Source organism: Gasterosteus aculeatus, chromosome 3, assembly GCF_964276395.1.
Source record: "Gasterosteus aculeatus chromosome 3, fGasAcu3.hap1.1, whole genome shotgun sequence".
Lineage (NCBI taxonomy): Eukaryota > Metazoa > Chordata > Actinopteri > Perciformes > Gasterosteidae > Gasterosteus > Gasterosteus aculeatus.
Genome location: NC_135690.1, coordinates 15,658,852 through 15,727,911, shown reverse-complemented (window position 1 = coordinate 15,727,911; position 69,060 = coordinate 15,658,852). Strand labels below are relative to the sequence as shown.

General features: G+C 48.6%; 4 protein-coding genes across 8 annotated transcripts; 1 reads left to right on the top strand and 3 right to left on the bottom strand.

Annotated features, from left to right (window-relative positions):
- The first annotated feature begins 8,768 nt into the window (after positions 1–8,768).
- On the top strand, positions 8,769–17,362 carry pitrm1 (pitrilysin metallopeptidase 1). Its single transcript, XM_040170326.2, has 27 exons — positions 8,769–9,089; positions 9,610–9,715; positions 9,809–9,915; positions 10,027–10,178; positions 10,355–10,469; positions 10,667–10,763; positions 11,525–11,685; positions 11,825–11,951; positions 12,091–12,179; positions 12,312–12,440; positions 12,783–12,896; positions 13,333–13,429; positions 13,554–13,688; positions 13,887–14,025; positions 14,228–14,344; positions 14,429–14,558; positions 14,763–14,883; positions 14,987–15,063; positions 15,144–15,309; positions 15,489–15,589; positions 15,740–15,860; positions 15,937–15,984; positions 16,073–16,185; positions 16,273–16,395; positions 16,482–16,627; positions 16,846–16,948; positions 17,031–17,362. The coding sequence occupies exons 1-27, from the start codon at positions 9,043–9,045 to the stop codon at positions 17,122–17,124; spliced, it is 3,075 nt and encodes a 1,024-aa protein (XP_040026260.1). The 5' UTR covers positions 8,769–9,042; the 3' UTR covers positions 17,125–17,362.
- Positions 17,363–17,666: 304 nt separating this feature from the next.
- On the bottom strand, positions 17,667–32,935 carry LOC120815560 (ATP-dependent 6-phosphofructokinase, platelet type). Of its 2 annotated transcripts, none has more exons than XM_078099684.1 (22): positions 32,636–32,935; positions 28,651–28,724; positions 28,011–28,088; positions 27,678–27,867; positions 27,389–27,554; positions 27,243–27,287; positions 26,890–26,998; positions 26,483–26,578; positions 26,273–26,365; positions 26,037–26,162; positions 25,876–25,940; positions 25,613–25,682; positions 23,881–24,027; positions 23,578–23,648; positions 23,298–23,385; positions 22,312–22,464; positions 20,265–20,429; positions 19,863–19,924; positions 19,095–19,206; positions 18,912–19,011; positions 18,718–18,823; positions 17,667–18,628 (listed from the first exon to the last, which is right to left on the bottom strand). In XM_078099684.1, the coding sequence occupies exons 1-22, from the start codon at positions 32,736–32,738 to the stop codon at positions 18,481–18,483; spliced, it is 2,367 nt and encodes a 788-aa protein (XP_077955810.1). In that variant the 5' UTR covers positions 32,739–32,935; the 3' UTR covers positions 17,667–18,480. The 2 variants fall into 2 exon arrangements, with proteins under 2 accessions (XP_077955810.1, XP_077955811.1); XM_078099685.1 differs by lacking the exon at positions 22,312–22,464 and adding an exon at positions 20,774–20,926 and having other exon boundaries at positions 32,636–32,933.
- Positions 32,936–35,005: 2,070 nt separating this feature from the next.
- LOC120816345 (nuclear receptor coactivator 2-like) lies at positions 35,006–63,124 on the bottom strand. Of its 3 annotated transcripts, none has more exons than XM_078099681.1 (22): positions 62,964–63,124; positions 49,451–49,564; positions 49,159–49,331; positions 47,437–47,540; positions 46,417–46,594; positions 46,095–46,262; positions 45,012–45,113; positions 44,760–44,900; positions 44,399–44,546; positions 42,561–43,632; positions 41,503–41,716; positions 41,178–41,375; positions 40,835–41,011; positions 40,645–40,759; positions 40,403–40,571; positions 39,911–40,231; positions 39,270–39,347; positions 38,772–39,183; positions 38,294–38,513; positions 38,061–38,211; positions 37,404–37,478; positions 35,006–37,242 (listed from the first exon to the last, which is right to left on the bottom strand). In XM_078099681.1, exons 2-22 carry the CDS (start codon positions 49,543–49,545, stop codon positions 37,231–37,233), a joined length of 4,323 nt encoding a protein of 1,440 aa, XP_077955807.1. In that variant the 5' UTR covers positions 49,546–49,564; positions 62,964–63,124; the 3' UTR covers positions 35,006–37,230. The 3 variants fall into 3 exon arrangements, with proteins under 3 accessions (XP_077955807.1, XP_077955809.1, XP_077955808.1); XM_078099683.1 differs by having other exon boundaries at positions 38,934–39,183; XM_078099682.1 differs by lacking the exon at positions 62,964–63,124 and adding an exon at positions 54,380–54,665.
- A 681-nt stretch (positions 63,125–63,805) lies between these two features.
- lactb2 (lactamase, beta 2) lies at positions 63,806–66,923 on the bottom strand. Of its 2 annotated transcripts, XM_040172188.2 has the most exons (8): positions 66,677–66,915; positions 65,940–66,100; positions 65,611–65,731; positions 65,352–65,530; positions 64,767–64,915; positions 64,441–64,528; positions 64,119–64,191; positions 63,806–64,013 (listed from the first exon to the last, which is right to left on the bottom strand). In XM_040172188.2, exons 1-7 carry the CDS (start codon positions 66,796–66,798, stop codon positions 64,148–64,150), a joined length of 864 nt encoding a protein of 287 aa, XP_040028122.1. In that variant the 5' UTR covers positions 66,799–66,915; the 3' UTR covers positions 63,806–64,013; positions 64,119–64,147. The 2 variants fall into 2 exon arrangements, with proteins under 2 accessions (XP_040028122.1, XP_040028121.1); XM_040172187.2 differs by having other exon boundaries at positions 63,806–64,191; positions 66,677–66,923.
- Positions 66,924–69,060: the final 2,137 nt, after the last annotated feature.

Below are 69,060 nucleotides of genomic sequence, written 5' to 3'. Positions count from 1 at the left end.
CCTGCCGGGACAAACGTGACATAAAGATGAAGTCGTCCAGACGTGTCCTCCCTGTCTGAGGGTGTTCTCGCCTAACAATAACCTCCACGCCGTACACACAGGAGTGTGTCCTCACTTTTGCTTCACAAAATTGTCCTAATTTTCCTAAAATGTCGCCACTTCATTGAAAAAACGTCCTTCACTTTCCAGCTGAAACCGCGCCACACTAAAGAGGCACCGCACGGTCACGCATGTCCCTTACTTTCAGTTTACTCTCAAACACAAGTGCACACTTCCAACGCACGCACACACAACGCTCACAGTGCTAATAAAGGTTCTCCAGGGTAATTGTACCTGATGCCCATTAGGTGGTCGTCCAGACCCTGGAGGCTCATAGGAAGCAGGTGGCTGCTGGACGCCGCCCCCCCAAACAGGCAACGGGGGGCTCGTTCAGACTTTGCAGTATTTTTGTTTAGATACGAGCGGGATTTTCCAGATGGAACACCTCCGGGAGCGGGAGAGGGGGACTTCCTCTCGCGTGAGGGCAAAAAGTCAACGTTGAATTCCATCAGAGCTTTAAAACATTGTTTTTTTGTGACGAATTCGCAGCTTTCTCAAATTACAACCACAGCTGGTTCTGTCTTTTCTTTGAGTCAACCACTTTGGCTGGTAACCACTTGTCATTTCACCATTACCTTGTTCAGTAGAGTGCGACAAGGGTGATTTTCTGTCTTGTTATTTAAAAAGTGGGTAATCTGCTCCTAGCGTTTAGACCCAAAGAGCTACATTTCAGGTGGGGACCCAAAACGGAGCAAAAAGGATGAACATCTTTCAGTTTCAAATTCACCTTTTGGCCATAAACACAACTCTAAGCGAGTGCTAATGTCCGTCTGCTGTATTTGTGAAACGTTTTCTCACACAGCTACAGAACCTAAAGGTACGTCAATGTACCTTTAGGTGCTGTAGAGGTGCAACAATGTTACTGCTTGATGTAAAGGTACAACAATGTTGCCTGCAACTGCAGATTTGAATAGTTTTATGAGCTATAACCCATATCAGAGGCTTTTTCCAAGTATAGAAAATGGGGTAAATCAACCAACAGACCTTTTGTTGTGCTGTTCTGATTGGCTCCTGGTCTCACTGCTTGCTTTGTTTCCGGGGGGCGTGGCCACTTGGAGGGCGTGGCCGCTCGGAGGGCGTGGCCGTCTGCAATGGGTCACAGGCTTTGGCCCGAGGAATTTATTAAAGAAGGAAGGGTCATCACGCCGCAGTGACAGCGTTCTAATCTTGAGAGCGCTGCTACGAAACGGCCATATTCATAGAGGCAGATACATGTAGGCGATTAGCGCCACCTCCTGGCAACAATAGGAAGCATTACACACAAAGACAGAGATTCCTTCTTTTACAGTTAGATTTATGCAGACGGGATCTCTGAACACATGGTCCTCTGCACACTCGGACTTGCTAACCTGTGTGCTAACTGTTGACCGAGTACCGCGCCGCACATGACCTCCCCACACACACACACGCACACACAGCCACGCACGCCTGCACACACACACGCACGCACACACACACACACTTTCTTCTTAAAAAGGAGCTTTTTACGGAGAGAGTGTGTGCAAATGAATTGCAAATGAAGCCTCTGTGTATTTTGGCTCTTTAACCTCTCACCACTTTTCTTCATTGCCCTCTCCTGCCCCCCCGCTCTATCTTCATGTGTGTGTACTTTAACAGCTCTCCCGGCGCTACTTCATTATTCAATGCTGTCTCTGGCATGTTTTCTGATCACTTCTTCTACAATCTGAGAGAGCCGGCAATTAAAACGTTTCCACTGGGGAGAACCCAGAGAAAACCGAGATGGAGGAAGTCCCTCTGCGCTTATTGCTGTGCTATTAGATAATTACTCCTTTTGAAAAGAGCAGGGTGAAAGTGGTGGACCTCCCTTTGTCCCCTCTCCCTCCACAGGGCCAGACCTGTTGAGAGGTTTGGTCCATGGGAGCAGTAGAAAAAGTCACCCATCGCCCAGTTACACCCATCGGAAAGGTACCGTGGAGTACAAAGGGAAGCGATGGAGGAATTTGGGAGGTGTGTGTGTGTGTGTGTGGTTGAGAAAAACTGTGGGTTTTGACTTTGGAAGCCGTTTTTTGGGGGTTGTTGAGCACCAGCACCAGACTGTTTGGTCTTCCAAAGAGTTGCACAGAGGCAGAATTATTGCGTATTGCCTATGACAGCGATAACGACGCGCCGCATATTGGGATTATACTACCGTGTGAAGTCTTGGCACCCAGCCTATTAAATATGCATGAATGTTTGAAATGAATTTTGGAGGATTTTTTCCCCCCTCTTCATTGTCAAACTATATAATAATATTCCTGTCTATTAAAATTTGGATGAATAATTTAAATGTGTGACAGCAGCCGGGCTCTGAAAGAGAAGGTTTCTGTTCAGCAGCTGGCAGACAAGGTTGCTTTTGATGAGCGACGGCTGCTAAATTGACATTGTTGTGGTGGGGAGAAAAAAACAACACACAGAAAAAAAACACAGGCGACGCAAAAAACAATAAAAGGAAAAACAATCTGCCGAAAATTTCCCCCCTGTGAAATTTGACGCCGCGACTTCAAAAGTGTGACACGGAAACACAGATATGAAATATTCAGCAAGGTTACGCCGGGTCTGTAGCAGGTGGAAGCGTTCCGGCAAACAGCTCGTTTCACGCGCTTTAATTCCACTCCACGACTTTATCAGTTGTTCAAAATGTCGGCCTCATTCCAGCAAACGGAGAAGCAATCTTCGGGTTGAGAGCTCAAACGATGACACGCGGCGGCCTACGTGTCCCGTCGGAAAAAACACCACAACAGGACAAATAAAAAGGGGTAAAAAAAGAAAGTGTGTATCTAAAGCAGATAAAGAATATAACATACGTGTCGAGATGCAACATAAAAGGAGAAAAACAGAAATGTCAAATTATTACAGATGAGTCCCGAGGGCTGTCTGTTCATTTAGTTTAATACAGGAAGCATAATGTTGCAGATGCACTCCAGAGATCAGCAGGGGGAAACCAAATGATGGACTTTAAAGGGACAGTTCACCCCAACAATGTGTGTGTCTTCTCTCTGCGATCGAATGGGACAAAAAATAAGCCTGACAACTAAAATGTTGATCATGCTTTTTGGGAAAGGACGCAGATAAAGTTGTAAATGAACATTTAGTTCAAAACAGCTGCGTAATTGGATGTTTATTCTGTGATTCTTTGGACTATAAACTTATTTGCCATCAAAACAGTATGTATCTAATGCCCGGTTACAATGAAAAGCGCGAATCAGCATGTGTTTGAAATAGTAACAAAATGTGGACGGCGTTGTTTAAGGAATTATTTTTAAGAAAAAAAAACCCTCATTATTACACAGACATAACTTCATTGACATTTTGTTGAACTAGCAAGATAAAATAAAGGTGAAACGCATTTGATAAATGGCTCTCCAGACTTTTCCTTGCTCTGAGAGCAGATGGGGAAGATGTGCCAACGGCTTGTGTAGGAACAGACTCAATCTTATATACACAGATACGGGGAATGAGACGGACTGGATGCGCACACACAAAGATGCAGCGATAGAAACGCCTGTGTGTGAAACTGAGAGTCTGAGGCAGAGTGCAAGCTTGAAAGCAAATGCTGAAATTGTAGATGTAGCTGTGGGTGGAGGGCAAACCAACTTTGAACATTCATTGCAGTGAAGTTATTATCCGTCCTCTCTGGAGGTCACAGTCGAGGCTGCTGGGAAGCTTCTCTAACAGAGGAAAAAAAAACTCCCACATATTGAACCTGATGAGCCTTCACTTATTCCCCAGACTTCAGAGAAAATGTCCTTTATACCCTTTTCCGCCAGAAGTTGCGTGCATTAAGCAGGTTTTTTTAAACACGGGAAAAGCGGCTAAACAATAGACAATAGGCTCATTTTTCTGCAGATCGACTGACAATGGAAAAAAAACTCTTCTGGTTGTACAGAGGTCTGTGAAATGCGGCTTCCTACATACATTTTAAGTCAATTCAATCTCCCAAAACAACAAATTGATATTAGTACTTTATGATGGTATTGATTGAAATCGTTTTTACGCCTTTTACAGGAAGATTTGATGATTGTATTTTGATGTGAAAGTATAACAAAAGTTTCCTTTGCTTCTATTATTTAAAACTTCAGCCCGTAATAATAATTCTTTGATATCGTACACATTCTTTTTAAACGTTACAAACATAATCATGAACGAGGACATCTTATGCCACGGCACAGGCATGTTGTTGATGTTTTTTAGCTGCAGGTGAAGAAACTATACACTAAGTGTGTGTGCAACATACTGTGAAAAATAATTAAACAGATATAAAAAACTCAAGTTTCCTTTATGTTTTTTGTTCATTGGAATACGTTGTATTTGTTGTGAATAGAAGAAGATAAGATAGACAGATTCATAAGATAGAATAAGATCGTTTTCCACAATCCAAACTTTGTATAACATTGTGGATAAATGCTTCTGGAGAGAAGCTTTGAGTCGTTCTTTGAGTGCTGGATCTGGATCTCTGTCTTTTTGGCCACATGCTGTAGGTTTGCGTATCCGTGTCTTGAAGTATGTGAGGGGAGAAGCCTGCATTTCATGTGTCAGACCGTCTGCACTGTGCACGCAACGCATTTGGCACCGACTGTTCCTCTGGAGTCTCCCCTCAATAAGTTGGCAACAAATGCAAAAACCTGCGAGATCAAAGAGAATATCAGCCGGCTAATTCCACCTCAGATCAGAGAGAGATCTTCAAATTAAGTGCACGATTTTGAAGTAAACGCTGTTTTGCCACCGAGTTTAATTTTTTTCAGCTCCAGCGCCCTAATTGGCCCCAGAGGTGAGCAGGAGGGTGGATGGGAGGGGGAGAGGGGTGAGCGGGGGGGTGGGGGCAGACCCAGGGCCAGCTATCCATCCATTGCCATTTCGGTGCAAAGAGAGCGAAGACGTGTCAGATCTGCAAGTGGCCGAGCAAAGGGCCCTGTGGGACACTCGATACTTCACATGGTATCAATTAGAAACTCTGCATGAGTCCGTTTGTGTTGCATCCCGTTCAAGCGCCCGCATGAGCGGCTGTAGTGAGTCGCTGTTCCAATGGCTTTTAATGTGGTTGGGTTTTATCTTTATTTTTGGATCGCTGTTCACCAAACAGATTTATACTTTAAACCATGTTTTTTCCAAATTTCCCAAAGCAGTCCCATTTCAGGGACACAAAAATATTGTTTAACATCTCAGAATTACAGCAAATTTCCTGGACGGAAACCCAAGAATTCCCATGACCACCCCCTCCTCCCCGCTTTCCCCCCGCTCACCTTTATCTGGCTGTCTTGAGGGAGGATGCACGGCTCTGCCTTCCCGGGGATGGACCGTGCTTAAAGTAAACAACCCGTGATAATTTATTTTATCAAATAGCCAACCTTTATTTGCCCTTTGCGAGGGGAGTGATAAAGGCGTGGAGGATGGAGGGGCGGGGGGGGGGGGGGTGGCACCGATATCGCTGACCGGCGCAAACCCAAAGGCCACCGCGCACCGCGTCACGTGCATCCAATGCGTTTATCGCAGAACTCACGATGTCAAACAAAGATAGAAGTGTCTGTTGAATTATCGCAATAATAGAGCACTGAGATTTATATCAGCGTGCTGTTATTGGTACGTTCACCTTCTTGAAGAGTTTACTGCGTTTCTAAAGACGTGTTTATCGGCTGGTCATATTTGTCCAACACCTTTTGTTTATGACCAAATATCTGCAGCAGTAATGAAATTCCTTTAAGTGCGACCTGGTAGACGTTAGCATGCTGACACGGAGAACATGCTGCACGTTACACCTGCTCAGCATGAGCACGTTAGCGTGTTAAAGCATTGCTTGTACACACAAAGCTGCTCATGGGGCTGCTCATTTTTATTTAGATTAATTTGCACGCCAATGCATTTTGTCAAATTCTTCACAGAACGCTGATTTATGCGATAAAACCGCAGTGAAATCTTTTGGATTGATTTAAGGGGATCCAACCTCACACCCGGGGCTGAATGGCAATGGTGGGGGTCCGTTCTCTGACCCTTTCAAGTGCAGTATTTTCATGGAATCCTGTGGATTGCTTTGAGGAGAAAGTCCCTCACTTCCCTGCCAACACATGCGTGGAGAGTAGCAGCCGCACGCGGCGGACATCACATTTGCATTGGAGGATTTGTTATTTTGCGCGCCATGTAACACAGGCCTTGTTCTTAGCTTAACCACCATGTGTTTATTACTTTATTCAAAGTGGGGCTTTAGGAGCAGGAGGGCGTAGCGTTGGTTCAACCTTATTGAGGCATGTGTAATCCTTCAGTTCACCTTAAAGTCACCATGACAGGAGGAATAACTTTTTCAAAGTTGTCAGCTAATTTGTTCACACAACACTAAACAACAAGTGGTGGAGTATTTTAACGTTTTTAGAACCAAAAAAGCATGAGAAATGTTTTCTTCCTCCTGGGAAGGAGGTGTGGGGGGTTAATCCAGGGATGTCAAACATACGACCCACGGGCCGAATCCTGCCCGCCGGGGGGGTTAACCACGTTAAACTACATGTGGTTCCACCTGAAAATGGCTCTACGTACAATTACGACTGATAAAAGAAGAAGAGCGACTGTTTACGAGCCGCAACGTTAGGAAACCACCGAGAGCGGTTCGGTCTCGATTTGAGTCCTCAGGAACCAGCTAAATTCCACTGATGTCACATTTGCTTTAACTTTCCACGCGACCAGGTGTTAGAGATGAACATTTCCGCGGCGTCTCTGTCTCATCCACGCTTTGTGTGATCAAGGTCTTCCCTTATAAAGAAGTGGAGCCGGCTTCCATGTTGGAGGACGCTGCTGCTCTGTGAGAAGCCCTTAATGCCTCCTCACCAAGCCTTTCTATTCATGCGGCTGCAAAACACCCCACGTGCTGTGGCTGGAAACACAAGGGACGGCCGTGGTGTTTTCCAAAAGATATTCCATTTGAAAAAGCAGTATTGCTGCTGTAGATACAAGCAGGGAGACGTTTGCGGTGTGAGGACACGTTGCTCGGGGGTCTCTGTGAGGGGCAGTTCTCCACTGGGTGTTTCTGGTGACCGTCTCTTGCTGTTGTAACCTTTCTGTGGTATAGTTTTTGGCGGCGCACTTAAACAGCCTACCAGCGGAAGGCCTTAAATCGCTTGAAATTCACACTGTAAATCATATAATTATTACTCATCATGCAGCTGAGCTTTGCTCAAACATTGCAAATTATTTTTAAAATCCTTGTTGAAACCCGAAGGTTTCCAGCAACAACCAAACGGCAGTCTGACATGTGAGGCAACAAGAGTGAAATGATGCAAGGGACCTCTAACATGATCCATTTCATCTGTCAGTGCAGCCACACAATAATAGGGTCTTGGGTTTGAATACACCGTGCATGAGGCTGAATTACAAACTGGGATGAGTCGGCCCCCAGGTCCCCCAGAAAACATACGTTTGCTGCATAGCAATTGGTTCGTGGGACTTTGATTACTTGTAACAGAGAAAGCGTGACAAACGAAGGCCTAAAGGTGGGAGCTGCTTTACCGTGTAATCCAAAGAGTCTGTTTCGAAGGGCGTCCCCGTGCCGAGATCCAGCTACAAGACCAAGATTACTTCACAGGGCTTTACTTACAAGTTGCATATTCCGAAGTTGATTTGGATTTAATCCCTTCAGCGCAAAGTAACCCTGGAGCACAGGTAGTATTCTATCACCTGGAATGAAGGACGTGATGACGGGCCAGACGTTTATTTTTGTCCACTTGACCTTCTAAGATTAATACAGACATGATTAAGGTCTATGTGCTAAATAGGAAAATACGAAATTGTGAAATTGTCATGCATGTGTTTTGTAGCATTGAAACTACTCAGATAAATGAATAATCTTCATGTATGTAGAGGAAATGACAATAAAGTAACAGACAACAGGACAGGATGAAAAAAGTCTTAAGCACACACTTGGATTTAAAACTCGCCACATGTCGGTGATGGAAAGGAATTTGTACCCACCAGTGAGTCATTTGCAGGTTATGAATTCATTTTGAAATTGAAACATAATGTTGAAACTAGCAATGACCAATCATGAGTATAAAATGTACTAACCACCGTCAGCTGTAGAAATCTCTCAGTAGAACAAAGACACAGAAACACCTTTGAAAGTGAGATTCTTTTCACTCTCTATCGCACAGTAAAAGCAATTTGCAATGTCACAGCAATTATAAAAGTTGCTTAGCAACACTGAAGCAGGCAGTATTAATGCGTGTAAATATGATTGCATGCAAACTGAAGTACATGTGAGGGACAGTTTTCTCAATCAAGGTTGTCCAGTGGCACTTTCATAATACCCCCCTCCCCCACTTTTTGGGACCCTTGAACATTTTGAAAGAAAAACTATTGAATATTTTGTGAAACGCTTGGCTTAACACGATCTAACAGAGACATCTGCTGGAAAGCAGACTGAGTTACACCTCTATAGAAAAAAAAAGTGACGATTAAATATTGTGATGAATGAACTAACGTGACACTGTAAATTCAAAAGAAAGTGTGATATAGACCCGTGTTAGATATGTGTTATACATGGGTTTTAATATTGTTTGCCCTTCAAACGCGCCCCGTGGTTTAATAATATTTGTGATGTTACGTAGGACCAATCATATCTGCTCTTCATTCCCCCTCGACCAATCAAAAACAGGCTTGTTTGTGGGGGGGAGTTCCGTCCGTCGAAAGCTGCCTCAGCGAATATTTCTAGAGCTCCAATGCGAACGGATAGGTCTAAGTAGAGGCGGAAATGTTTGGCAGATCTGTGATCTGCGCAGGCGCGGCGGCCATTTTTTTTAATGCGTGCAGCCGAATGTGTCAAACTGTCCCACACACGGCACGAGAGGACACCGGCCCGGGATGCACAACCAGAATGAGGTGGAATTATTAACACCATTTGTTTAAAACCGGGTAGCCCCTCTAGCCTGTGAGTACAAATACCAAAAAAACATCAGTTGCGAAGCCATGTTTCGACAAACGAAGGTGGTGCTCCAGAAGCTTCTGCGTCTACGGTGAGTTAACGTTAGCGAACGAGTTGCCAGTCAATGAAATACAACTTTTTTCACAAAGTGTCTTTGCCGGTGTGACTGAATTCATAACGAAACTTTGACCATTGTGGAAATGTGACGTTGGGTTTTTGACTGATGCAACATTACCGTTACGTTAACCTTCACGTTAACTAACGTTAGTTTGCTGACGTCACTTGGTGGTTAACGGGTTGTTTACGGTAAACCAACCTCAGGTTAACGGTTAGCTTAACTGCACTCAACCGGTGGGGAAGTATGAGTTACTGTTAAGTTAGCTAGCTTGAGTTAGTTAACGTTAACTAACCGGCATGTTAAGTCATTTTCTGAATTGAAGGATGAAAAACCAGCCAATGGTTTTAATTTCAGTCACTACTTTTCACCTTTTTTTGATCAGTCGTGGCTGCATTTGCGTTTTGAACAGATATATTTGTATAACAGAGGGAACCTCTGATTAAACTGCATCACCTTGAACAATATTAAGCATTTGTCTGTTTTCTTCTTCCAGCTTCAATAGACCGCAGCAAGCCTGGAGGCTGCAGAGCTCTTTAGTAAACGAGAAGGCTTGTCAGTACCAACCGGGGCAGAACATCCACGGCTTTACTGTCAAAGAGGTAAAGAAACGTCATTCAAGCCTCCATAAATCATTTTTTTGAGGGTCAAGATGTCATTGTTTCGAGGTTTGATTCGGTGTCTGTTCCTCTAAGGTTGTCGGGGTCCCTGACCTGTTCATCACAGCAGTGAAGCTGACCCACGATCAAACCGGAGCTCAGTACCTCCACGCAGCCAGAGACGACTCCAACAACCTCTTCAGGTCGCCTCGTGTTCTCTGTGCAGTCGCGCTGAAACGGCAGCGTCTCTTTTTCTCTCCAGCTTAGTGAATTGGACCAAAAAAAACAACCAATGCCTCTCTTTTGTGTTTCAGTGTCCAGTTCAGAACGACCCCCCTGGACAACACGGGCGTCCCGCACATCCTGGAGCACACGGTGCTTTGTGGATCCAAGAGGTACCCCTGCAGGGACCCTTTCTTCAAGATGCTGGACAGGTCGCTGTCCACCTTCATGAATGCTTTCACAGGTATACATCAATGGGACCCTAAATGAGGGGGGGTGTGCTTGCACCCACAGGAATGTTGTGAATTTAAAATCAATCAGGGAGTCTTGGGGGGGTCAATGTCCCTTCATCCTCAAGGGGGGCCCTGACAGGAAGAGGTTTGGTAACTGGTTGTTTTTTGTTTGTTTGCTGGTGAACAGCCAATGACTACACCATGTATCCGTTCTCAACGCAAAATGGGAAGGACTTCCAGAATCTTCTGTCGGTCTACCTGGACGCAGTTTTCTTCCCTATTTTACGAGAGCAGGACTTCTGGTGAGTTATTACATGTTACGATGCTTAAACGGCTCATTTATATCTTCGTAAAACACGTAGCCAAAGTAGAATGTTGTGGTTTCTTATCTTGACCGTCAGTTTGTCACCGTGTTTCCTCCGAGTACGCTGAAGCAGACGAGCAATGAGCTCTGCTCACTCAGCAGGTCTGAAACCAACTGAATGTCTTGATTCCTCAGTCAAGAGGGCTGGAGGCTGGAGCACGAAGACCCGACAGATCTCAACTCCCCTCTGATGTTTAAAGGAGTGGTGTTCAACGAAATGAAGGGAGCTTTTGTAAGGCATTCTTTTCTGGTCACATGAATAATAATTCTCTGTTCTGTGCAGGTTATTTTATTTAATTTATTCATGCAGGCAGTTTAGGTGCTTTCACTTTGTAAAATCCCTAATATTTTAAAGCCTTTAATTCACAAATATGTTGGTAATTCTTATTATACCAATTTATTGCTGTAAAATTAAAACTATTTCTCAAAATATTCTGTTATTTAAAAAAATAAAAAGGAAAACAAGGATTCAGGATAGATTAAGACGTGGGCCACTCGACTCATCTGGTCAGACCTCCAGACCGGACAACCGAGGGAAAAATCTATTCATAAAATGTCATTATTCAACCATGCTTTACGCAAAATAACTTCAGCTTAAGGCCACAGTCTCAAAATCAAGGAATACTGGTATTAATCACAGCGCTTTACAACGTAGCTTCAACTGAATTTTTTAATTTCTGAAAGCTCCGTTTCAGGACTCTGGACAGCGGCACACAGCACTCTGAGGTTTATGAACCATGACGCTGACCCAGTGTATTTACGCAGTTTGGCTCAGTTTCAAGTATGCGCTTTGAAAAAGAAACCCGGACACGGAAAAGTCTGGCCCCCTCAGCTTAAGGTTTTGTGCAACTTTGCAAGAAGTTTGTTTCACCCCAAAAAAATCAGAATAATCCAAAGGTGTTTCCATTATTAGTTGTTGACTTGGTCATGCTTTTGCCAACAATGCTTTGTGAGGGTCTTGTGTGTTTATGATCGTCTTGTGTGTTCTTGCAGTCAGACAACGAGCGTGTGTACGCACAGCACCTCCAGAATAAGCTGTATCCGGAACACACCTACTCCGTGGTGGCGGGGGGGGAGCCTCTAGCCATCCCCGACCTCACCTGGGAGCAGCTGAAGGAGTTCCACGCCACGCATTACCACCCCAGCAACGCAAGGTAGAGCGACGCACACTCACACGGCCTCAGGCCGAACACTACACACAGCAGGACGTCGGGTGAAACAAGAAGGGTTCTTTAAAAGAACTTTCCCTAAAAAGAATTGAGCTCAGTGCTAAGACCTCCATGCGTTCCTCAGGTTCTTCACCTACGGAGATTTGCCGTTGGAGCAGCACCTGGAGCAGATCCAAGAGGAAGCTCTGTCCAAGTTTGATCGCGTCACCGCAAACACCGAAGTCCCGCCTCAGTCTCTTTGGAGCAGCCCTGTAAGTTCAGCCCTACGAAGCTACTTCAGACCATCGTGTATTCAATCATCCCGTGCAAGATTTCCATTGTTATATTCTTAGAAACAGGGATCGCTTTGACTAGTCGGTGTGATCTCACTAAGTCTCATTGGCTTTCCAGAGAGAAGCCCATGTGACATGCAGCCCTGATGCTTTGGCTCCAGATCCGGCCCGGCAACACAGACTGTGTGTGAGCTACCTGCTGGGAGAGTAAGGTCACCTCATTGGTCGCTCTGTATGAGATCCTGAAGACACATAAGATGCTGCGTCCTGACAGATTTTCTTTATGGTTCTTTATAAAAAGTGTAACATCTTATTTCTTCTTCTGGTTTCTTTCTGCAGCATCACTGACACGTTTGAAGGATTCACTCTCAACTTGCTGTCCTCTCTGATGATCTCTGGACCAAACTCTCCCTTCTACAAGGCGCTCATTGAACCCGAGATAGGAAGCGACTATTCTTCTGTCGTAGGGTGTGTACGCATGGGCAAGGCGTTAAAACCTGCTAAGTTATTTTGTGGGATTAAAACAATCCCCTCAAAGGGAACCATTTTCCTTTTTAGTGTAGCTGTCCAATCAGTGTTATTGGTAAATGCACTCGTTTGAAGCCATTCGTTCTTCAGTGCGTGTCATCATGCTCGCAGAGCCTACATGGACCAGCATGCATTGCAAGTGAGCTTCTGAGGGCTAGGGGCTTCAGTCGACAACATTGGTTTTCTGCACCAATTTGGACATTCTGCCTATAAGTGTTTGACTTTAGGTCTTAAGCGCCCCTCACATTCATGCGCAGCGTGTTGAAATGAAACCTGGTGCAGGTACGACGGCAGCACCAGAGAGGCGTCGTTCCGGGTCGGCCTGCAGGGGATGGCTGAGGAGGACGCGGAGAAGGTGAAACAAATCATCAGCCAAACCATCGACGACATCGTCGAGTAAGTACCACGAGCACGTTTTTCTACTGGGGGGTTTTATTCAATATGCAGCAGTATCTCAAAGTTGATCATTTGTTTGACTAATCTAACGTGGTTTTATTCAACATAAAACATTTCTCTCAGATGTTGACGCTTGTTCAAGTAGAAAAGGGTCAGCGTCTGTCCTGAAATGTGCCAGTTAGACGACGAATGATTACTACTTTTACACTTTATATCTTTACTCTTGCATTTCATCTTGATCGCTTTTTCTATTTTAGTGAAACCTTTTACCTGTTGTTCTATTTTACTTTTCACTCTCACAGCCCTCCATAATGTAACAACACATTGTTTATGTTTGTTTTCTATTGTTTTTTTCTTCTGTTGTAATCTTTGATCAAACTCTTGCACAATCATTTCCATCCAGATGTTTTTAACTGTTTCTGCATCTCGCTCACAGAACCGGCTTTCCGGAGGAAAGAATCGACGCGCTGCTTCATGAGATCGAGATCGGGTTGAAACACCAGTCTGCGAACTTCGGCCTGTCTCTGGCCTCGGTGGGTCCGCTGCTGCTTACGTGGGGCCTTCGCTCCCTTTGTGTGTTCATACCCCCACACCTCCCAATTAAGTAAAAAAAATGACGCAATTAAGCAGCTGTTTCTTTATTCATTGTTCTTTTAGTTCATTGCGTCATCATGGAACCACGGCGGCGACCCGGTGGAGCTGCTGCAGATCAATGACAGCGTGGACAAGTTCAGAGAAGCCCTGAAGGAAAACCCTCGCTTCCTGCAGGACAAAGTGAAGCACTACTTCAAGGTGAGTGAGTCTGGAAAGATTTACATTTATTACTGAAGAACAATTGATAATCTGATTAATGTAAAGGAGAACTATATCCTCCTTTCTATAATGAACATGTACCGACTGTAAATGTTGTGTGATGTAGCTCAGAACCTCTAGTTTAATGTTAGCATTTAATGCTAATCGATGCTCATCGCCGCCTCCCCCTCCCTGCAGGAGAACCCGCACAGACTGACCCTGTCGATGAGCCCAGACGAGGCCTACTTGGAGAAGCAGGCCAAGGCCGAGGAGGAGAAGCTCCAGAAGAAGATCAACGCTCTGTCTGAAGGTGACAGAAAGGAGATCTATGAGAAAGGTACCAATAATAATAATAATATTAATACTTGATGTTGAAAAAGTAAAAGAATAACTATGAAAAGAGCGCATGTGAACCCACACATGGAGTGTCAGTAGCTTCAGTCCACTAAATAAGAGTTGAGTTGTTCTCATTTGTCCTTGTAGATGTATCCTGCTACATGTTTGGTAACCTGTGACTCTGATGCTTTTCTTGCTGGAAGGTCTGCAGCTGCTGGCTGCTCAGAGTTGCCCCCCCGATGCCTCCTCGCTGCCTTCCCTCAAAGTGTCCGACATCGCGCCCACCGTACCCGTCACGCCGGTTCAGATCGGCACCGCAGGTCCCCCGCGCGGCGTCCACCGCCTCACCGTCCACGTCTCCTCTGCACAGTGTCTGTAGCGCGGTGTTTTTGTCGTCCTCACAGGGGGGGTCCCGGTTCAGTACTGTGAGCAGCCGACCAACGGCTTGGTTTACTTCAGAGCTTTCTGCAGCCTCAACACGCTGCCGGAGGACGTCAAGCTTCATGTCCCGCTCTTCTGCAACGTCATCACCAAGTGAGTCCATTGTGCAGGAACGGACGTGATCAACCAGATAATAATTAACCGAGGGATCGTATATTAGTTCACAATTAAATCACATCCCATAATACTACCAGTTGCTATTCAATATTTGGATCCACAGTGTGTATTTCTGTTGTAAGCGCTTCCCAGCATGAAAAGCACCTTTTACAGATATGTGTGTGTGTGTGTGTGTGTCAGGATGGGCAGTGCCACGCAGGACTACAAGCAACAGGCCCAGCAGATGGAGCGGAGGACAGGGGGCATGTCCGTCTCCACCCGGGTCATCACCGACTCCACCCACCTGGACATGTACGAGCAGGTCGGTCCTTCGTTAGCTGATTTGGGCCTAGTGCACGCTGGGAAATGCCCTTTGCCTCTTAGAAAATGCAGGAAGTGAGTTTTGTGTGACGCCTGTCCCTCAGGGTGTCCTCCTGTCCTCCTCCTGCCTGGAGAGGAACCTCCCTCACATGTTCCGCCTGTGGAGCGACATATTCAACAGGTACGTCCTGCAACTCGTGACGGCGACGCGGCTCGAGGTGACGCGTCACGAGACTGACGTGGTTCATCCTCTTCCTCTAGCCCCCACTTTAAGGACGAGGAGCGGATGAGAGCGCTGGTGAAGATGTCGGCGCAGGAGTTGGCCAATGGCATCTCCTACTCCGGTCACATGTATGCCATGACCCGGGCAGGGAGACACCTGACTCCAGCAGCAGAACTCAACGAGGCTTTTGATGGGATGGAACAGGTGCTGAGCAGTAAATATGATATGAATCTATGAGCCTTTCATCTGTCCATCTGATCATTAAAATGAGTCTTTACTGATTCTGCCTGACACATAAGACTTTTCATGTACGAGAAAAGTATTTATTCATTATTGTTGGTTTGTGTATCAGCTGTTTTGTGTTCTTCTTATTTCAACCTCAGGTGAAGTTTATGAAGTCGATCGCTGAGACGTCCGACCTCAGCAGAGTCATCCGAATGTTACCGAGAATCAAGAAGCACCTTCTCAACCCTGCAAACATGAGGTGGGTTCATGTTAAAGTGCACCTGCTGAGAGCATCTCTTGTTGATGAAGATCAACAAAATGGTTTCTGGGTTTTATATATATATATATATATATATAATCTTCTTGGAATACGTCTCCCATCTTTGCGCTAAATCTCTCTTGCTCTCAGGTGTGCGATCAACACGACTCCACAGAACATGTCGGACTCATCAGCGCAGCTGGAGAGTTTTATGAAGGAAGTCGCTGTTAACAGCAAAGTTCGTAGACCTGTCAGGACTAATATCATAGAGGTGAGTTATCAAACTGGACCAACAATCAAAGCAGAATACGCGTCGTATTGACTTGTTTTTCACTGCTTCCCTGCAGAGGCCGATTCGCACGGAGAACACCGCCATGAGCAGGAAACTCATTTTGGTAAGTTGATTCCTGCCGAGCTTCGTCTTTAAGTTTCCTCCAGTTCATCAAACGGGAGAAATGTCAGTAAACTAAAGTTTGCTTCCAGGATGAGAACTTCAAGCCGTGTCAGATGAAGACGATCTTCCAGCTTCCCTTCCCGGTGAACTTTGTGAGCGAGGCCATCCGCACGGTGCCGTTCTCCCACGAGGACAATGCCAGGTACTGACTCCGCCCACTCCGTCAGGTGTAGCGCTGATGGCTCCGCGCTCGCCCTCGGTCTGATGCTCTGTCTTCTCTCCTCGGCAGTCTGCGGATTTTGGGGAGGATGATGACGTCGAAATTTCTCCACGGAGAGATCCGGGAGAAGGGAGGAGCCTACGGGGGCGGGGCCAGGATGAGTGGCGGCCTCTTCTCCTTCTACTCGTACAGGTGAACTATGACTTTATTTATTAATGCCATCTCTGATTTCAATGTGACGATTAGAAGTGGACATCGATGTCTCCGCCGTCTCTCAGGGACCCGACCCCGGTGCAGACCTTGTCCGTGTTCCGTAGAGGTGTGGACTGGGCCAAGTCGGGACAGTTCAGCCAGCAGGACATCGATGAAGCCAAAATGTCCGTCTTCTCCTCGGTCGACTCACCCGTGTCCCCCGCCAACAAAGGTGAGACACCCACTGCCTTCATGTCACATCATTCCAAAGTGTGGCTTTAAAACATAGGAACTGAACTCCAAGTTCGTTTTTTTTTAAAATGCGATTTTAAGTCGTTTCGTCTCCGTTATCAAGCTTTCAAACTGTGCTCTGGGGTTTTAAGTGATCACAAATAAGGTTAAAGAAATGTAACTTGGTTGCACATTTAGCTGAGCGTCTTTGTGTCACAGGACTCGACGGCTTCCTCACCGGCGTCACGGACGAGATGCTGCAGGACCACAGAGAGCGACTCTTCGCCGCCTCTCACAGGAGCCTCGTGGAAGTGGCCGAACGGTAGCGGGTTTTATTCATGGGTTAAAATGCTTCTGAGAGGAAAGGGAATAGAATGTGTAAGCTGACGCGTTGCTTCTTGCAGGTACCTCGGCGCCGGGCAGAGGACGTGTGGCGTTGCCGTCCTGGGTCCAGGAAGCGAGACAATTAAGAAAGATCCATCATGGATCAAAAAGTAATGTGATCAGCAGCTGTTTTATATTTCAAGTGTTATATATCTTATTAAGAGCGTTGCCTTCAGCGGCATCTTTATGTCCCTGAACGCAACTCTTAATAAGATTATTACATTTTGGCAAAAAAGTGGAAGCTTTTGTTGTCGCTGTGATCTGATTCTTCAGATTAAAACCGTTATCATGAATTGTTGTGTACATATAAATGGAATTATCATTACCACATTACAGTGTAATATTGGAAAAACTTGATCTGAGTCGGCTCTTTATTTGTGATTTTTCTGTTTCTGATGTTTACTTACATGTTTGCAGTATAATGTGTGTCATGTGAAAAGAGAATTAATGTCTTTTTTTAAGTGAGAATTATTTAGAGATTTGGGTACGATCCTTAATATCCTTCAATTTTTCCATTAATTGACAGATTATTTGGAAAAATACAAATTTGAATGCTATTTAAATGCTATTATATTATATATTATGTACACTGTTGCTGTTGATTATGCTTTACATAAAATCCATTGACACGTTGAACATTTCATGACAAACTAATGTAGCTATGACTTTTTATTGCACACTTAATGACATTTCTGTGACACAAAATACTCTGATTTGTTTCATGACATAAGATCGTATGACCTTTAATCTTCAGACCCTTTTCCTGATCAATAAAACAAACATCTGTATAACTATAACTTTCCACACAATAAATGCTTTGTTACTCAGACGCACACTTAGCATAACGTGAAAGGACAACAGGACCCGACTCACAACACCACGGCAAAGATGACACGCACACAGGGATAAGGCAACACACAGACACACACACACACAGACACGACTAGCCCAGCTCGCCATTTCCATTTTACAATCATCTTTCAAGGCGTGGACCAGCGTTGTGTGTACGTGTGTGTGTGCACACGTGTGCAAGTATTAATATTATCTCTTTAAAAGCAGCTCCAGGGGGCGAGTTGATTGAAAGGGACTCAAGGTGCTGAAGGAAATAATAAAATAGGACGTCACCCGGCTGAGCCTGGATGGGGTTCGACACACCGGGAGGTTAAAGGTCAACTCTACAGCTACAGTTTCAGGTACATAACTTTAATACCTATTCAGTACATAAGGAGTGCTTTTACATATATAAATATTTGAGTGTATAATAACTGATCTGGAGAGAATACCTTTTGAAGAGCTCTTATTCTGAAGGCCCCTCAAACGATCAAAATCAAATCAACTCTTCTGCGCCATCACCTAAAAAATAGAGGATGCCTTCTGAAAGCACCACGACTTTACAGCACATTACAGCTTTTTTTTTTTCTTTCTTGAATCTTTCAGCGACCGTTGGCGGGGGGGGCAACCCCCCCCCCCTCAGATGGTGTCGCTCTCTCTGGCCCGCACGCGGGTCACGTGTTCCAGCTGGCCGGAGTCGGACACGTCGTAGCTGGTCTTGTACTTGGCCAGGATCTTCATCAGTGGGCGGAGCTTCAGCCACCACTGCTCCTTAGGGATCCGGTGGCTGAGGAGACAGAAACGCAGGATGGTGCCGTCGCTTCTCTAATCTGGTTTTTCTCATGAAAAAAAAAAAAAACCCGACGTGAGACTCACACGAAGTCGGTCTCGTCCCGGAGCTTCGACACGGGCTGGAAGACCAGAGCCCTGCGCCGCATCCCCAGCAGGCAGGCCGTGTCCTCCGAGTTCGTGAACACCCGTCCTGCGAGGAAGAGCACCAGCCGCCTTTTAACACCACCCGCACGCTGCAGCCCACCCGCCCGCCCGCCCGCAACGCAGCGCCTCCTTACCTCCTTTGTAGGACTCCTTGAGCGTCTTCGTGACCCACTGGATGGCTTTGGCGGCAACTTTGGTGCCAAAGTTTCGGTCGAATGGAGAAGGAGCCCCTCCCTGCATGGACACACACTTCTATTTAAAAAGGAACGCGGCTGTGAAGAGCGATTTTTACTAAGAAATGATCACAGCGATGAGACCTGCTGCATGTGGCCGAGGATGTTCTTCCTACAGTCGAAGACCCCTCGCCCCTCCTCGGTGTACAGCTGGTAGATGAAGTCCGTGGTGAAGTTCTCGTTGGAGTTCTCGTTCCTGGAGACACGAGTCAAACGTCTCGGTTAAAAGCGGCGCCGTAAACGCTTTGCTTTGAATGAATCTTTCTGCCACAAGTTCCCACGAGAAGCTTGAAGTGGATTGTACGTATTTTGTGTCCATTTTTAGGCAGCCCGAAAAACTAGCGTCCTACAAGCCGTTCGTCCCCCTGAGTCTCCCACACTGTCCCCCACACTGCTGAGGTGCCCTTGAGCCTCCTGCCTTGCACCACTCTGCTCGTCCCATCTCAACAAAAGTCTGCAGCTGCAAACGCACATTGTCCAATGTCCCCTACGCGCTGTCCAATGTCCCCTACACACTGTCCCCGGTACAACCCTCGTCCTACTTTCCGTCTGAGGACTTAAAATAACCTCAGTGAATCACATAGGAGAAGCAGAGACATTTAGCAGAGACATTTAGCAGAGACACTTAGCAGAGACATTTAGCAGAGACATTTAGCAGAGACACTTAGCAGAGACACTTAGCAGACAGACGCAGGTATTGAACGTTGAAAAATAGACGTGCACAAGTCTTTGTTTTTTCTTCTAAATCTTCCCTGGAGTTCCCCCCTTGAGTCGAGGACGTGGACGAGGCGTGGACCCCCCCCCCTCCCACGGGGGGAGAACAGGGCAGATGAAAGGAAAAGAGAAGCTCACCTGAGCACCAAGCCTCTCTGGATGCTCGTCTTCATCTTCTGCGTCAGATGCTCCACGTTGGCCTGAGAACACACAGTGTGGCGTCAGAGCAGCGCCCCCCCCACCACCACACGGAGGAGGTGCAGGGGGGCGTTCCCACCACCAGGGGGCACCAGCACTACACTTTCCACCCTGCTGTAGACCTTCATGGCGTTTTGAATGTCATTGGGAGAGAATTTTTAGCATAAGACTGACGAAATGGGACAACTGCTTTAAAATCGTATTTCCACACATATGAACTCAGCTCAACCATTTTGACCACAAATTCAATTAAAAGAATATATATTTATATCTTCTGTTGCCACTTGACCGTTAATATTCTTGTAAAAAGTGGCACATAAAACATAATAAATAAAAACAGACCTGCAGGTCCCGGATGTCGAACGGCTCCTCGTAGATGTAGACGGTGTCGGCGCCGGCGGCCAGCCCCCCCACGGTGGCCAGGTAGCCGCAGTAGCCCCCCATGGTCTCGATGATGAAGACCCGGCGCTTGGTGCCGCTGGCCGACTGCTTGATGCGATCGCACGTCTGTTGTTCACCAGACGATAAAAATCACCGACGTATCCATAGGAATCATTTCATATTTGATTCTAGAAAAATCTAGAAATACCCACATCTGAGAAGTTGTGGGGATTTCTAGATCTCTTTTCTTTTTGAACTAAATTACTTTGGGCTTTTTGGTTGTGGAAGTAAATCTGAACTTATGGACCAAAAACGCGCGGTTACCTTCAGCCTTCAAGAAGAGTCTCATACGTTCTCTTTACTCGCAGGTCGTCCTTTGACCTTCCATAAACACGTCTGAGTGCACTCTCGCTGCGGCTTCTAAGACCTCTGACCGTGTCCCTCGGACCCCGTGACCCCTGACCCCTTACCTCCACGATGGCGTTGAGGGCCGTGTCGGCGCCGATGCTGAGGTCGGTGCCGCACACGTTGTTACTAATGGTGGCAGGCAGCATGCACATCGGGATGCAAAAGTCCTGGTAGTCGGCCCGGCCCTCGTACAGCTGCAGCAGGGACTCAAAGGCCTGGTGGTGGTGGCGAGGGGGGGGGGGGCCGTGATATCAGATCATCAGACTGCATGTCTGAGGTGTGACCTCTGTGTGACCTCTCACAGTCTGCTTCATGGTGCACAGCGGCTCCCTTTGCTTGAGTCCTCGGCTGGTTTCTAACTGAAGATGATTCTGGTAGACGAACATGTAGATCATCTTGTATTTACACAACAGTGTGTGTGTGTGTGTGTGTGTGTGTGTGAACCACAGCTGATGTTTGTTCAAATAGACAACAGTTCAACCCTCTCTTTTCAATGTATATATATACATACGTGCACATATACATGTATATGTGTACGTCTTTCTGGATACTGGACATTGCTGACCCTCTCGGCCGATGTTAAAGGACTCAAGTAAAGGAAGTCCTTTGAAGTAAACACACCATGAAGAGCTGCAACGTGCACGTGTGTTTTTGTGCGTGTTCATATGTGTGTGTGTGTGTGTGTGTGTGTGTGTGTGTGTGTGTGTGCATGTGTGTGTAGGTGTCTCCGCGCTGCAGGCCGGCTCTCTCCAGGTGACGGGGGCTTTGGCTTCTCATTGGCTGAGAGGACGTGAGGTAAGCTGGTGGTGGTGGTGAGGGGGGGGGGGGGGGGTCACCCAGGCTGACACGGCGCGGTGTTGACGTGTAAAGATTAAGGCATCCTGCCTGATGCCGGGGGGGTGGGGGGTCGTGGTGGCCGGAGGGGAAACGGGGGGGCAATGCTTCCTTCTATGCACAAGAATGCAAAGAGGGGGCGGGGCCTGGTGTTAAAATAATACACTGTAATATCAGACCTGCTGGGCTGAGGCGCATAAAGGCGAACACATGCCACAACACACGTGATGTCATGCCGAGCACTTACCTGGGACCTCCGCTGACCAGCTGACTTCCAACAACAACAACAACAACAACAACAACAACAACAGGAGGTCCACTGAAGCAGCCCGGCTCATCAGCTTTGTGTGTGAGTGACTTTCTGCTGATGGAGGGATGAACCGACCTCGTTTGAGGTCTAACAACAAACATGTGTGCTACGTCAACGTGGATGCCGGCATGTAGAAATGATCCCTGCAAGAGGAGAATGGAGCCGCAAGATGACGGATATTTAAGTTGCTGCAGGAATTCAAATGTGTATCGTTTTAATAGGTGAAGCTCGATGTCGACTCACTAAAGAACGATCCTGATTCCACGTTAAACTAAATAGAAGTTCAACAAACCACCATTACCCTTCTGTTTACGTGAAAGCAGAGATTCTGCAGAGAAAACACGCTGACACCTCGTGGCGATGACCTTCAGGGAACCTCCGTCTGTCACCTGCTGGTAGGGGGGAGGGGTCCCCGGGGGGCAGGGGGGAGGGGGTCTCCACACCCGCCTCACTTACGTCAGTAATGGCGTTCAGAGCCGTGTCTGAGCCAATGCTGAGGTCTGACCCGGGGATGTTGTTGGAGACGGTGGCGGGGACCATAACCATGGGCACACACAGCTCGTCATACCGGTCCCGCGCCGCGGCGAGCTCCAGCAGTCCCACGTAGGCCTGCAGCGGTGAGAGCCAGCACCTCATTTGGTGGGTGGGGGGAGGGTGGGGAACCAACACGGAGATGAAGGTGGGGGGGTGAAGCTAACTTAGCGTAGCGACTTCGATATTCGGTTTATCCTTTTCAGTATGAACACATTGAAATGTTGAGGGTCACTTTGGGGAAGAAGTAAACTGTTGGGTCTGTTCTGGAAAGGAAAGCTTAGAGGTGGGCGGGGCCTGTTGCTGGGAGGTGGGAGGGGCCTGTTGCTGGGAGGTGGACCTCAAGGGTAAAAAAATAGCAGGAGGATGAGAGACAGGCAGGACAGGGAAAGCGGTCTGGGACTAGCGAGGCGATGCTGGGAGGAGTCAGGCAGTGGGAGGGGTCAGCGAGAGGGAGGAGCGTAATGGCAGGGGGAGGAGCCAAGGGGAGAGAGCCAGGCCGAACAGGACAATGAGACACACAGAGGACGTTCGTAGCTCCACAGTCACAGACAGGGAGGGAGACAGCGTCCACTTCATGACCAAGCTGCCCACTTCTTTATGATCATTTATTGGTGTCACAGTTTAGCACCTTATTCTAATGATGAGGTCACGGCTCACACAAGGTGGGAGATCGTTTAAATGTCTCGCTTGTAATGTGGAAATGTGCCGATGCAGAACGAGATGTTGTAATAGTTTGACAAGTTCAAATGAATGAAATCAGCAACGTTGAACAACACGTGATGCATTTAAAAAGACAATATCTTAACAATAAGAATGAATACTTTCATAGAATTAGGAGCCATACTGGATATTAAACTGTCAGAAATTATGATTTGAAAATTATTTTTTATCATCAAAATAAAACGCACCTCAAACCCTCCGATGACCATCAGAGCGTTGATGTTGTGGATCCTAATCTGCTCAGCAATCTCCTCCAGATGTTTGCCCGGAAGAGTTCTAGCATATCAAAAGGAAACGATGTTGGTTTCATTTTAGAGTAACTACGAGAAACCGTTTTAATATTATTCGTTTTTAGTTTAGTTTGGTTTAGGCTTCAGTTACACTGACTTTTGTAGTTGCCCTACACGAAGTAGAGAATCAAGAATTATGTGTTAACGTTACACATTCAATCATAGTTCACTGACTCACCGCTTGGTCCCCAGCAGGGAGCCGCCTTGGCCGGTCCAGCCCCCGACGTCTCCCCACTTGATCTCCTTAATCTGATTTAAAGGAGCAGGTCATTATTATTCACACTGTCAATCATCTCTGATAAATCTTCACATCTAAGTTCCAGCAATGCTAAAACAATATATACGTATTAGATATCCTTCCTCACACTGCTAAATTATGTAAAATTACCAAAGACACATGTGTTCTTAGTTAAATAAATTCATTTATTTCGGACCACTCAAGTGTTGATACCCTCAGTGTCCTCCCCCCCCTCCCGCGTACCTGTCCCTTGTAGAAGCCCTCGAAGCCGTCGCTGACAGCGAACATCTTGTGGCCTTCGGTGATTCCCACCCTGACGGCAGCGCGCACGGCGGCGTTCATCCCCGCCGCCGGGGCGCCGACGTTCAGCACTGCGACGTTGAAGGAGCTCTGTCGGCCGCGGGGTGGGGGAGGGGAGGAGAGGTCGGTCACGCTTTAAAAACGTCGTCTCACAGATCACAGATGAAGGCGGTGGGAATTCCCACCGCGGTAGTTAGAGGCTACGCGGACAAGCAGACAGGAAGTAGGCTGATCCGTCACCGCAGGGGGGGCTCTTTCTGCTTCTGACGAAAACCATTCGGGGCGTCGAGTGGCAGCCGGGGCGGAGGACTAACTGGCATGCAAGAAGCCACATGCCGCTCAAGAGGCGCAGCCAAGCGGCAGCGGCTGCTTACTTCTGGAGAGGATCGGCGGTCAATGCAAACTTTCGGCGACTATCTGGGGGTTTTCTCGCCATTCAAAGCGGAGTCATTGTTTCAAGGGCACAGCCACTTTCAACCCCCGGGGTCAAAGGGCACGAGGTGAGTATTTCGGGTGAAGCCTCGTACACACAGTCCACATTGCTATTCAGTGTGCTGCCAATGAATGACAGATTAGGCCTAATTAACCCTTTACCAATCCCCGCCCCTCGAGGTCAGACTGGCCAATCAGAGAGAAGCTTCAGGCAGTTCCTATCTGACTCAACAGGCTGGTTCCATAGAGGCTAAAGGTCCATCTCTTAAGGCTCCTTTCCACAATATGTCTGAAATGTATCACACCTGAGGGAGTGCAGTTAGTGACAGCGTGGGCTCCATGGTAACGTAGCAGCGGGGGGGGGGGGGCTTAGCAAAGAGTCAATTGAGGAGATGGTTTAGCAGGTAGAACGTCAGAATGGACAGGCGTCCAAGTCTCAGCTGCTTCTCAACGCACAACTAGGAGCGAAGTCATTATCTGTTCATTAAATATTCAATCCCGTCCTGTTCTAGATCACACAAAAGGCATTGAGCTCCAACGTCCTGAGAGGTCAAGCCCGTCTTCTTCTTCTAATCAAGGATTAATCGAAAACCTCGTAAAGAAGAGTGCTATTCTTCACAGCTTCGAAGCCTTTGTTCCTCAAGTATTTAAATATAATTCTACATTTTAAAAATATCAGTGTCCGCGTTCACAACTAAACCCGGAGCCCAGACAGTTTGATTCCAGTGAGAAAAGTCCAGGGACTTTTAATCTCTGCATCCGCTGTTTCTGGGAGAGGGCGGAGCCTGTGCATTCGGAATGAAAGTTAGGAACAAGATGCTGAAACGAGGGCTACTTCAGGCTCATGTGAAGCCCGTCCCCTGGTGTTGCAACATCTGTGCACATCTGCAACTGCTTCTTCTTCGAAAGCGGAGCCGAGGAGGAACAAGCAAAAGACGGACGGAGCGGCGTCCTAAGACAAGATACCATGCAAAAAGCCCAGATATCTCTATCTCAGCATTGAGGAATTGGAATAAGGAGCCCCCCCCCCCCACTCAGACGGCCACAGAAAAACAGACGGTTAGTGTCACAAAAAGAGCGCGGCGCCCACAAGGCACCTGACCAGGAAGTACCTTTAAGCTACAAGTCTCTGAGCCGCTGGTGGGGAGACACATTGGAAGAGTTACACTGGTCAGAACCCGGCGGTTGCAATGATCAATGTTTATTGTAATAGGATTTTATTATTCATTCGTGAAGCACTTACGTTCGGGAGCTCGGAGTCTGCTTTGCGGTAGGAGAGCAGGCGGTAGGTGGTCAGATTGTTTTCAAAGCTACTGCAGATCATACACGGGGGAAAACGAAAAGGGTTAGACACCAACGGACGTGAGTTCCGTTCCTGTTGAGGAAGCACTCCGGGTCACATGACAATACTCCTTCTTCCTCAGGTGGGACGCGTGGAGGAAGCGACCTTCATCTTCTTCACGAGAGTCGATCCGACATTTAATCCCTCCAAAAGTAAATCAATACCTTCCACGCAGTCTCACTGCCTCTTCAAACTTCTTCTCGTCCATGGCCTTCTGCACCTCCTGGGTCTGATGACAACACACACAAGAGCTGCTTCATCACACGCGCCGTCAGCTGCTGAGAACCACACACACACACACACACACACACACACACACACTCACCATCTGAACACACTCCATCAGTGGAAGCCGGACCGCCTGGTTACCCACCAGCGACACAACGCAGGCCGGCGTGGTGGCGGAGGCCTCCAGCAACGCCAGCACCGCCTCCACGCCCATGCGGCTGGCCTGCAAGGGGTCAGAGGTCACCTGGAAGGTCAGCGCTGGGCGGCGGGATGTTTGCAGTGTAAACAACCGCGTTTCACGTCACGTGAGAGAGGAAATAGATCGGGACGCACCAGGATCCGGTCGAAGGCGGAGGGGGTCCCGCCTCGCTGCACGTGGCCCAGGATGGTGACCCGGGTGTCAAAGCCCAGGCAGCGTACCACCAGCTGGGCGGGAGGGGGATAAGGAATATATGAATATCACATTTCAGTGTGATTAAACAAAAGAGGTACCATGAATGTAAAATACAACTGCAGGGTCTGCGGGTCGGCGTCCGTACTTACTTCCTTGATGTAATCGGGAGTTATGGCCTTGTTGTGGGAATCGATGGCTCCCTCAGCTACGATAATAATGTTGAGCCTTTTCTTATCGGCGCGGTTCTAGAGGGACGAAGGAGTGAAAGCATCTGAGTACATGAGAGGAAGCCTTGCGGCGTCTTAACAGGAGGCCTAATAAACCACACAGAGGTATTAATTAGGCTGGAGAACAGAAGAAAACTACTGAACTACTGAACTAGGAGGAATTTTCATATTCTTAAGCGCGTCTCATCTCATCTCTGCATCAAATGGCCGTAAACAAAAAAAAAATCACAAACCATTTGGGCCTAAAAGGTCGTCGAGGTCATCAGAATCCGTGTTATATATCACTTATTGCACACACATGTAACATACATATATTAACGTGTTGTTACCTCGGACAGCTTCTGACACATGACGTCCTCCCAGCCGTCCCCAGGAGGCATCTCTGGGATAAAGACCCAGTCTGCTCCACAAGCCAGGGCACTGACCATGGCCAGGTATCTGCACACGCACACACATGCACACACGCACACACACACACGTGTTCCAATCATTGCGTTGAAAAATCTCATGTCACTTATTAAAGTAGAACGTGTGCTGAATAAAATGAGGGTTTGGTTGAATTTGACGCTCAGAATGGACCAGACTGACTCTGATACAGAGTTTAACTTGCGTGTTCTCGCACACGTCTTGTACACGTCTGTGCGTGTTCCGATGGGGTGTGTCCCCGTCTCGGTGAGCCTACCCGCAGTGTCGGCCCATGACCTCCAGCACGAAGGTCCTCTGGTGGCTGGAAGGAGGCCGAGCGTTAGAAACACAGAAAAGAGCAACGAGTCGGCCGCGTGGAGTGGACACTCCAGTGTTGGCGAGGGCGGCGCTCGTTTCGCTTACCTCTGTGCGGTGGTCATGATGGCGTCCACCACCTCGATGATCCGGTGCAGGGCCGAGTCGGTGCCGATGGTCATGTCGGTGCCGCAGAAGTCGTTGTCGATGGAGCCGACCATGCCGACGATGTGGAGCTCCGAGTTGCTTCGGGCCGCCTCCTCATCGATGAGGCCTGGAAGACAGCGAGGAGGGAGGGGTTTCATTCCCCTGATGTCACCTGGTGGCGCGCTTTGGACGCGCTTCGGGCACGCTTCGGGCACGCTTCGGGCGCGGGGGTCGACCCAGCCCGGCTCACCTTGTCCGAGGAGCTCGTCCAGCAGCCCGCTCCACTCCTCCCGGAAGAGGTTGGCGCCGGTCAGGCTGCCGTCGCCGCCGATCACGCACAGGTTGTTGATGCCGCGCTGCACCAGGTTGCGCGCGGCCCTCAGGCGGCCCTCGCGGACGCGGAACTCTTTGCAGCGGGCGCTGCCGATGACCGTGCCGCCCTGGGGGGCGGGGGGGGACTTTTTAGTCACAAGCTCATTGGTCTCTCGTTGCTGAGCCGTGTCCAACACAAGTGGACTTGTGGGGACTAGAGCGCGTCAATCACAAAGACAGTCAGGACGTCAACAGGTCCTGTAGAGCTCACCACTTGCAGCATGCTGGAGACGCTTTCCCACGTGGCCTCCTTGATGTTGTCTCCGCCGTCCACCATGCCCTGGTACCCCTGAGAGGAGGAGAGACGGACAGCGGTTCATTGATTAAATGATCAATTCATGATTAATGATCATAATTAAGCAAAGCATCTAAATGAGAACAACTCAAAAGTACGAAAACATATGTAAATACTGAATTCATGCCAGATCAAATGAAGAAGTGGCTGAATATCTAACAGGTTATTGATGGAATGTGCAGTAACCAAGATGGTGGTAGACGGTGAACTCTGTACCGCTCATCTTTGTGTCATCAATCACACCCTGAACCCAAAGTCCACAGGCCGCCCACCGTCCCCACACAAACAGACCCCCCCAGGGAGCCCGCAGAGTGCAAGCAGTAAGAAGTAAAACGGGGACAGGAAGTGGTCTACACCAAACGGAAGCGTCTTCTCTGCAGTTAGAAGGAGACTCTAACGGCGTGATGAAACAACTGAGATAAGGCCTCCCAATAAAACACTGTCTTATCAAAGCCCCCCCCACCCCCCCCCCCTTCCCAAGGGACAATGAATGGCAGCTTTAGCTGATAAGCCCTCGATGAGAGAAGAAGAAGAATCGTCTGGAGTCTCGTCTCACCTCGTAGATGAAGTAGACCTTCGCCTCCACGTAGATCCCCATCCGGACGACGGCCCGGACCGCTGCGTTCATGCCTGTCACGGTGGGGGGGGGCAAATAAAAGTTAGACTTAATGATATTAGGAACAGGACAGAAAGGAGCGAGTCTGCGATCAGCTCGGCATTGATCACTAAAGCCAACGGAGCCTGATGCTCCGCTGCTATTGATGGAGGAGATTTGACTGGGTGGTTGTTGGTGCAACAGATGGAGGCAGGGTGGAGAAGAGATGGAGGGGAGAGATCCTTCTGGAGGAAAGGAAACCAGGGAGAACCAGGATCTTGTCCGGCAGGGACAAACTGCCCCTCACAGCCGGATCCCCTCCCCCACAGAGCGTGTTACGGGACGTGACTACTTCCCGGACGTGGTAGTCTCTGCTCAGGGCGTTCTGTGTCATCGATAATCTGCAGATTACTTTCAGTTTGCAGACACAAAACATTCTCATTAAACCTCTAAATCACGCCAATGGACCAACTATTTCCATCCCAAGGGAGGGGGCCCTTCCCAGAAAAAAACAAAGTTGTTTACTTTGTTTTTTCAGCCGTGCTGACGGGATAAGCCTGCGCTGCTTAGCGACCAGGTCAGAGCTGATTGGTCGAGGGGAATCCGTGACAACGCGAACAAAATGTGTAATGAGTTCAACAAGAAAGGAACGAGGTGAATTCTCTCAGCACGAATAATAGTGAACTCCTGTTCTCACAGTGTGTGTGTGTGTCCGTGTGTGTGTGTGTGTGTGTGTGTGTGTGTGTGTGTGCGTGACTGTTGTCATGTTGCAGCTGAGTCCTTTGAATAATGTTCTCTCACAAATTTCGAAATAGTTTTTCCCTCCAGCATGACTCGAGATATCCAATTATGTGTGTGTGTGTGTGTGTGTGTGTGTGTGTGTGTGTGTGTTAAAGTTGCCGTGGTAATCATGTATCACCTTGCAGCAACGTTGGGGTCCGTGCTCTTATGAAACAGAAGGTCATGTAAAGGTAAAGAAGGTTATTCACGTCTGACCTGGAATTACTTTTTTTTCTCTTTTTAGTTTAGTTTGTATTTAATCAGTTTACTATATTCTTTAAATCACAGAACATCCTTTCTGCTCCAAATATCTCTTCACTGAGTCAGAGCACTTTTCTGTCACATTGCTGACCATCTCGTCAGTAAAGAGACACAGTTACAACCAAAAGAACCTTTGTTTTGAGGCATATTGGAGGAGGCCAAACTCACAGCCTTATGAAGGAGAATTAGGACACTGGTGACAAGAGGATGATGTGAGGCTCTGCACAAGAACATGCTACACGAGAACATGCTACATGAGAACACGCTACATGAGAACACGCTACACGAGAACACACTACCGTGAGAACACGCTGTCATGAGAACATGCTACATAAGAACACGCTACCATGAGAACACGCAGTCATGAGAACATGCTACCATGAGAACACGCTACATGAGAACATGCTACCATGAGAACATGCTACATGGAAACATGCTACCATGAGAACATGCAGTCATGAGAACATGCTACCATGAGAACATGCTACATGAGAACACACTATATGAGAACATGCTGTCATGAGAACATGCTACATGAGAACACGCTACATGAGAACATGCTACCAGGAGAACATGCTACATGGGAACATGCTACCATGAGAACACACAGTCATGAGAACATGCTACCATGAGAACATGCTACATGAGAACACACTATATGAGAACATGCTGTCATGAGAACATGCTACATGAGAACACGCTACATGAGAACATGCTGTCATGAGAACATGCTACATGAGAACACGCTACATGAGAACATGCTACCATGAGAACATGATGTCATTGGCAGAGATGGGCAGTATTTATATTAGTTGTATTTGAAAGTGCGGATAAAAATGAACATAATTTGTCATTTTGTATTTCTATGTGACGCCTTGTTAGCCTCATGCCGGGTTTCTCCTGATTCTTCTCAGCTGTCCATCAGCCTGTTTCCCTCCTCCAGCCCCACACACATGAATCCGCCTGCTTCCCCTGTTCTCCTGTCAGCTCGTAGTAGTTCCTCCCCGTCTGTTCTCAATGTTTCAAGACGTTGTTTTTTTCCCAGCCAGTCAGATCTCTCCACTGCATTCTGGACCTTTGCCGGTTTTTCTGGATTTGTGATGGCAGCCTGCTGCCTGTCGGACTGGTTCTCCCCCGTGTCCATTAAAACAAGTGCTCTTCTGCTCCAGAGGCCTCTCACACTTTAAGTAAGTAAATGCGCTGTAATGTAGAACCACGTGGCCTCCCAAGCCGCAGTACAGTAAAAGAAGCAGCCTACTTACCTGTGTATTGATTTACTATTTACCTTTGATTTGTATTCATTCTTCTGTGCGGAACGTGATGTACAGTAATTTGTTTAAGCTCTTTACCTGCGTACCACTGGCTCTAATTCTATATTTTGCTTTCATAGCATACGTAGGTCTAATGTATGAAGTGGTTTATGGGCTGGTCCCATCAATAAAAACATATATAGTAAATACAAAATCATTCAATTTATTTTCTTTTAAGAACTGCTTAGTTACACTGACATTCTGTTCTTCCGGTTTGTGGAGTTCACCAGAGCTTTGTGTACATTATATCTCCCAACCTGAATGTTCTATCCAGACAAACGTATTTCCTATTTTAATACAATTTTTTGTATCAAAGTACTTTTTTCCCATCTCTGGCCATGAGAACATGATGTCACGTGCTGCAGCCTATAGGGACGCGCTGTTACGTAACAGCCTCTAAGGCCCCCCCCCCCCCCCCCCCCCCCCCCCACATCCCGCCCCCCTGTGGTATTTGGACGTGATCGCGCATGATCTTAACGATGTGACGAGTTGAATCGTGAAACGTGCTGGTTCACTCGCATTATTCGCATTACGACACCGCTGCGATCCCGCCGCGACGGGATGGATGAGCGATGTCACGGCAAACGGACCGGAAGTCCACATGCGCCGCCTTCGAAATAGAAGCGCCCCAAAGAACGGTTCGCTGCGGGAGTTTTACTGTGAAAGGCTCCCCCGGAAGTGGGCTCGTTTGCTGCGGGCAGCTTGACACCGGTCCTCCGGTGAATCATCCTCGGTGATGTAAGACGCGTTTCTACACGTCTGCTGCGATAACGGATCATTTACACGTGATCGGAAGTTAATCGGATCGCTTTTACTCATTCGAACTTTCTAAAACTGGCACCTATAGTGAAACAGATGAGGTGGTATTCACCGGGGAAACTCAAAGGTACTCGCTGTCCTAAGTGAGTCAGACGTAAAATAGATATACAATTCTATTTTAAGGTCACTAAATACCAACTGAGCTCGTTGCTTTTCGGAATACCGCAGAACTATGATCGATCACACTGGGGGGGGGGGGGGGGGGGGGGGGTTACAATACAAGTCCTGGTGCACCGGCAACGTCCACACGCACCCATGCACACACCGTGCACGCCGTGCATGTGACTGCAATGGTGCAGGGTGCACGACGAGGGGGAGAAACCCCAGAATAAGATGTCTCTTTAATGATCCCGCTTCCAGTCACACTTGTTGATGTCAGCGCTGCTTTGCCAAACGAATCGAACGCACCAAAACAACCGGGATCATCTTTAGCAGACCAACTATCAATATTCATATTATAACTGATATTTTTAGCCGGAATAAATCTTTGAGCGTCCATGTCGGAGAAGAAAAAGAAAAAAGAGAGAGCGACATCCGTGAGGTCACACATCCATTATCGGACAGCTCTTGGACTGACGCACTTCCGTGATCTCCTCAACCTAAACACGGAGTGTTTGCTGTTGCAAAACTCCACCGAACACCCGTGTGACGCCGGGGAATGTCGCTCGTGAGTCTCCGCGCGAGTTTACTCGGATCCAGCGAGCGTGACAGCGGCGCGTCGCCGCGGCGTCAACCTCACTGTCCGATAATGGGCCTCGGGCGGCGCGGCGCGTTACCTTGGGCATCTCCCCCGCTCGTCAGCACCGCGATGGACTTCCCGGCGCCGGACAGGTTCTCGAAGAATTTCCGAGTGTCCTGCCGCTTCGGTGCCGCCGCCATGTTGCCTGTCACTATCTTCTCCCCCCCACCGGACCCCCGCTTTTCCACTTCACTCCACAGAGTGTTCCACGGCCAAACTCTGTCAGTGGGTCGGTTTCCTCTGCGGAGCGCAGCGGGACACTGGCGCTGTGTGCGTGCAGGACGCAGGAGTAGGACCGCAGTGGGTACCGCCCCTCACACGCACACCGCACGTGCACACGCACGCACCTTCCTCACGCGTCGTAGAGGCCCGTGAGATGCGTCACTAGTTGTGGCTTCAAAGTACAATCTGGAGGCCCAACTGACTCAGAGTACTAACGATGAATTACGCCAATGTCAATAAGTCGGTCGTAGTGTAACAATAGTGTAATAGTCGCAAAAGCCTTTGTGCTGATCTGAGAACATGTTCCTTACACTTGAAATAGTGGAAACACAGAATGTGTGTATTTTAGTTTTTCAGAAGTCTAATAACATGTTATAGTCTTTTTTTTCTGCTCCCAGTTTTTGGGTTCGAAATAAAATCAGAGTGAGAGCTCTTCTCTTTTTTTTCCTCGCTTTGGTTGGTTCTCACGACCCGAGCTTTTGAGTGACAGCCAGAGAGCTGTCCCTCTGTGAGCGGATGAATGTGCCTCTCTAAAGTGATGATTGTCCCTCTGTGAGCGGATGAATGTCCCTCTCTAAAGTGATGATTGTCCCTCTGTGAGCGGATGAATGTCCCTCTCTAAAGTGATGATTGTCCCTCTGTGAGCGGACGAGTGTCCCGCTCTAAATTGATGATATTCCTTCTGTGAGCGGATGAATATGTCTCTGTAAGCGGATGAATGTCCCTCTCTAAGAGGATGATTGTCCCTCTGTGAGCTGATGAATGTCCCTCTGTGACGGATGAATATGTCTCTGTGAGTGGATGAATATGTCTCTGTGAGTGGATGAATATGTCTCTGTGAGTGGATGAGTGTCCCTCTGTGAGCTGATGAATGTCCCTGTGAGTGGATGAATATGTCTCTGTAAGCGGATGAATGTCCCTCTGTGAGTGGATGAATATGTCTCTGAGCGGATGAATGTCCCTCTGTGAGTGGATGAATATGTCTCTAAGCGGATGAATGTCCCTCTGAGCGGACGAATGTCTCTGTGAGCGGATGAATGTCCACAGCTGTCCAGAGGGGACAAGTCTTCACCGAGACAGCAGCAGGCTGAAGGCAACATCTAGAAATAGTGCTTCAAAAGCATTACAAAGACTATTTGTATGATATTCTTTTCTTGGACATGAATTCCTGACCTTCTCACTGAGTTCATGACCTTGAGCAATCGCATTGAAGCTTTTATCTCAGCGAATCACCCTCTCTCTCTCTTCACGTCACGTCACACCTGTCGCAACAACTCACATTTCATCAGAGCGCCTTCGGGACAAAGAGGTTTATTTGAGAGAAAGTTTTAAAAAAATGTATTTATTTATTTTTATAACAAGCTGCTGTGATTAGATTGGAAAAGTCACGCAGAGGACATCACGTTCTGATCACTTCAACACCAATGTGTGTGTGTTTGTGTGTGTGTGTGTGCTCCAAAATGCCAACTTGACATTTAAAAAAGGAATTTCTTAAACGCTGCTGAATACGAACGTGTCATCAAACACTATTATGTTATATTCTCATCCTGCATGTGAACATGGTGAGACACGGCTTCGATGAAGCACTGCATCATGGGACACTTCGGGCTGTGAAGAAGGAGATTTCACTCAGTGTCCATAGAGTCATGAAGTAAGAATCTCAGCAGATATCCTGACTTTTATTAATATCTAATCCGGGGTCAAGCTCCAATATGCGGAATCCCACATTTCCCACAATGCAACTCAGCGACACCGCTTTACCGCAACTCAGAGGTGCACCAGATATAAAAATAATAATAACCACAGTATATATTTTTAACCAGCCCAACTTATCAAGAATATAACACACGATGATTTGAATAACCGCCTTGTGAAACACTGCGTTCCGTTCTGCCGCTTCATCCGTACAACACGCCGCGTTTGGTGAACTTTCCTGTAGTAACAAGGCGGTGACACTACGTCATGCGTATGACGTAATCAATCGGGAGTGAAAAGAGAAACGTGTATTTCCATTAAGCCGCAGCGGGTGCGTGTTCACGTCAAACTCCCGGAGGTCATTACGCGCGCGCGCGCACGCGATTGGCTCTGTGGGTCGAGCGCTGCTTACATAACTGTTCGTGTAAGTGGTGCACGTAAAAATAAAAAATAAAGGAGGGAGGAGAAATAAAAAGACAAGAGGCCCCGCTCAATAAAAATAATTTATTTACAGCAGCATGAATCATAAATTAACGCAGCATTGGCAAAAGCATCATTGGAGTCGACGGTTTGCATAAAGTGGTGTAAACGTCTGGACTTTTGCATAAAAACACCCGCGAGACATCGAACACGCGCCGCCGGGGCGGCGCGGTTGAAATGAAAGCGCCGCCACCGGTGACCTTTGACCTTTGACCCCCGCTTTCACCTCCCGGGGAGGAGCCAACTCAAGAGTTCGGATCAGCAGTGCTCTCTTCAGTATTCCTTTAGAACAATAATCTGCTGCACTCTGCTGGGGAACCGCGTCATTCATAATAATCAGAATAATAGTAAAGTCTCCTGTAAAACGAGAGATCCATTCACATTCACTTATTCTCTCATTTAAAGACACTCTGACGCACTCTGGTGGTGAAACACAAAAGTGAGCTGAAGATTAATTCAAATTTCATTGTAGAAAACAAATCCAGTACTTATGCAGCGGGAATAATTTAAAGATGGCTTTAAATGAAGAGTAAAATGAGACAGTCTTAAAGAGTGAAACGCGAAGAGATTAGAAGTGAAATACAACATTAATCAGCTCTGTGAAGCCATTCCAGTGTTTAGTTTTTACATCCCTTCTATTTAGTATCAAACAGTCAAACAGTTTAAGACCGTAGAAGTAAAACTTGGGTGCAGCACATCTGTGAGGTCAGCGGAAGGTTTCTGAAGAGCCGTCGCCATTTAACCTCGTTTGAAATATCCAATATTTGACAACTCCACAGCTCCTCCTCGTCATTATTATTATTAAGTATTAACATGATTTACAGGAAACTGCAGCTCAAAGTTACAACTATTGCTCTTCTAGGGGGATGAAATCTAAAAAGCCAGGTGGGGGGAGCGGATGTGTGGGTGGGGGGGGTTACAGCGACAGTATGAACACTGAAGGCATTATGCGTTCAGCATAATGGTTCAAAATAGTTCAATGTACTGATTGGATATTGTACATAATAATAATAATAATAAATATATATATATATATATATATTACACATTATATATAAAATATCCAATCACTCCGAGTATGATGTACTGTATTGAAAGCTGAAAAGGACAAAAAATAAAAACAACACAAACATCTTATAATAACAACTATAAACGTTCAGGTCAGTGTTTCACTTTGAAGACAGTTTTTTTCACACCGTTACAGTGTGCGTTCAGGGTGTGCCCCCCCCTCCGGACCCCCCACAGGAAACTCCCTGGATCCTCCGTGTTGCAGATTCCCCCAGCAGACTGAACTGCTCCTCAGCAGCTTCACTTCTTAAGAGCACCGGAAGGTTTATTATTTTCACACAGACTGATGTCAGAGGCAGAAATCATCTGATTGGTTAAATCTCAGAAGGGGGAGAAAACAGAATACTTAATAACACGTTTAATGATTTTCCGTTTGATGCAATACGTGTGATTTATTAGTCCGTTTCTTTTACTGGGGTACTTGCACAGCAGTAGTAACAAAATATAGATCAACAAAAAATAGAAAGTAATTAAGCTTTGCTGCACCTTTAAGAGCTGCAACATTAATTTGATAAACACATCAATAATAATAATAATAATGCTTTTACATGCTACTTTAAGTATATTTTGATATATATGTTTTGCAAATCTAGAGTGGCTATTGAGACACTTTTTTAAGAAAGCCAAATTAAATGACCGTTCTTAAGCTCCGCCCACTGAGGTTTCATTCAACCAATCAAATATTTCCGCTCCCCATTAGTTGGAATAAACTCCAAACTGCTGTTTTGCAATACCACATAGAGGTCTCTAAGTATGTACACAATCTACACACATCCACCTTCATTCAATGAGTCATTAAATAGGGAAACAGCTCCCTTGTAACTACAGCAGTTGAAATATATTAATTTTAAAAATTACATCAAAATGTACCATTTCGAGAGATTTTCTTAAACAAAAGATATTATTGTTTTTTTTTTCACGTCATACAAAGAATCTCTAAAAACTTCTTCAAAACTATAAATACCTGTAAAATATTTCATCTCAAACCTTCTCATTTGACGTTTTGAGTCAGGTTCCGAAATGGAATTGTAAAAGATGAAATCCAGGAGGTTTCGCTTCTCCAGTGTCGAACTGTTCTTGGATTCACACAGACACACACACACACACAGTTGTGTACCCTTCACATACACACACAGTCGTCTCCTCGCTGCTCATCCACAGCCGGGGTCAGCAGAAATTCTGTCAAAGCGACAGAGGAGAAATGGTTTTATTATTCCCTGGACACTGTGACCTAAACTGAACCAAAGAGCCGTAATAATGGAGCTTCACTAATAAGTTTGACTTAATTTAACCTTAATGTGAGGGATGCGCGTAAAGTACGTGGAGATCTTTAAACCTACAGAATTGTCTTCGCCCTCTTGCGTCATCATGTCCATCCCCGCCAGCTGGTCCAGGATCAGGCCGCCGTCCCTCCCCTGCATCACAACAGAGGACCACAGACATGAACTCACCTGTACACCCCCCCCCCTAAATACTGACATTAGCTACAAAGGAAACATCTCAAACATGATTAAATGGTCTATTTTCCTTTTGCTGAAAAGGTCGCGTGTGAAAACTCAAACTAATATTTTTTCCTTTTTTTTCATAATGTTTATCAACTGTTTTAGATTTAATACTTTTACTTTTTTGATGTATTTATATAGACGTATTTATATAGACGTATAGTTTTTTTATACATTTTTAGACATATTTGGGCTTTTTAAAAACTTTTTGACCTAACATGTATCATCTTTTTTTCAAATTTTTGTATGTAATATTTGTAAACTTTTTCCATTCCATGATATTTTTCTCGACCTAACATCTTTTGAATTTTTTCAAAACATTTTTTGAGATAATATATTATAAATATAATATATTTTTTTCAAAACATTTTGACCTCAACCTCATTTTCAAAATAATTTGGGATTTCATTATTTTTCACAGCAACTTTTGACCCAACATACTTTTTTAAAGACATTTTTTGTCTTTTTTTCCGATGATGCTTTTCCCCTCCTCACCTGCTCCGTGCTCATCTGTCCTGACATGTGGCTCATGCTGTTGACCATGACTCCCAGGTTCACGCTGTTGTTGTTGTTGTTGTTGTTGCTGTTGCTGTACATCCCTCCGTTGGCCTGCGTGGAGTACTGCGACTGGGCCTGCTGGTACCCGCTGGGGGGAGGAAAACCGGGTCAAAGACGCTAAAGAGCAGAAGAAACATGGCGCTGAAGATGGCGTTGCGAGGTGCCGTCACCTGTTGATGTTGGCGGGTTGGGGCCACCCGCTGCTCGCCTGGTAGGCTGGCGCCGCCCTCGGGTTGGGGCCCTGGCTCTGGGCTTGGCCCTGGCTCTGCTGCAGCATGGGGCCCTGACCTTGACCCATCCTGGGGGACAGCAGGGGGCTCTGAGGGCTCACGGCGCCGCACGGGAAACCCGCCGCCGGGTCCTGGTGCATCTGCTGCTGCTGGCTCATCCCTGCAGATCGAAGAGGACAACATCAGTTGCATGGAGGGGTCTGACCGGAGGGGGGGGGGGGTAAGCAGACGCTTGTTCTACCTCACAGCCTCACGTCTACCAGCTGCTTCACAAAGAAGCAATCCAACATTATTTTGACTTGAAGGCACCGATTGATAAGCAACCCGACGAAAGGAAGCTCTCTGTCAAACCGTCCGTACGAAACCCTCGGGAGCCCTTTTCTGTCCTCACTTAAGAAAACCTGCCGGCGTCATGTACCTGAGCTGCTGAACTGGTAGGCGCCGTGCTGCAACGGGGGGCTCATCACCCCGTACTGGCCCCCCACACTTCCCATCAGGTGATGGCCGGGGGAGAGGGGGGAGGAGAAGGGGCTGGAGGAGCCGGGGTGAGGGGGCGGAGGAGGGGAGGGCAGGCCGGTACCGTAGCTGGAGCCCGGGTAGGGGAACTGCTGCGGGCTGCCCTGCGGGAGCCGCGGGTTGGTGCCGCCCATGGGCATCGGCGTGGGGGCGGAGCCCCCGGTGGGCGCGTTGATGCCCTGCGCGCGCATCATCATGGCGCGCTGCTGGTGTACGTGCTGCTGCTGCTGCTGCTGCTGCTGCTGGCGTTGGCGGAGGTGGTTGCTGAGGTACTCGCGCTGCCGCTGGGCCAGCATCTGAACGTTGAGGGGTCCCTGCAGGGAGAAAAAGAGGGAGGAGCTACTTAAGCCAATCAAGTTCTTTCTTTCTTTATGTATATATTTTATGTATATAGACTGACCTGGTTTGGTATGTTAGCCCTTAGAGGTAGATTCATATTGGACACTCCACTCATCTGGTTCACCATCGGCTGGCGGTTCTACAGGGGGGGAGAGTGAGAGAGAGATCATCATCAGTTTACACACAAGCTGTTCTTCCTCAAGTCTCCACCAGGTGGCAGTCTGAACACAGTAAGAAGTTAGTCCCCTCTAGAGAATTATTACATATCTAAATATTCTGATCCCCCCCCCCTCACAATGAACTGTTGATTATTTGAGCCCTGAAACATGTGACAATAAAAGCTAAATCAACAAAAGCCTCAACATGAACAAAATGCAGACAGATATCGTTTTAGAACATAAGAACCTGTGTGCAAAATCACAAAGAGGAACATTATGGGAAATGGGGTCAGTCACAAAGGCTGTAGTCTGTGTATGCAATCATCTATATGACTGAGGGAGTGAGTGTGCGTGTGTGTGCGCGTGCACGTGTCATGTGTGTCCATTGTTAAGTGTCTCAGCAGCGGCGAGTTGCTGATGAAGGCAGAAAGCTGCAGCACATTTGTTCCTCTCTGGCTGCAGCTGTTAGAACCCGACGACGTGGAAAACAGGAGACGGCTTCGTTTTGAATGCGAGTCCACTGAGTTCACAGGCGTAAACGTACCAGCTGAGCCTGAAGTCGGTGCTGCAGCTGCAGCCTCAGGTTGTTGGGCTGAGGCGGCACCCCTGGACCGGGCCCCCCCGGCCGGGTCCCGACCGGCCTGGGCCCGGCGCCCCCCGGCATCCTCATCATCGGGGGGTAGCCGGCGGGCGCCATCCTCTGCGGCCCCATGTGGCCGCCCATGGACGGGCCGTGGAAGCCGCCGTCGGGGGGCGCCGACCCGTAACCCGGGGGGGCGCCGTAGTGTTGACTGTACAGGAAATGCTTCATGGAGGCCGCCGGGTCCGAGGAGCCGAGGTACTGGTCCTGGTCCTGCACGAGGGTCTGCAGGGAGGAGGGGGGGGCGGAGGGTGTGAGGGGGAGGAATCAATCGCACTGTGTGTGTTTTCATTGGTGAAGTGTAAAAACACACAAGACATAAAATAAGGAAGCTATATTCTCCTGGCGAGGACGGGCGGGGCGTCAGGTCCCGCTCTCATTGGCTCTCGGGCTCACCTGTCCAGCCAGAGTCGGGATGCCCAGCATCTTGTCGATCTCCTCCAGACCCTCGTAGTCCTTCAACACCGAGCACAGCTGGCTCAGCAGGGCGCCCTCGTCCGGCGGGCCCTCGGGCCCCTGGCCGCAGCACCGCATCCCGTCCTCCTGGGGGGCGCCGTACCCCGGCCTGCGAGGAAGGCACCTCAAATGTTATGGTCACGCCCACCACCACCTGACCGCCGGTCTAAACGCTGCCGCACCTGCTGTGGTTCCCGTAGTGATCCCCGGCCATCATGCGGTTGGGCCAGGGCGCGGTCTGATTGGGCGGAGCTTGTTGCTGAGCGTAGGCGGGGTTTGACATCTCCATCTCCGACACTAGAAAGAAAACAAAATGTCACTTTTGATGTTTGAGTCGGTCCGCGGCTTTTGTTTTTCCGCCTCTCTTCTCACCGCTGCTCATCATCTGCATGCCGATCACGCCTCTGGACCCGGGGGGGCCTCTGCTGTGCATGTTGGGGGCCATCCGACTCGGCCCCACCCCTTGGCCCATCATTGGCCCCCCGCTGCCGCCCACGGGCCCCTGGGGACCCCAGCCCTGCTGCATGGAACCTCGCATACTCAGCATGCCTGATTGGGTGAGGACGGACTTTTTTTTATGTCACGGAATCATGAAATCTTACTTGTATTTGAACAAATGGGCATCGTTGAACACAATGCATGACTTATTATTTACAACATTTCACCCATAACACTTAAGAATGACACCAGAGCTCTTTGTCTTCTCCCTCCTGACCTGCGTTGGCCATCGCGGCCTGGTTGGCCATGCCTGCGTGGGTTCCCATCATGCCTTGCTGCAGCAGGGAGTAGGGCCCGTTGTTCCTGTGCTGGGGGGGGAACGGCCTGCTGCCGTTGGGACCCACGCTGCTGTCCAGAGAGGCGATCCTCACCGGAGCGCCTCGACCCGGCTGGCCCGGCCTGGCACTGTTAAAGCCTGCAGGGAGGAAGACGATATAAAATAGATATACACATATATAGTGTGTGTGTATGGATATATATGTACACAGCGTTCACACAGTCCTGGTGGTGATGTCTCCACAAACACACGGCTGCAGACGTACTTGCGGGGCCGCTGGGAGGAAAGGCTCTGTGATGGTCGGGGGGGCTTCCGCCGCCGTCCGTCATCTGCAGGATGTCGCTGATGATGCTCTGTTTGTCCACGGAGGAGCCCGGGGCCACAGAGGAGGACGAGCAGGAGGCCGGCGGCTGGCCAGCGAACAGCTGCTGCTGGGCGCCGCTCTGCAGGTCCTCCAGCAGGTCCTCCAGCTCACTGGCCTGAGAGCAGACACATGGGGGGGGGGGGGGCAGGAGGGGGGACTTATTCAGGACTGAGGTATCTAACAGGTACACGTTAAAGGTTTCCGTTGCTTCAAACTATGTTCATCCCTCTAAAAGTTGATGAGACTGAAACTCCTCTCAGTATTACAGTGTAATTCAACCCAACACACACACACACACACACACACACACACACACACACACACACGGAGAGAGTTTCCTGCGGCTGTTTGGCTGATGAATAGAGGAGGAGCTAAAAATAAACTGCCGGCACTAATGAGGTCATGTGTGATGTACAGTAAGACACAGTCATTGCTCTGTGTAGCGCACGCACACACACACACACACACACACACACACACACACACACACACAAACTTTTCATAACTCTACATAACACTTTTTGGTGGACAGGTCAAGACAGGTGCAGGTCCATTAAGATGGAAATACAGACATATTATTATCTGTAATAATAAGAGGAGTCAAACAAAGTTTCAAAAGGTTTTAGTAGTTTTTCTAGAGCTGCCAGCAGACGTCAGACTCTTATTCCCAACAGGGCTCGATTTATCTCTCAACCCCGGATGAAAAGAAAGTTTGTGCCACCTGCAAATCCATCCGTCTCTCTGTATCGCTGCCTCCTCCACGAGGAGGACGCACGCGCGTGTACAGACATGCAGACACACCAACGGGCTTCTCAAGGCTTTCTGCAAATTCTCATTCCCCTTTTTCTCACACACACACACACTTTTCTAAAGGTTTGAGGAGCCCTCACTTTCCACGCCGTGTGAGGAAGAATCCATTTGAAAATGTTAGCCTGGTGGATTGAGACAGCGGCACTGACCTGGGCGGCTACGTTGAAGTCGCTCCCCTGCGGCTCCGCCTTGACGCTGGTCAGCGGGGGGCCGTCGCCGGGCTCCGCCTTGATGGCTTTGTCCGGGACGCCGTTGTCGTCCCTGTCCAGCAGATAGCGCAGCAGCGCGTTGTCCTTCTTCTTCGGGCTCCCCGGCTCCTGCTTCACGAAGAGCTCGCCCAGAGAGGCCATGTTGTCCCCCGAGGCCGACTCGGGACCCGCGGGGTCCTTTCCCGTGGCCTCCGCCGTCAGCTTGGCCAACTCCACGGGCGAGGCGCCGTTCTGCAGCAGTTTGTGGAGAATTTTGTGTTTCTCCTTGAGCGAGGTGGGGTGGTTGTTGTGCCCCGAGCCGCCGACCCCGCCCGGCTGGTCCTTGCAGGTCTGCTCGTCCTCCGGTGAGGGGGACGAGCAGGGATCGGCGGACTCCGATTTCGTGGTGAGGAGCTGCAGCAGCTTCGTGTGGCCCTTCGTGTTCAGGAGGCAATTAGGGGCGTCGCCCGTTTCCCCTACGCCATCCGTCTCCTGATCTGCGTCCTGGTTTGGGGACACCAAGCCTTGCTGCTGCCCAAATGTTCCCAACAGGTCGGCCTCCAAGCTGGAATTGTTCTCTTCGTCGGGCCCCTCGGCGACTCCCCGGGAAACCCTGTGGCCCTGGCTGAGGGCCTGCAACGCGCTCAGGGAGCTGAACCCGTGGCTGTTTCCCGTGCTGCTGCACACGGATGTTGGCGAGTGGAGTCCGGCAGCAGGAGAGAAAGAACCGGGGGCGTGTTGCGGGTGGGGGCTGTTACAGCTGCTGCTGGTCGCCATGCTGGGGCTGTGGCGATGGCGAGGAGACAGCATGGCGACCAGGGCTCCAGACGTGACGCCGGGGCTTCCTTGGGCCGAGGGGCTGCCCAGCTTGAGCGCTTGGGGTGTGGGCGCCCGACCCGACACGCTCACAAAACCGTGGTGCGTGTTGCTGGTCACGCTGGCCTCGGGGGAAGGGGAGGGGCCACTCACGCCGGTTGGTGTCATCGGCTTGGCCGGACTCTGACCGCCTGGCACGTCTGCGCTCATGTTCTCCCTGTGAAGACAAAACAGATGGAAGAATCAGACCTGCTGCAGGGGAGTGCACGTTGTCTTAAAGCTGCATTCTGTGTAGTGTCCAGCAGGGGGCGACTGCTCTGCTCCCATACACGTCAATGAGGAAATGACTCCTGACTTATTCCCTCAGTAAGTAGACATTACATGTCATTTAGCTGACGCTTTTATCCAGAGCGACTTACAATAAGTGCATTTCAACCACCAAGTAGACCACAAAGCAGGGGATGCTTCAGGGCGGGGCTTACTGTGATTGACGCGCCGCCCCCCTCAGGTAGTGTGACTCATATGTAGAGCAGAGAGCAGCTCGGACACACTGAACACAACAAGGCCTAAAGCTTTAAACAAGGACACACACACACACACACACAGACGCAGGGATAGTTTCCAACGAGCAACATGTGGAAGTAAAAAAAAAAAAAAAGGCAGAGTGGTCGCTATTGACGCCCAAAGTAACCGGGTAACAGCCCTGGCATTGTTTCCAGAAGGCTGTCCACTCCCGACTCTGAATGCTCCGAGTGGGGGAGGGGGCTAGTGGGGGGGGGGGGTCACTGTGTGCCGGACTGGCTGGTCCTGCTTCTGTCAGCTTGTTTCTATACGTAAGGCGGCGTTTGTGAAGAAGAGGCTCTTTGTGCCCGACCCGCTTTGTCCCATCAAGAGAGGAAACGCTGAGACAGAACATGTGATGGACACACAAGGGCCGTGGACAAAACATATGTAAACGTATCTCTGGACACGCGTGTATTTACCTCTGCAGGATGTGCAGGGACATGTAGAGCTGGGGTTCGCTGGTGGCCGCGGATCGGATCAGCTTGCTCTTGGTGTGAGCCGACACCGCCGTGCCGTCGGCCAGGGAGAACCTGTACAGGGGGCTGAGGGCCTGGCCGCTCCTCAACACTGCGGGGTCGGGGGGGTGTGGGGGGGGTCACACTTTAACACAATAACATGTACTCATTCATGCCCGCAAAAGAATGTACAGGGGCAACGAGTAAACAACGGTTTCTAGATGCTATGAGAAGAAGGAGGTCAGCCACTAATGCGAGGATCATTATCCTGCATCGGTCCCCCCCCCACCACCCGGGTGGGGGGCTCTTGACTCGTCTCGCTCACCGTCCTGCTGGTGTTTCTTAGCGAAGGACATCTCCCCTTCATTCTGCAGGTGAAACCTCTTGATGCAGCGCCGCACCAGGTCCTCCCAGCCCGGCTTCATGGAGGCCCGGAGCAGGCTGGTGTCCAGCGACGTGATCTTACCTGGGGGGGGGGGAAGAGAGGACGTTCACCCGTTAGCCGCCACGCTTTCCCGCCTCGGCAGGAACGGCGCACCGGTGGATTGCGGGATGGAAGCTCGCGGTGCGGCCCTACCTTGAAGGTCCTGCCGCGTGGTGAAGCTCTCGTAGGCGGGCGTCACGGGCCTCTCTTTGACGGGGACTCTTCTCGCCACGCAGATGAGGCACGACTGGAAATCTGCAGGATTTGGAAAAAAGGGGGTTTAAAAGGGGCTCCCCCGCTGAAACCTTCCCAACGCGATGGGACGCAACAGGAGGAGGAAGTGGATTCAATCCCTCGTTCTCACAGATATCCCTCGACCACACTTACACATCGATCCCAATCTAACTCAGCCCGAACCTCAATCTCAACCCGCGCCCTCAATCTGTCCACCAGACCCCCCCCCTCACACCCCCTCCTCCTTGGCGGGAGGAGATTAGCACCATATCTGGTTGTCAGACATCTAAAATTAGCGTGCCGGGCGCCGTTTTAAGTGCGATAAGATGAGATGGGGAGCTGACAAAGTGCCACGCGCTAATTAGGAACAGCGGAGAGGAGAAGTGATGGAAGGAGGACAGGACACCAGAGACTTCTGGGGAAGGAGAAAAAGACGGTGACAGGAAGTGGAGACGGAGATGGAAAGACGGCGAAAAGGAGAGAAAAAAGGGTGTTTGAGCGGACGACTTGGAATCGCAAACAAACATGAATGTGTACTAAATGTAGACTGCTCGCTCAAGCTAACTCAACACGATGAGCGCGTTTCCTAGGTGCATCATATATGTCCGCGTTTCACTCGCTCTCTTCTTTATCATGATGTCATCCAACCGGGGAATATTTTAAACGTCTTCTTTGTTGTTCTTTGTAGCTGCTAATGTGCAACACAGAAATCCACGTCCTATCTAGTCCACTCGGTTCTACATCATAATTAGTGTAATTAGTACGCAATTTGCGAACACGGCTCGAGAAGCAGATGGGCCGATAACAAAAGAGGGGCCAGAGAGAGAGAACAATAAAACGAGCAAAGAGGAGAATGGAAGACACGAGCAATCTGAATGACAAAGAAAGAGAGAAATTGAATTAAAAAAAGAAGGCAAGAAAATCAAATGGATCTTGATCCTTGAAATAAATACTGACAAACGTGACGGGAAACAGGGAACATGAGAGAGAGAGAGACGGCACCTTCGCCCTCCTCCCGGATGGACTTGGGCTCCGACACGGCGAAGCACTGCAGGGTCTCGTACTTCTGCGGCGCGGCGCCCTGCGGGTCGGAGGCCCGAGGGTCCACCAGCATGCGGCAGGTGAAGGTGTGGCTGTTCCTGTTGGACGAGTCGCCGCCGCGATGATTCACTGGAGGATTTAAAGAAAACAAAAAACGAGGTGTCTCACCAAAATGTTTACAATGTCCATCCACACTTTGTTTACAACAGTCACAAACAAGATGGAGGGAGACAGGAAGCGTCTCAGTGCGCGGCGCTGGAGAATGAGAGGGCGCCGTTCTCACCCAGGCTCTTGGGCAGCAGGTTCTTGACGAACTCGGCGTGATCGCCGACGTGCAGCACGCTGTAGACGCTGGTGTTCATCAGCTCCTCCTGCTGGCAGCGCAGGTACTGGCTGACGTTCTCCGAGACGAACACGATGTTGCCCTCCACGTTGACCACGAAGAAGAAGCCGTCCAGGGCCTGGGGGGGGGGGGGGGGAGAAACAGATGAGGTAAAAAGGAAAGCCCAGGGGAGATTAAGTGTTAATTAAAGTCGGTCTGAACCTTCAACCCAAAGCTAATTAGAATAGATTAATAGAAATGAAGGTGGCGGTAGAAGAGTAATTATCTGCTATAAATACATTAAACACAACTCAAACTTTTAAACATTTACATTTTCCCCTTCACGTTTTTATTTCTAGAGGGATCTTCTGATGTTTCCCACCGGGGAACCCAACAGTCTTCTTTCAGGCGCAGATGCAACATTTTAGGTTACGTGTGCCTCACATTGTGAGCTTGTTTCAAGCTGTTAAAATAAAAGCAGAGCTTCTTAATCACATAAGAAACAAACAACAGGCAGCAACACGCAGCGTGCCGTTATGATTAAAGTAGAAGAAGAACTTCCATTCCCGTCAACTCTGCATTTTCCACTTGTATGTACTGTGATTGGTCCTTCAGCCTGTTAACGTGTCTACACAAGCCTCCTGCCGCAGGTCGGCCCAACGCCGTGGAATAGAATAGAATAGGATGCCATGTATCTCCAAGCAGACACCTCGGCCAACATGAAAGCTGGTCAAAGCTATTTATACTCTGTGTGTGTGTGTGTGTGTGTGTGTGTGTGTGTGTTCAGGCTCAGCCCCTCCTTTGCTAATCTGGCTTTTCAGCGAGGTATTTATACCTTGTTGGGTCGCATGCTATACGTCACCACACGCGCACACAAACACACACTTGATTGATTGACTGGTCGGTCGGGCCTGGTGCCACGCTTCCGTGTCCCTTTTGGTCTTTGAACTCGGGGGCGGACTGACACTTGGCTGAACCCACCTCCAGCATCATGGGTCCGAGGGCGTCTTTATCGATGACCCCCGGTCCTGAGGAGGAGACGTCGGCTTTCTGCACCTCCTCAGCATCGGCCACTGGAGCCTTTTCTGGAAGAAAACAAGAACAATAAACGGTTGTTTTGGGTTTTAAGACTTTTGTGAAAATCCAGAATAGAGAATCTAAGGATGATGATCTGTTAGTGTTTGTAATTTGATGATGTGGGCAAATAGCATATCAAAAGTTATCTGAGTGAACCACACAGTGCGTTCAAGATGAAGGCTTTTTCTCTCAAAAAACTCTTTCACTAATTAAAAAGAAAATCCACCCACGTGACGAAGCACAGCCAGACCCAGAGGTTTGAGTGGCAGGTTTACCATCGCTCACACACACATACGCACACACACACACACACACCCCATATAAGAGGCCGGTTTGTACCACCGGACCGTTAAGCCTCCCGCGGCCCCATCAGGCCACATAGCTGACATTCCTGTTGTGGGACCTCACAGCCCGTCACGGCAGCAGCCTCCTGCAGGATGGAGGTATGCAGCACTGTGCTACTGTGTTACTTAAATCAATAAATACGATGGAGGCAAGTAGAACAAACGAGTTGCACGCGCAGCATCGCAGTTGATGTGGCAGATTTTGGCTTCTATATGTTCACAGCTGCAGCGACTTCATAACAAGTAAGATGATCGGAAAACAAGTCACCTATAGAAGGCTTATTCTTTTACTTTGTACCCTTATACGTCCCAAAGACACTTGTGTTTTCTTCGTAGGCCGCGGATTGTGTGGACGTTGTCATGGTGACGTCACCCCGTCGGTCGGTGCACCAACGCCTCGAGGAGCGAAGTAGGGACGGGCGCTCCGGTATTGACCTGTCAATCACAGTAGCCCCGCCCACGCACGCACTCCACATCTACGCTATGAGCCTGCAGTCGAACCTGGGAGCCAAACTAATAACCCCCAAGGATGCAGAACACCGTTTGAAATTGTCTATCTGTGTGTGTTGTAACGCAAGGTGACCTTTCCGCTGCACAAACGGAAAGCTGGTGATTCCTGTCATCTATTATTTATCACATTGCAGCGTTTTCTTCCATCGCGATCGTTACGTCTCTGGGACTCGGGTTCGCCATCGACTCACTCTGCGTCACGTCCGCGGCGCGAGACACAGCTGTGTGACTTGTGTGTCATCTGCGCGAGCGCGTGTGCTTATTCAGCTGTTGTTTTCAGACGCAAACACGCGGACACCAACTGGCTGACCGCTGGGACGAAGGGGAGGGAGGGCGATGGAGAGACGGGAGGAAAGAGTAATAAGAAAAGGAGAGAAGGAAAATACATGAGGAAAAGAGGAGATGTAAGGAAAGGAGACGTCAAAGGGGATTGAGGAGGGATGTGAGCTGGACAGGAAAGGAAAGTAGAAGGATGGATGTGGAGTGACAAAAGATGGACCGGAAAAGTGAGGAGAGAAAACAAAGGAAAAAAGAATGGAAATGGAAAAAAAAAAGATTTGAGGAAGGCTGAGAAAGGGACCAGAAGAGTGAAATAGAGAAGGAAAAAGGATAATAGAGAACGGGGAAGGAAAGGACCGATATTGATGAGGACGGATCGATGGGAAACGAGAAAGAGGAAAGAGGAGAGACGACAGGCAAACGAGGAAAGGACACAGGAGGTAGTGCCCTGAGAAGTCCTCTCTGCTACATAGGTCCCCGGTGGCCTCCTCACCCTGCTCCTTGATCTGCCGGATCTGCTTCACCGTCTCCTTGAGGATGGCGCACTTGTCCGGCTTGACGTTCAGGTCGTCCATGTCGTTGATGTTGGCGAAGATCAGCTCGGCCAGCTCCTCGATGTACTTGTTCTCCTGCTCCCGGTTCCTCCGCTCGGTGCTCCTCTTAGGGCTGTGAGAGTGGGAGGGGGAGGTGGGGGGGGGGGGATGAGGTCATTTGGCCCCCTCTTTGTTTTTCTATAGAACTCGTCTCCATGCGTCGGGCTGAAAACGTTACCCATAAGTCCTCACCTGGGCCCCAGCAGGAGGTCCGACGGACCGTCCTTCCTCTTCAGAGACTCTCCCCCTCTGGGGGGCTCCGGGGTGTTCCCCCCCCCGCTACTCATCTTCAGCAAATATCAGCACCTGCAGAGAGAGGAGGTGATGAGTCAGTTACTGTTTTCCGACTTATCGGCGGGTTGAAAAGGGGGAGACGTCTCCTCTGCGCCACATAATCAACGCGCCCAAGACGCGCGCGGCCAAACAAAAGCACCCGTGAGCTGGTGGGCCGGGCGCCGCGCGGCGGGCCGGTGCGTGGGCGGCCCGGTGGGAAAACAGCCGGTCAGGATAATTACCCTCAGTTAGAAAACAGCTAATTCACGGAGGCCTTTGCATTGTTCCTACGCAAACAGTTCTGGCAGTTTTAGAGGGCGGCGTTTCTGTCCTGAAAAATATCACAGGCGGAAAAGTGCAGCTAGGTGGAAAAACACATATTGGCAGGGCCGAGTTGCACCATATGGTCGCCGCGTGCTGCTGAGACCTTTCCGGCAAACAGCGACGACGGAGCCGGAAAGGTCTGGGTTTGGGCCGGGCGCCGCGAGAGGAAGCCGCTCTCAGCTCTTCAGCCGGTCCCACCATCAGCTGTTGGAAGCCATGTTGGTAAATGGCTCAACAACAAGGTTTGGAGGTGGTCGCCAGGCGAGGACACCTCCAGTTACCTCACACTAATATCAAGAGTAAGACAATAACGGCGTCGTTTTTCCTTCAGGTTCATCCAAATGGTGCCAAAGGCCAAGAATTTGGCTGCGAATTTCTGATAATGGTTGCTAACGGCAACCTGTCCGGTTGATCCTCGCGATTGGCTGAGAATGTTTGGAGGGGAAAGCGTTTAATAACACATTTTTCATTTTCAGGTTCGGTCACACGCTCAGTGTTTCCCTCGGAAAGAAGCACATTGACTGTCTGTACGCAGCAGCAGACTCAAAACGCAACAACACAACTAAAATGACGTAAATGTATGAGAACACGCCGCCAACAAAAATAATTAAATTTAAAAAACACCGGCAAATTACAACGACTCGCCGAAACCGTTTGGTAGAGCCAATCGGATAGAAATCTCCGGTCAGTTTTAATGATTTGGATTTTTTCTCCACTAAGCGGGTTTGTAGATGTTTAGGAAAAGACAGATTATCTGCTAACGAGATCACAAAGCGAAACAGCACAGATCGCACACAGACACACAAAGATGATGGAGGGGGGGGGGGCAGCGTGTCCGTCAGGACGCTGGTCCTTTAAGGCCGGCCGTCACCTGACTGTTACATAACAAGCGGCCTGTGGGGCTGACACCCAGCAGATGAAGGCAGGGGGGAGGGATGAGGGGGAGAGGAAAAACAACAGGGAGGGAGAGAGAGAGAGAGAGAAACAATAGATCCAAAGAGGTCAAGTGGAAGGGAGAAGAATCAGATGAACACTACGTTTATTGGTGCGTGCGTAGAGGCATCAGCTCGGGACGAGGGAAGACTAATTACAGTCCAGGTGGACTTTAATGTTCACTGGTTAACCTCAACCGGTCTGCCTGGGAGGGGCACCGTCAGACAGCTGTTAGCCAGGCTAGCAGAGTTAGCATAGTAAGCCATGTCTGTTCCCCAACACACCACGTTGGTTCAGGAGTCAGATGCTAATCATTTATTATTTCAGGGAAATACCTCACAGATCTGCTGGAAGACGTTCGCGGTTGCCGGCTGACGGACGGATGTACGGAGTTTGGAGAACAAACAATCTCCTCAGAAAAAGTTCAGAAACGTTCAGAACGTGCCGCCATGGAGATGATGACGTGACATCGTCATCGCGATGAGCCCAACTGGGTGACCTCAGAAGTTGATGAAAGCCTGGGTGAATGTCTCAGTCCGTCTCACACACACAGACACACACACGGCGAAACAACACTAATGTGGCCTGTTCAGCACTAATGTGATCAGAGAGCTCCACAAAGTGCAGCCATTTGAAAACAATTTGAGTGGGAGACAAGAGACGGGGCCACAGGGTCCAACCGGCCATTGAGGAATTACAGCCGGGGATCGATGAGGCCGACTGGTTTCCAATAGCAACCGTCGCTGTTTAGAGCAGGGTGGGGGGGGGACTGGACGACCACCAGCGGCGGAGCGAGGCATCAACAGGTGGGTTTCTCCAGTCACTTCACTCGTCGCCGTTGGTTTTAAGGAACGATTGCGTCACAGATGAACGGTGTTTGTGGTGGAAACACTGTCACCAATTATCTGTAATAACATAGAATCAGCCAGACAGATCATCTCAGTTCTTTAGACCAGACAGCGACCTGCCGACCTGCTGATCGGAGCTGATGCCCTGTGAGTTAAAGCTGCATTCTGTCCGGCCCCGTACGTACAGTACACACGGCACAGTCACGTAACCGGGAGGGTTTTCTATTCACGTCGGATAAAGGACGTGTAACTCAAACAGAGAGCAGCTTCCAGCCTTCGGGCTGCTCTCCCACACCTCCTACTGTTATGTGATCATTTGCTTACAAACTGAAAGATTTCCAAACATGGACATTCAAAAGAGTCCCGTATTTCGTGGCTCCCATATCACACCGACTGACACATCTCCCTTCTAGCTGCCCGGAATGCTACAGGTGACGGGAGCGCTTGGGGGGGGGGGTGTTGTGTTACAGCCGGGTGGGGGTCAGGTGGGAAGACGGGGATGGAAATAAAGGCGTAGGAGTGAGTGGGAGTGGCGGTTTGATGAATGGCCCACAGAGCGCCGGGTGGAAGGAGGTCTGCGGAGAAGATACGATCTGGAAGCGGGAGAGATGCAACAAGCCCCGTTGTCAAGGAAGTAAAGCGCGTTGTTGCGCTGATGACTCATCGCTTGGCTCGCGGAATGATTGAGGTTTTTCGAGCACGTGACGAAGGAGGACGCTGATCTCGCAGTCTTATGTAATGACTGACAGCACACACGCCGAGCATAGCGGGGAGAAGAACCCTTCTTCAGCAGCCGCCGCCACGAACAGAACACGGGATTGCTGCTCGGCTCGACGTCGCCGGTCGACTTCTAGGTCAGGTCGTCCTAATTAGCATATCGCTGCGGCAGAAAGAATGGGTTTGGTGAGGTCACGGCGACCTTTTGACCGGATTCCCCCTTCAGTGAATTCTGGAATCCGAGTGGACGTGAAGACATTCCACCGAGGCATCAAAACGCGACGCCGGGAACGCGAACGAGGCGAGAAGAGGCCGAGCGGAGACTGCTCCCCGAACGCACATCCGTGTCTGACATCTGAAGCTCCGTCGTCACGACAACCAAGCGCTCGTCCCCCGATCTCCACGCGGCGGGCCGCAGCGCTCTCTCATTTTTACATCCTTTTTTTATTATTTTGGCGGGATGGAGAGCAAACGCCTGTGTGTGTGTTGAGATAACACACACACACACACACACACGCGAGCTGGACACACTGACCCACTTCAGCCAATAGTCTTTATTGGTAAAGCAGACGCCCCCACCCACACCCCACCCTAACCCCACCCCGGTCTCTACAAACAGCACAACGTTTTTAATGCTGCTTGTCCTTACTTTGTTTTGTTTTTTAATCTTGTGGTTAATATTGACTCCGTTAGCAGCCACAGCTACATGGGCACCGCGTTACGCCACCATGATGCATATGATCAGGAGGCACTTCACTACGGAGTCGCCCAGCAGGAGCAGGACGAGAAGAGCAGACGCTGTGCGATTCAAAGAATGAAACCGGTATTCACACGTGCTGCTCGTCACGCCGCATGTCAGGAGGAAGCCCGATCGATTGTGGGCCGCAATCAATGACATCGAACATGCCGGCCTGGATGCTAACTCAGTTAAGAGCGCGCACGCACATACACACACACACACACACACACACACAGCAACAAAAGCAATTTGCCCCTGTGCACATTAAGGCCAGCAGTCGCTCTATTCTGCGAGAGATGGAGAGAGAGACAGAAAGAGACAGAAAGAGAAAGACAGTGAGACAGACAGGGGACAGACAGGGGAAGCATCAGGGACAGATAGAGACAGAAGGGGACAGGGGTCTCTCTGTTTGCTCCATGCAGCCTTCAGCAGGGGCCCGATGTGGACCCGACCCCCCCCTCCCCCCCCCCCCCACCGTGAAGGGTTTTCAGCTTTTTACTTCTACAGCAGCGTGAGCTCACAAATGAAGTGGAGCGGTTTGATCGACGGACACTTTAAAGACATTAAGACGCTCACCCGCAGAACTGAAAGCCACGTTTACTTCATGTCCCCGTCTGGACATTTAGCTAATTAAACTTTACTCCCAAACCACCTGACGCCATGTTCAGCAGATTAAATCCACGCATATGACGAGGGTCAAAACGAAACCAACCCCCCCCCCCCCCTCCTCCACCTCCGGAGTGCCACATAGTTCACGCCGGCCTGCCGAGGTCAAACTCCACCGTAGGCTCCGCCCACCGGCTTTATCTGCGCTCGTGCGGCAGAGTGTGAAAGAGTGAAAATTAGCATACAGTCACAGCTGAGTGAACGCGAGGCGGAACATTCTGGATCCTCCTCATCAGGAACGTGTGCGAGGATCACTGAAACAACAACAACAACAACAACGACGACAACAAGGAAGCCAGCAGAGACAACAGTTGTTGGTTGAGACCTCAGGTGACTGACGGAGCAGGCCTGTGCTGACTGTGTGTGTGTGTGTGTGTGTGTGTGTGTGTGTGAGAGACACACCATAACCACTCCCCCCTCAAAACACACAGTCAAAACCACATAATACATGACAGCTCAAAGTCCACGTCTGACTGCCGTGAGCATCACAACGCGTTTTGTTAATAAATAAATAGACGGAACAACGGCGGTTTATGACTACAAGGCGAAAATTCCGTTCTGTGGTTTCAAATGTTCAAACAAACAAAATCGCAACCTGAGAGCGGAGAGGTGGTCTCTTACCTGAGCTCCTGAGGGAACCCGTCCACAACCAGCGCCGAGCCGGCCCACCGTCCCATGCCGGCCGGCTCTCTAACACACACACACACACACACACACACACACACACGGTCAACACAGCAGAGCACGACACACACACACACGCCACTCAAGCACACACACACTCGCTTTGCATTTCCCCTATTTTCGCTTTGTGTGTGCGTGTTTCATCTGCGCCTAATGACAGCTGACACACTAAATGCCACAAATCCTCTCTCTCTCTCTCTCTCTCTGTGTGTGTGTGTGTGTCATGCAGACACACATACTCCTCCCACCACACACACTCGCACACTCCTCCTTCCTATTAGCCAATGTGCAGAAAAAGAAAACCTCCCTCCAGACTCTGAATGATTTACACGACCTTCTGTTCTTAAATGTTCGACTTCTTGTACACATTTTGTTATTGCAAAAGAGCGCCTCATATTTATTATTGATTACACTCCAATACTAATAGTTCCGTGCTGGAAGCTGCTCTCTGTGCGAGTTACACAACCTCAGCATGGGGCCCTTTTCAACCCAAAATGAATAAAAAACCCTCCTGATTATGTTACAGAGACTTATTGTGAACTCAATAATCGTGTATGTGTTGCGTATTTGGACTGACGGGGGATGCAGACACGCCCACTAAGGCTCTGTCAATCACAGCAAGCCCCGCCCTAAAGCATCCCCTGCTGTATGGTCTGTCTGTTTGGTCTGAGAAGGCTATTACTTTGGTCGCATAATAAGCACTCGTCACTGTGTGGATAATGGGCTTTGCTCTAAGTGAGAAAACACAAGTGAAAGTGTGTGAGAGAGAGAGAGAGAGAGCGAGAGAGAGAGAGAGAGAGAGAGAGAGAGAGAGAGAGAGAGAGGTCATTTTAAAAAATGACAAAGGCTGGAAGCGCTGGTGAAAGCAGCTGTGCTTCACAGGGCTGCACACACACAAACACACAAACACACGGGCTGTACACACTGACCCACTTCAGGCAATTGTCATTATTGGCAAACCAGCCACCCCCACCCTAACCCCACCCCCACCCGTCCCGGTCTCTGCAAATACAGCACAAGTCAACGTTTTAAAGATGACACTAACACACACACACACACACACACACACACACGCGCACACCGTTTCCCAGGTTGACATGGCAGGATGTTCCCTGTTTGCTGTTCCAAAGCTCCTCTGCTCTTCCCTCATTTTAACATTCAACAGGTGGATGCGGTGCAGCAGCACCGTCAATGCCAGTGTCATCAACGATACGGAGAGACGTTTAAACTCACCAGCAGCAAATACATCACGTGTTTCAAATCAAGCCAACTGTGTTCTTGTTTCAAAAAACATAAATGCCTTTTTTTTTTATCGTCTTTGAGGTGATATTTTAAAAAAAGTCTGAAAAACATGATCATACTTATATGAGCCCGCTCGCCTCAAATGCAAAGCATCCTGGGTAATAATTCATCATCATTCAGTCCTCTCTGTAAGACATAAGACGTAAAAGGACATAAAAGGAGCAATTTGTGTTCTTCACTTCTAAAGAGGACTTTTGAAAAGAACTGGTGTTCATCTGAGAATCAGCAGAATAAGCGGCTTCTTCAAGTCGGAGGAAAGAGTAAACAACAACAACAACAACGAGGGATTATTAATGTGTGTTTATCCATCATGTTAAAGCCGTGAAACACATCCAACCACTATTGAAACATGTGTTCACACTTGGTACCTCGTCAGGTTGTAGTTTGGGGTAAAACAAGTATCTTCCTCCCCATTCTACCCCCACCCACTGGTTTCACTGGGAGTCCCGCCCACAATAACACGAGGAGCCCGCTGCGTTTCCCAGACGACCGACCCTGCCCGGGAGGACGACCTCGAGGGCTCCGGGGGGTCACCGAGTTCCCGCGTGACTTCTGGGTTCACGTTCTCCGTGTTGAGCCGAGGCCCGACGCCCACCCGCAAGTGCTATGGAATGGCACTGTGGAGAAGCGCTTCGCGGGCCCGTTGAACGCTTCCTCCAGTGGGGGTGAGGCACAACGAAACTAATAACGGCATCGTTTTTCCTTCAGGTTCATCCAAATGGTCTGTAGCCCTTATTGTTGACGACGAAGGAGTCGCCTCGCCGGGTCGCCCCGCCCTCCTTTAAGTAAGCGGGTAACGACTCATCGAATTCAGCGAGGAGAACGCGGCACGCCGGTGAATCACGTCCTCGCTCCCCACCTCATGTGGCCGACGCGTTTCGTGAGGCAAAAGGTCGGTCTGACTTTGACCCCCCCCCAGGCCCCGTCTCGTTGCTATTCGTTGCTGGTTCGTGAGCTTCGGGGGGGTGAAATCTGTGTCTTGAAATCTGGTGATATTTGTGAAAGTGTAAAACCAAAGAACGCGCGCTGTGGAGCAACACGCCGTGTTTAGTTATGGGTAGATTGCACAATAAGGGGCCGCAACATGTGTGTGTGTTAAACGTTACTGTCATCTAGATGACCGAATGAAAAGTAGATAAAGAAGAAGTGAGTTATTTTTGGCCAGCGGCCAGACCGGAGACATCTGCTAACCCTTCCCCCCTAGTGTGCGTGTCTGTTGTTGTTATTAAATGCATGCGTCGGGTTCTACATGTGCGTGCACCTGCCGCCACCACTGGAGATAGATGCATGTGTGTGTGTGTGTGTGTGTGTGTGTAGGACGGATGGACAGCTGATCTGCAACCGCTTGCTTTGTGAATTGCACACGCCCGTGCACAGCCTGCGGATGTTTCGTCTCTGCGAGGAAGGGGGCATGTGCTTAAAGCTGCTTACAGGGTATTTTGATTCCTGCAGGAAGACCTGTCGGCGAGGACCGCTCAGAATATTGTACTGAAGACAGAGTTAAGGATAAAAAATAATGTGGGGTGGGGCAAATAACTCGCCGGAGGAACAGCAATTAAGTGCCCTCCCCCCCCTCCCGGTACGCAGTGTATTTCCAAGTCATTATCGTGGGTCTTTTTGTAATACATTTCAGTTCCCCCGAGCCGGAAGGCGGCGGAACCCTGGCCTGTCAGCAGCCAACCCGTTGCCATGGGGACCATGCAGGCGTCTGGGCTGACCGATCAAAGCTTTTCCGAGCCGCTCGATGTGCAGCTGAGAAGCTAAGTGACGTTAGCGGAGCACACCGAGGGGCTCGTTGGGCAGACGAGACCAAAAACGTATAGAATATGAATTTCAATCCATTTGGATTTCTCTGAAAGGAAAAGCACGAGACGTTTTCTTCACGGCAGAGGTGTGTGTGATGTGGCACAAAAACATGGAATTTAATGTCAGTTATTCATCCAAATTAAATTGATGTTAAAAACATGTTCAAATACATATTATTATTTTGATAAATAAACAGTGGACTTGCTTTTATTCTTAAACACGGACGCACAAATTAACACTTACTAACTTAAACCCCTCACATATAGTTCTGTGAGGGAGTGAGTTTCACTTTTAATTTTTTGCATATTGTGGTAGAGTGATCACACGCATGCACGCACACCAAGAGAAGGAAGGAACAACAGAGCCCCCAGAAAGTCACTGAGGGACGGCCTACTTCCTGGCTGTGAATAACTGGTAATTTACTAACTGAACATCACGCTGTGCTGAAGAAGACTTGGAACTAGAGGTTGAGACCATAAACTCATGTTTACAATGTTTACTGAGGGAATAAATCAAGAGGGAAGTAGCGTCATCTTCTCATAGACGTCTATGGGACCAGAGGAGTCGCCCCCTGCTGGTCAGGAAAGATAATTCAGGTCTTATGACAAAGCAGCAGCCTCACTGGGCGTATCGCGTGTAAAACGTCAACCCTCGGAAGGCCTTCCATTCCGAAAACAAACAAACCAGACATGAATTGGACCGTACAATTTTTAAAACAACGTCTCGTGACCTGAGGTGGGACCAATGTCCCCGTCCCCTGGTGAAGGTCACGCGTCAGCCTGTCGGTTCAACCAATCACCTCACTTGATTCAGACTTGACTCCGCCTCCTTAATGACGTCAATAAACGTAATTCGGAGAATAAATATGCTGGAAGGCAGCTTTTATTTATTTTTTTACACCCGTGCTCTGTCCTCAAACGCCTCAGAGCAACCCCACCCCCCCCCCCCCCCCCACCGAACACAGATGTCAAATCCAAAACACAACAAACAGGCTTGCATCAGGCTCGTGGCTGCATGAATATTTTCCAATTCAATAACTTGAAAGCATGAAACACCAATAACTGTTACAGGTGGTTCTGACCACAGAGGCAAGATGTGAGTATCAGGGTATCACAACTAAACCGTGACCTTTGCCTGCGATGAGCAGAAATACACTCTGTTAGCGGCGGCGTCCTGTTGCCACAGAGCGGCGATGAGCGCCACGGTCGGCCGTGTCCTCGGCCCGCGTTTGTTCTGCACAAGCTTGTTATCTTATTAGCTTGTATTATCCAGGCCGTCTCTTTAACTCGGCTCTGTAGACTCGCTGCTGGAGAATTACAGCGCCGGCTAACCAAATTAGCGCTTTGTTACGCAACCCACTGCACTCAACTACCCCCCCCCCCCCCACGCCCAACCCCCTCCCTGGTCTGGTGCCTCGGGCTCTCAGCACAGTGTGTGTGCACACAGGAAGGATCGTACCATTGGTCAGTAGTGACGGGGCACCAAACAGCTCGACAAACTACGGCTGTCCTCCATTACTGTCACGCCGCTGCACATGTACACTGTAACCTGACACAGCCCGAACCACCTGCTTGTGGTTGTTGAAACCTTCGGCTTTCAGTTAGTATGTTTGTGACGTGATCTACTTTTTTAGTTGTCTTTGTATTTTAGTTTCAATTTGAGTTTATTTGTCGTCCTGTGAATGTACGTTGAGACCAGAGTGAAAACTGGAACAATTAAAAAAAAAAGAAGCTGATTCTGATTCAAACCATGTCTTACGAAAATGCTAGCCCTTATTTTTTAGTCCGTTTTTACTCACAGAACTTGTATAACTGCTGGGCGATTTGTGGACTGATGTTCTTGGATTACGGCCGTTGCCATGTTGTATTTTTTGGCAACAAAGGAACAAAAGTTACCTTATTTCAGATGGTACCTGGGTACCCGGGAGGATGCAGAGACGATACGGCTCTGGTAGTAGCAACAACCTGTCGATCACAGTAAGTCCTGCCCTAAAGTAGGTCTGTTTGACTCTACATGGACCATAATTCACTAAATGAACATCATGCTGTAATGAAGAAGACTTGAACCTAGAGATTGAGACCATAAACTTATGTTTACAATGTTTACTGAGGGAATAAATAGAGAGAGAAGTGGAGTCATTTTCTCATAGACGTCTATGGGACCAGAGGAGTCGCCCCCTGCTGGTCACTACAGAGAATGCAGCTTTAACTCACAAATTATCGGATTCACTCGGCAGAACCTGAGGCTGCCGCCTGGTTTTACTACAAAAGTCCAGCAACACGTGTGAATATTGTGCTCCTTACATGGAAACTTACTGAGTAAAAGGCCGTGGTTTGGGATTAAAGTAACGCCGTAAGTCGCATTACAACGGTGCAACAGTGTCGTTTGTGCCTGCCAAACATGAGAGCAGCGATAACTGTGTACAGATTAAATACAAAACTCCTCTTGGTTCAAAAGAACTGGTTTTTAACGTTAGAAATATTACAAGAATGCGGCAGAATATTCGCGGTGACGCTCCGGGCCTCTCGTGTAATCAAGACTTGATTACGCTGAATTCACTTTTTTTTTTAAATAGCATCGCTTCAGACTGACGTACTGAGATGCATTTGCTCTCAGTACATGAGTCTCTGATGCTCTCTTTCTGGAGAAATATCATTCAAGAACTGTACAAAAACTGTGACGCCCCAACATGTAGCAGCTCTTCTACCATCACATGGATTGTATGCAAATCCTGCAGGGACGCTCGGCTGAGGCAACATTACAGTAATTACAGTGTTTCGGCACCACGGAGGCTTTCAGAGGAGTCTTGACATGGCTGTGTGTGTGTGTGTGTGTGTGTGTGTGTGCGCGCGCGCAGTGCTGTTTAATTAGAGCACTTGGTCTCAGGAGGATCAGACCTGGAAGACTTCTGTCTCTGCTACGTGACAGCCAGGTGGCGGATTGTGTGTGTGAGTGTGATTGTGTGTGTGAGTCTGATAAGTTGGTGGCAGTGAGAAGAGCCAGACATAAACAAACACAGATGGGCAAAGCACAGAGGGACACGAATACCAGTAAATGTGAGATAGCAGAGCCCGTAACCCAAAACAACACTAAAGCTGTATGACACGGCCCCTCTCTTGTGATCATGTGAACAGTTGGAATCGGGAACATGTGATCAGGGAAAAAGAAAACAGCGTATCGGAGCAGGGATTTAAAAAGGAGCACATGTGTTTCTTCAGCGTGTATTTGCTTGCTGAGGATAAGACCTGCGAGAGAACCTGCTGCTGAGAACTGCACAGTCAAAGCCTCTGCCCTTCCTCCTCCTCCTCCTCCTCCTGCTGTCATTGGTTCGGGACTTATTTGAGCCCTCACGTGGTTTAGTGAATTCAAGCCACTGAGGATCCCTCAACCGGGCAAACGGCCAAGCTCATGTTAAGATTTTGGTCTTAAGTACATTCCTGCACTCTTGCTGCGGCACCAAAAATGTAGTTGATGCATTAAAATGGTATCAAAACTGATATTAAAACCCGGGAAATACCACAAGTCCGGTGCATGCGAGCAGAGTGCAGAGAAATATGATGAGGCTGAAAAGAAAACCACAACAGAAGTAAAACCAGGAAGAAGAGTACAAAAACAAAAATAAAGCATGCACAATGTGCATATCATGTTACTGAGCGGTGCAGATGCTTTAGCAGCATGAAAACACCCATAATCCTTTGGGACAACTACAAAGCCAAACAGACCGGAGGAATTATTTCGGAAAGACAAGGGGGGATAAACACAGAACCTGGCAACCGTGGTGGGCATGTTGCAACTCTTTTCAAAGTTCACTTCAGAGAGCAGGAAAGAGCAAATAAGCTTGAAAAAAAAAAAAGGCAAAAAGTTGTGCGTCCAGCCCTCAACGATAACAGCTCCTGAGGACTCCAATGGCACCGGCACGTAGGCAAACTTACAGGTTCCCACCAGTAACATACCAGCACAGCGGCACACACCGCCCAACCGGCACAACAGCAAATAAGGACAAATTCCTGTCGACTGAACGCGGCCGTTGCATAAAGAGGATGAAGCTGCACCGGGTTTCTGTTCTGCATAAACGTGTGCAGTGCAATAAGTCAGAGCCCTGCAGCTCATCCCACGCCAGAATTATCATACGACCACATATCTTTCATTTGCACTACGTTTCTCCAAAATATAATGCCCTTGGGCGCATGGAGAGTCACTTGTTATTCAGTCTGTTTTCTTCCCCAGCATACTGTGGGACACCTGTCTTTAGCTACAATAGGATTACATATTCATTTTTTTCCAAATTAAAAAAAGTTTTTTCTGCTTTTCTGCTATTTGCTGTATTTTTTTTATAACTCTTTTCATAAAGATATATATATATACAAGTATTTTTATATATGTATTTGTTATACTCTTCACATCATTGCTGAGCAACAAACTGTCAAGTTGACAGTTGAGTGATCGCAAACGGAACCGGAAATCGGTCGATGCACTTTTCAAATGAAATGCAAACCACTTAAAGTGTAGAGTCTGATATCGCTATTATCGAAACTGTTGTTATAAATACCGACTGGTTGTTATAACTACTAATGACCTGCTTTTCGCTGATTTACCTCTATGAGGGATATTACGTTACATATGATTTAGCTAGATTTAGAAGAGATTGTTTGACAGCCTAAAGCAATACAGCTGCACTGTAGTACAGATGAAACGTCATCTATTTAATCATCCACCAATACGAATGTAATATATGACATCGTCAATTTAAAATAAGTGAACAATCAATATCGATTGGTGTTTTATTTTGAAAGAACGGGGCTACGTTTATTCCACTTGAGTCGGTGGAGGTTGAGGTCCGAGCCGGTAACGACCGGGAATAAGTCGATTAAAACCCCGTGAAACGACGCCATGTCCGACACGGTGCCACGGCGTGTGACGCGAACCGCTGAAGCGAAGCGAGGCTTCCGACGGCCGCCGTCCGCGAACTACTTTAACCGAGAGGAACGTCCCCGGCGGAGCAGGAAGAGCTTCTCATTTTAACGGCTAACCGTCAAAAGTTAAAACGGCCAAATCCCGTTAGGTCATCTTGACGCTGCGTGTTCGGCCACGTTAAACAAACGTTTACTTTGCGTGTAACAAAACAAACAAAACTAAAGCAGAAAGCAGCATTTTTTTAAACTCCCGGCAGTTTTATTTAACGTGGAACCAAACCCCGCACGGTGAGAACCGGGGCGGGGGGGGTCTGGTCCCCGGGACGGAACTACTTGACCCGGTGGGACCGTGTTTCCGTAGCGCCGCGCGAGGGTCGTCCCGGTACCGTCAGCTCGGTGCGGACACTTTACGGGAGCCCCCCCCTCCAGGAAGCGATGTCTGTGGGGAGGAAGGGGGGGGGGGGGGGTTCTGAGGGAGGTGGCGGGGGGGGGGGACTCACCTGAGAGTTGAGGAAGAAGAAGCCGCCATGGAGGTGCGGCGGGGACGAGAGGCGTCGGTCAGCGGGACGGAGCGGCGTCCAGGGCCGGAGCCGCCATGTTCCCTCTGGCTCAGAGGCTCCTCGGCTGCTTCTCTTTACCAGGAGACCCCCCCTCCTCCTCCTCCTCCTCCTCCCCCTCCCTCTCCTCCCCCCTCCCTCTCCATCACCACCCTCATTACCGTCGCTCCCCCAACCAGCGCACACTTTTACCGGATTAAACATTAGTAACACGTTATACTTTTACGGTGTTGAGTCGAAAAGGGGAGAACAGGACGAATAATAGAATCTGTTCCCACTTGTTAATTACACAGTTTTAGGGGTTTCATTTCTCCTTTGAATGCACATTTTCTTGTGTATTCCCCCAAAACATAATCGCGGTCTGGGCGATTTTAACTAGTTTATTACTAAAACAATCAATAAAAATACTGCAAAACGCCAGATTTTCCCGACAACAGTTATCAGCCGTCTCTGATCCTATTTTATAATAAATATCAACACATTGGCTGCATGATTCATGCAGTTTCTTATGTAGAACAGCCGAAAAATGTCTCCTTCTGTTTCAATAGATGACACAAAAAAGCCCCAAACAGTCAGATCACATCACAGCTGAAAGCAGATAAAAAAGGGGGGGGGGGGGGGGGGGTCGACCACAGGTCAAACATTCATGCCGCACATCTGATTCTTTTTTGTGGTGACCTTTTTTTTGTTGCGATATGAACCAATACTACAATTTGACGATCTTCTCATAACAATCACAATAATTATTGTGTAAAGATCATAAAAAAACACCACAGCATCTGATATTTTTTAGCAATCCTGAGAGAATTTACAATTTTATTTAAATATATACAAAATGTTTGCAACGTTTGACATTTGTTGTGATATTTTATAATAATTCAGTGTTGAAAGTTCTGCCCTTTAACAGTGATCTAGCAGAGAGCGCCCCCTGGTGGCTCCAACACTCGTGTTCAACATCCAAGGCTGAGAGAGACGGAGAGGCCAATAAACATTCTATTAAAGTGAAGGAAGAAGATAGAAATTTAGCTCATTGAGGAAAAAGCACCACGGTGTCATTTATAGAGACCATAAACATCATGGTTACGTCATGTGATCAACCTCTGATTGGTCAGTTTTGGGGGTCTTCTTCACAGGTTGCTCCTCCATTTGGTGATCGGTGAAGATTCGCCCTCTGAAGAAAAAGAAAAAAATCAAGTCAAATACCCTGAATCCCAAATCAATCGTCATGGACCAATAACGAGACAACGCAGATGAGCCATTTAAAACTGCTTAATCATTGACCAGTAAAGCTACTGGAGGAACGGTGACCTTTGACCTTTGCAGTAATGATCACAGTGTCTCACAGTCTGCTCCTCTCAGTCCTAGTTCTGGTTCTAGGACTAACCTGGACTAACCTAACCCCCCCCCCAGTGTCTCTTACCCAGGCTGATGCTGCCCTCTTTCTCCAGCTTCTTCAGGTGATGGACCAGGTTCACATCCGCCGCCGGGTGCAGGTACTCTGGGGTGTCCTGGAGGGGGGAGAGGGGTGGGGGCAGGGATAGAGGGGCGCTTGATTATCGCACCAATATTATACACTGCGACATATTCCTACTTCCCCAACAGGCGCCTCCTCCCGACTACGACCACCTCTAGTGCTCCTGTGATTGCTTCCAGGCAGCGTATTCCCTGCTCACTTCCACACGTTCACCTTAGTTTAAGTATCACAGTAAGAAATAATGAATAATACAATGCCGGATTAGTGCCGACCTTGTAGACGAGCTTGACGAGCTCCATCGAGGAGAAAGGCTTTCCCGCTCCGGCCCGGATGGCTTCCAGGATCTGGTGCTCTCTCCGCTCCCGGTGGTCGATGTAGTGTCGGATCTTAGAGGCGGCGTCCTGAACCACGGGTCCGTGACCTGCACGGAGAACAGCGTCTCGATGACATCACACGGAACGTTGGAGCCACTGACGGAGACTTCTACGTCAGGAGGGAGTACGGCCACAACTTTAAGGTGGTAAAAACGTTATTTTGCATTTCATCTTCAGTTGAAACCGTACGTGTTTCCTACTTCGGTTGGTCGGGGTTCGGCTTGACTTGTTTTTATTGACAGGAGGCAAATTCACTACAAGGAAGTAGTTCTTTAACATATATTTTCATTTTTCAATTATTTTGAAAAAAAAAACTACAATGACAATAATCAAAATTGCAGCGCGAACAATCATTTCTATATAATTAAGTATTTTAAATGTATGACGCAAGCTTGGGTTTAATCTTGTGACTCTTAATACAAATGAAAAAATAAAAGATGTCACAAAAAATGTGTGAGATCAGTTGAAGGAACGCGTGCTCACCAGGGTAGATGACGTCGGCCTGAGAGTCCAGCAGCACCTGCAGGGACCTCATGTAGTCGTGGAGGTCCTCGAACACGGCCGTGCCCTCGCCCAGGACGCAGTCTCCGGAGAAGAGCGCCCGCTCCTCCTCCAGCAGCAGCGCCATGTGGTCGTCCGTGTGGCCCGGTGTGAACAGCACTCTGGGGAAAAATAAGATGTATATGCATAAATGAAGTGTAAATGTGCTCTCGTTATACATCCAACGTGCACGCGGACCGACTTGAGCGTGGCGCCCTCCGTGAGGACAACGTCTCCGTCCTTCAGGTAGGTGAAGCTTTGGCCTCCAGCCGTCTCTGCGACCGGGTTGGCGCGAGGCAGTTTGCTGACTCGGATCTCGGAGCCTGCGGGAGGGAAAACAGAGAGGAGATGAACTGGTTTTAGTTATTATTTCAAATGTTCTGACCGTTATGGATCTTCGAGTGTACGAACGTGACAACGAGACCCTGAGAGAGTTCGGAAAGGACTCCTCACCGATTCCAGCAGTTCAAATTGTAAGGAACAGTCCTCATTAGCATGTCATTTCTGGTGTTACGGACACGCGGTCCTCACCGGTGACGTTCCTGCAGATGTCCTCCACGCCGCCCGTGTGGTCGCGGTGCCAGTGAGTGACCACGATCTCCTGGATGCCGGCGTTGAACTGACTGAGGGCCTGTTTCAGAGCGCTGATGTACTCGGGCACGGCGGGTTCTCCGGTGTCGATCAGCACGCGCCTGGAACGATAATCACACGTCATACAGCTTCGGGGCTTTAACGAGAACCTGCATACAGACAAACATCCTTTGTTAAACTCCCGGAGGTTTATCACCTTTTACTTCATCTCGCTCACAGAAAAGGTTTTAGAAGGAAATGTTATGTTTCAGTTCTTCTTATGAATGGAATAATCTGCAAAAGGCCAAGTTGGACTCTGCCGCCACTATGGCTGTTCAAAGGATTTTTATTATCTTTTCCATAGAACGTTATATAGTAACAGTCCAACAAACATTTGACTGGCGCACACACACACACACGCACGGGTTTACGTATTTTAACGAAACCACACACTTGTATAACTTTCAGACTGCTAAACATCGGAATATATCAATCAATCTATCAGCCAATTGGCTTTGAATAACGTCGAGATGACCTGTGCACGATGTTTTCCACCCAACCGTCATGTTTTTTTTGTTGTTTTTATATAGTTTATAGTTAAAAAAAGATACATCTATTGTTTTTTTATTTATTTTAAAGCTACCAAAGTGAGCTCCGTTTGACGAACACAGCGAACGTGAAACGTCACCGGGAGTCACCTTCGGCCGGTTCCGACCAGGTAGGTGTTGGTCCCCTGCAGGGTCATCGGGCCCGGGTTGCAGCCCAGAACCCGAACCACCCGGGCGGACAGCTGCTCGATCCGAGGAATCACCGCACTCATGGCTGCAGGCGAAGCAACGCTGGATTACGAGAGGAGCGGGAGCTGAAGTGGAAGTCAACCCGGAAATGGGACGGAAACTGCGCGCCGATGGACTGTGTTTACTTCCTGTTCTGTCCCAAAGGAGCCTTCAAAGTAAAAGATTCTATTTTACAACGTTACTTCGGCGGGATTACTGGTTTTATTTGGTTTTAATTCAGGTGGTTTTTAAACTAGTAACTCTGTTATTTCTTAAACTGACACAAAACAAAGTTTAACGACTAGTAACAGGCTAAATACAATTTCTTTGTATTTTAATCACTTTTTTTCAGAACGTTAAAATATTTTAACATATTAGGATTTCTTCATCATATTGAATTAAATACTGCAATTAGGAATTAGGAGTTTTCATCCATCGGTCCATCCACACTCTATACTTTTTGTTTCTGTGTCAAATTGGTTCCTGTCAGGTGATCAGTGGTGCATTGCTCTGGATATATTGTATATGTATGTATATGTGTATATACATATTTATAACTGACTTTCTATGTCTTATCCAAGCATTTATACCGAGGTTCACTGCTTAAACCAGCGTCCCTTGGTATATGAATAGCTGTATCACTTGCGTTCACATGCACGTGCACAAACCCTCTCTCTAACATCCCCTTCACAATACTTATATTTCAATTATCTTTACAGTTTCTTAAAATAAATGAATGCATTGAATAAGTGCCCCCTTCAAAAAGCCAACGCTTCTCCGACCGGGCTGGTGGCAGTTGAACGGGCCCATTACAGGACATTTACTGAATATCTGTCACAATAAATGTCCGGTGAACGCACATAAATGTCAGCAGCACAGAGCCAACAGTAGGTGGCGCCATCGTACAGTAGGATTGAGGCTGAATCAAACATGGTCATGATGATGATGCTCAACATGTCTTCCCGGTTTGACTTTCAGAGGCAACTGTTTTGATGACGGCTGTCCTCAATTAAAGTGTTTTTTTACCAACTGGATGTTGTTGCTCTACTGACCTGATAAAAATACAACAATATTCCCACATCTTTCTATAATTACCATCCAAGTATTTAAGCGTACTGAGCAGCCTACTCTTTAGCTTATCCGACTGTAGCTATTGGTTAATTTCCTTTTTTGGGAAATTAACCCATTTTCCTATGAGCTTTTGGGACCAGAATAGAAAACATGTACATGTGTGTGTAGACCACATTTAAACCCGTACAGCATTTTATTTAAATGAAGTGTCCTCGACCAGAAAATGTGACTCCCACAAGTGGCACACACAAGTAATAAAGAAATCAAATTAGTAAATCCATTTCTTACACCTGTGGACCCGCGTGGCACCAGACAGCCAGGATGCATGCTGGGTAGTGGAGTAGCTGCGTTAGCCTGGCTTCTGCTTGAGTGACATACTGAAAGTGAGGGCCGCTTCGGGTCCCCTGGGTGCCTGGTAGGCCACCGCCGAGTAAATATGTGCAAACCTCAAGGATGGAGATCATCGAAGAGGCTCCACCGCCTCCCCTTCACTTCCTCCAACGAGCATGGAGTCTCTTACTGCTGCACGGTAGTTCCCCAACGTAGCGCAGCAATAACCGCAATACTCGGGGATGATCTTCTCAGCACGCCTTACATTAAGTTGAACCCATTAGTTCCCCCCCGAGCGGCCGGTAATCCCCCCAACGCCTCGTCGGATATCCGTCTCCCGTGAATCGCGGCACATAGAAGAAGAAGGTGAGTGAAAGAGGGGATAATTCGGCTGTGTAATATTTACAGGTAGAAAAGGTGGAGGGGGGCGCAGAGGCCTTATTTTCCCTAAATTAAATAGATCCTGACACCTGGGCGTCCGAGGCCCCCCCTCCTCTCTCTTTGTAATTACACGACATAATGGCGGTGCAGTCGGCTCGTAATCTCCCGTTATAATCAGTCTCTCCACCACGGATTCTAATTCAATATAAATGTAAATGACTGGGCGGGGAGGGAACAGTACGGTGTGTAAATGTTGAGTCTGATCTCCACACACATCCGTATACATATATTTATATTTACCAGGTCTTGATGATGATGACATGGTAACGTAGCATTTAACCACATTCAACCTAACCAAGCGCTTAACCATCGCGTCCACAACAAGAGCATTTATGACAACTCGTGGTTTTATTCTCACGGGTTTTGACATATTTCCCTCGAGGACTGACCCGGATGTAGTGGCTGCGATTGGCTAATTGAGCGCTAACCCCGCCCCCCTGGAAACACACTAGCCAATTAGAGCG

What these genes read in the sequence shown, in the direction of transcription:
- LOC120816345 (XM_078099681.1), bottom strand. Translation starts at nt 49,545, where the DNA reads ATGAGTAGCGGGGGGGGGAACACCCCGGAGCCCCCCAGAGGGGGAGAG. An exon ending in TCGGACCCATGATGCTGGAG is followed by an intron (nt 46,595 to 47,436) that starts GTGGGTTCAGCC and finishes CCCCCCCCCCAG; the next exon opens with GCCCTGGACGGCTTCTTCTT. An exon ending in TCCTCCCAGCGGCCCCGCAA is followed by an intron (nt 41,376 to 41,502) that starts GTACGTCTGCAG and finishes TCCTCCCTGCAG; the next exon opens with GCTTTAACAGTGCCAGGCCG.
- LOC120815560 (XM_078099684.1), bottom strand. Translation starts at nt 32,738, where the DNA reads ATGGCGGCGGCACCGAAGCGGCAGGACACTCGGAAATTCTTCGAGAAC. An exon ending in TGTGTCAGAAGCTGTCCGAG is followed by an intron (nt 26,579 to 26,889) that starts GTAACAACACGT and finishes TCGTCCCTCTAG; the next exon opens with AACCGCGCCGATAAGAAAAG. An exon ending in CTCTGAACGCCATTACTGAC is followed by an intron (nt 20,430 to 22,311) that starts GTAAGTGAGGCG and finishes GGTGAACAACAG; the next exon opens with ACGTGCGATCGCATCAAGCA.
- lactb2 (XM_040172187.2), bottom strand. Translation starts at nt 66,798, where the DNA reads ATGAGTGCGGTGATTCCTCGGATCGAGCAGCTGTCCGCCCGGGTGGTT. An exon ending in ACGGAGGGCGCCACGCTCAA is followed by an intron (nt 65,531 to 65,610) that starts GTCGGTCCGCGT and finishes ATTTTTCCCCAG; the next exon opens with AGTGCTGTTCACACCGGGCC. An exon ending in TCGTCAAGCTCGTCTACAAG is followed by an intron (nt 64,529 to 64,766) that starts GTCGGCACTAAT and finishes TCCCCCCTCCAG; the next exon opens with GACACCCCAGAGTACCTGCA.
- pitrm1 (XM_040170326.2), top strand. Translation starts at nt 9,043, where the DNA reads ATGTTTCGACAAACGAAGGTGGTGCTCCAGAAGCTTCTGCGTCTACG. An exon ending in ACGAAATGAAGGGAGCTTTT is followed by an intron (nt 10,764 to 11,524) that starts GTAAGGCATTCT and finishes GTGTTCTTGCAG; the next exon opens with TCAGACAACGAGCGTGTGTA. An exon ending in GACTATTCTTCTGTCGTAGG is followed by an intron (nt 12,441 to 12,782) that starts GTGTGTACGCAT and finishes AACCTGGTGCAG; the next exon opens with GTACGACGGCAGCACCAGAG.